Source organism: Quercus lobata, chromosome 11 (assembly GCF_001633185.2).
Source record: "Quercus lobata isolate SW786 chromosome 11, ValleyOak3.0 Primary Assembly, whole genome shotgun sequence".
Classification (NCBI taxonomy): domain Eukaryota; kingdom Viridiplantae; phylum Streptophyta; class Magnoliopsida; order Fagales; family Fagaceae; genus Quercus; species Quercus lobata.
The window spans coordinates 10,885,521-10,951,742 of NC_044914.1; the positions used below are offsets into that span (position 1 = coordinate 10,885,521).

Below are 66,222 nucleotides of genomic sequence, written 5' to 3' on the forward strand. Positions count from 1 at the left end.
AGATGCCTTCCAGGGCTACCACCAAATTGCCTTGGCGCCCGAAGATCGAGAAAAGACAACATTCATCTCCCCGAATGCAAATTATCACTACGAGGTCATGCCGTTCGGATTAAAGAACGCCGGGGCTACGTATCAGCGAATGATGACGAGAATGTTCCGAGAGAAAATTGGATGCACGGTTGAAGTTTATATCGATGATATGGTGGTGAAAAGCAGAATTGAGTCGCAGCATACTGAAGATCTCCGGGGAGTGTTTGAGATACTACGTCGGCACAAATTGCGCCTGAATGCCGAGAAGTGCACTTTCGGAGTGGGGGCTGGTAAGTTCCTGGGATACCTGATCTCTACTCGGGGAATAGAAGCTAACCCCGACCAGATTGAAGCCGTAAACCGCCTCAAACCACCAAGCAATCCCAAAGAGGTGCAAGTGCTCACTGGAATGTTAGCGGCCCTGAACAGATTCATCTCCAAGTCTGCCGACCGTTGCCGGCCTTTTTATCAGCTTCTGAAAAAGTGGAAGGGGTTTCGATGGGATGAGAGCTGCGATGAAACCTTTCGAGAGCTAAAGGAGTATTTGGCAAAGGCGCCGAAGTTGACGGCCCCGGAGCCCGGAGAAGATCTGTTTATGTATTTCGCTGTCACCGACCATGCAGTAAGTGCTGTGCTGCTAAGAGACCGGGGAGTGTAGATGCCGGTGTATTACGTGAGCAAAACCCTGGTCGATGCCGAGACAAGGTACCTGCCTCTCGAGAAGTTAGTTTTGGCCCTGGTGCACGCCACGAGAAAGTTGCCACATTACTTCCAGGCACACACAGTGTTTGTCCTCACCGAGTATCCGTTGCAGTCACTATTGAAGAGATCAGACTTCACAGGGCGGATTGCCAAATGGGGGACTCGGTTGGGATCGTTTGACATAAGATACCGACCTAGAAGCTCAGTGAAGGGACAGGTTCTGGCTGACTTCATCGCAGAGTTTACACCCAAGAATGAAGGCAAGATAATCTGTAGTACGGAGGTTCGCCCGTGGAGATTATTTGTGGACGGCGCATCAAATGCTATGGGGGTCGGGGCTGGTGTAGTCATAGTCACCCCTGAGGGCATACGACTGGAACACTCCCTCAGATTGGGGTTCAAAGCCTCGAACAATGAAGCCGAATACGAAGCCATGCTGGCCGGGTTAAGGGCAGTATTACATCTGGGCGCAAAGGACGTAGAGATCTACTCTGACTCTCGACTGGTTGTTTATCAGATCACTGGGGACTTCGAAGCTCGGGACCCCAGAATGAAAGCTTATCTGAGTACGGCAAAGCAAATTATCGGTCAGTTTGGAACGGTAAAGATATCCCAGGTAGCCCGGTCACAAAACAAGCACGCTGACTCTCTTGCCACGTTAGCCTCATCGGCTACCGAGGATACGCCGAGGCTCATCACGGTAGAACTTGTAAGGGAGCCGAGCATCCATGTGAAGAATGTTCCCGACCAAGCCGGAGTAGAGATTGCGCAAGTGGCGGTGGCTGGTCTAAGTTGGATGAGCCCAATCATTGACTTCCTTGCCGAAGACAAAGTTCCGGAGAATGAGGCCGAGGCCAACAAAATTCGACGTATGGCTCCCAGATACTGGCTGTCTTCAGACCGAAAGCTGTACCGAAGATCCTTTGCAGGCCCTTACCTCTTGTGCCTACATCCAGAAAGAGTCAAAGAACTTCTGACCGAGCTGCATGAGGGAGTATGCGGCGGACATGCCGGGGGACGATCTTTAGCGCACAGGGCAATGACACAGGGATTTTGGTGGCCACAGATGCAGAAGGATGCCGCCGAATACGTTCGGAGTTGCGAAAAGTGTCAAAAGCACGCCCCAATGATCCATCAGCCCGCAGGACAGCTAAATCCTGTCAGCAGCCCGTGGCCATTTGCACAATGGGGGCTTGACATTCTTGGGCCTTTCCCCCGGGCAACGGGGAACCGCCGTTTTGTATTGGTGGCTGTAGATTACTTCACAAAGCGGGCTGAAGCTGAAGTCTTGGCTAATATCCGGGATTCTGACGTGAAAAAGTTTGTATGGAAAAACATAGTTACACGGTTTGGGGTGCCGAATTCGCTAGTATCGGACAATGGGCTGCAGTTCGACAGCAATGCTTTCCGGAGTTTTTGTACTAAGCTTGGCATCAAGAACAAGTATTCAACCCCGGCGTACCCACAAAGCAACGGCCAAGCTGAAGCGGTAAACAAGACTATTTTGAACGGGCTCAAGAAAAGGTTGGACGGGGCGAAGGGAAGATGGGCGGAAGAGCTACCCAGTGTATTGTGGGCCTACCGTACGACCCCCAGGAGATCCATGGGTGAAACCCCATTTTCCCTGACATACGGCTCAGAAGCAGTAATACCAACCGAGGTAAGCTTATGCAGTGCACGGGTTGCCGGGTTTGATCCCGTACAGAACGCCGACCTGATGATGGAACACTTGGATTGGCTAGAAGAATGCAGGGATGCCGCGACCGTACGTCTTGCCGAGCATCAGCAGAAGCTGGCCCAAAGGTACAACCGAAACGTGAAAAGCAGGGAATTCAGTGCCGGGGAACTAGTCTTAAGACGGGTAGTAGGGAACATGCGGGACATGGCTGCAGGGAAGCTCGCTCAGAGTTGGGAAGGACCATACAGAGTCACAGCCATTGCGGGTGCAGGGGCCTATTACTTGGAAGACCTTGACGAGAGGCCGCTCCCCCGACCATGGAACGCCAACAACTTGAAGAAATTCTACGCATAATCGTCGGTGTAAGCCAGAACTTGTATTCCATTGAAATTAAAAGCATGATGAATCCTTTTGTTAATGCTGTTTTTTATTCCTTGACCGTACGCCGAGAGAATCACCATCAAGTCAATAAGGACAGAAACCTGACCCTCGGTTCAATCAATATTGCCGAGCAGGTGGAAACCTTACAAATAAATCTCTAAGGACAGAAACCTGGCCCTCGGTTCAATCAATATTGCCGAGCAGGTGGAAACCTTACAAATAAAGGACAGAAACCTGACCCTCGGTTCAATCAATGTTGCCGAGCAGGTGGAAGCCTTACAAATAAATCTCTAAGTACAGAAACCTGACCCTCGGTTCAATCAATATTGCCGAGCAGGTGGAAGCTTTACAAATAAATCTCTAAGGACAGAAACCTGACCCTCGGCTCGATCAATATCGCCGAGCAGGTGGAAACCTAACAAGTAAATCTCTAAGGACAGAAACCTGACCCTCGGCTCGATCAATATCGCCGAGCAGGTAAAAACCTAACAAGTAAATCTCTAAGGACAGAAACCTGACCCTCGGTTCAATCAATATTGCCGAGCAGGTGGAAACCTTACAAACAAATCCCTCAGGACAGAAACCTGGTTCTCGGTTAAACTCAAATTTCCGAACAGGCGTAAACCTAACGAGCGAATACTCTTAAGACAGAAGCATGATTCCCGGTTCACCAAAGCCTGATAAAAACCTAACCCTTTTTACAAATACTAAGTCAAATAGCACTCTCAAAATTAAACAAAGCGCCGCACAACAGGTTCTCGGGGGTACATTCTATTAAACAGCCATATCCCTGGCATGATTCAAGCAAAACACATAAATAGATATAAACTCACTCGACAAATTGAAACGGGAAAAGAAAACGGACTACTAATTGAATAAAGCAATTGTTCGGTCACCACATCCCGGTGACATGGGCAAATAAAACCAATAAAATAAAGCAATTGTTCGGTCACCACGTCCCGGCGACATAAGCAAATAAAACTAGTAAAATAAAAGTAAGCAAGCAAATAAAAGTAAAATTAGTTGGGAGGTTGGTTCGGCGGTGTCGCTCCCTGCTGGACGGTCAAAGGAAAAGGCGGATCCTCACCGAGAAGCTCCTGCACGGTCGGGATACTGGTGGCTTCCATTTCCTCGGGCTCGGCATGGGCATCGATCTGCTCAACCAGCTCCCTCATACTGGCCGTCTCCTCCTCGTCAATGGCCACCGGGGTATCCTGAGCAGCAGGAGCGGGGCTCGGGAATGGAATTTGGCCAAGGTCCCTTAGATGCGAATCCTCAGGAACTCCCATGGCTTGGAGAGCGGCAAACCACCCGGCCTCAAAACCCATATTCCGAGCCCGAGTAACCACCGGCTCCACGGAGTTTTCGGCATCAGCGAAGCCGACATCGTACCATTTCTGCTCCGCGGCAGCCAAGCCTGCCCTGAGGTCGGTAATCTCCTCAGCGTTGGAGGTGTTAAGGCTGATAGCTTGGGCTAACTTAACCTCCGTCTCATTCTACTGAGTTAGGAGCTCCGCGCACCTTTTCTCGGCCAGGGACCGATTCTTCTCTGCAGTTGCAGCCTTTTTCTCAGTAGCCTCAGCGGCCTTCTGCTTTTCCTTAGCCGTTTTCACCGCCGCCTCCCGTGCATCCTTCTCGCGCTCGTTCTCCTCGGCAAGCTCTCGTGCTCGAGCAGCCACAATGTGGGCCATTTGGGCAGCCTAGCAAGCACAAAGGTTAGAAAAGAAGCCAAAGGAAATTTGTATGAAGGACTAGATAGACAAAAGAATTACCACAATGGCGTGCCACTCTAACCGGCGCCCTACGGACTCCTCGGATCCTTCCTCAAAAGCGTGCACGTCCTCGAGAAGCTGGAGAGCTTCAGCCAAAGATTGGGCAATACGGCCGCCCTCACCTTTATCCCACATCCGAATGCAGGCGGTTGAGGGCAATGGCTTGCCGTCCAGAAGAATCTTGGGCTCCCACGCTGGAGCCACTTGGGAGGAGGACGCGCCCCCCGTGCCAGCTTCGGTTGGCGGCTCGCGGATAACAATGCCACCTGCTGGACGGGGAGGAGTCTGGGCAACAGCATCTCCCGGGCCCGCGGAAGGTTGATCGGTAACTTTTTGCTTCTTTCGGGCACGTCCGGCCTGCGTGGTGGGTGAGGGCTGAGGCGCTTGACCCCGGCTCTGGGAAGGCGGTGGCTGATCGGGTTGCCGAGCACCGGGCACGAACCGGTCTATTGACATCACCTTTCTCGATACCATCTCTCCGCTAGACCGGATAGCTTCAGTTAGCAGGGCAGCCGCTTCTATCGCTTGCTGTTGAGGCGCGGCAGCTGGGTTCTCGGGAACGGGCTGCTCCTGCGCTTGTTCTTCCTGCTGTATGGGTACGTGGGCTAACTCCCTGAGGCACCGGGATGCTTGCTCTGCGGATTCGTCTCGCAAGGGGGCTTGCTCGTCCGCGCAAGTATACCGCGGACCAAATTCTCTCGCTTCCCCGGTCGTGAGCTTCGGCGGCAAAAAGTTCACGTACCGTACGTCTATGTACGATAACAGGGGGCTGTCAACTAACAGTGCCTGCTTGAAAGGCTGCCAGGTGGAATAAACCGGCTCCACTCCAAGGATTAAGTGAGAGGCCCGTAGTTGCCCGTCCCAGTGCACGTAGATCTCGGAACGGAGGATGAAGTTTAAATCCTTTTCATGGACGGGTCTGAGGTCCTGCACAAACACTTTGCCGTCTGCAAAAGAACACTGAGCAAGCAAGCGCACAGAAATGTGGTCGGCAGAGAGTAAGCACTAAAAGATCAGAGGCAAGGGAAAAATGGAATAGTATTCAGTGGGGAACTATTTATAGAGCCAGAGAGAGATGAGGGAAGGAGAAACGCCTAATCAAGCAATAAATGGGCGCAGTGTACGAGCAACCCAGCGAATGCCAAGCGTAATGGATTCGCACGTCGCTTCGGTTCACGAACCGTCAAGCAATGATGACGACTGCGCCTGGCGCCGCGAAACGGCGCGTCTTTTGAGATGGATATTAATGAGAAGTGACAGTTGGAAGCCCCAGGCTAGAAGATTCCCAAGGTCAAAGGGGCCAGACAGCTCCTTGATTCTTCTCGGCTACCGAGTATGAATCAAGGGGGGGCTATTGTACGGCACCTGGATCCCGGGCCCTTACAGGACCGGAGCCCGGCCTCATGCCGTCCTTGGGCACAGGCCCATGCATGCCCCAGGCCCAGTCCTATGCTGGCTTTAGACACAGGCCCATTAGAAAGGTCCAATTCACCTGCGCCCTTCCTGAAGCTTCCTTGATAAACAAACAAGTGTAAGGTATCAAGGTCCAAGTGGTGGTCGGTCAAAAGTTCCCGGTCATGTATATAAACCTTTACCGGGAAGGTGCGACTTGCACAGGAAACTGGATTGCCGAGCATGATCAGGCACGATGGAACCAAGTTCCAAGATCATAAATGCCGCACCGTCCTCCCACCTGAACATCCACTTTAATCAGAAAGTATTGGACCTTCAGTAGCACTAACGGTGGCTGTAATCACGATCTCCCCACTAACCTTGGCTATAAATAGAGGAAAGTTGGGAGAAGAAAGGGGTTCAGAAAATTAGAGAAAAGAGAGAAGAGGAGTGAGTAACAACTGGGGCGTTGCTTTGAGTCTCTCTGCCGAGAACGACCCATAGTAGGAAATCTTCAAGCCCACTACAAATAGATTGTGAGTCCAAAGTAATCCTAGGCCCATAGGTCCCATACTTGGTTCTTACAATAATATTCTTATTTATTTGTGATGTGTTTATTTCATCCTTTTGTACTCTTCAACCCACATGAAAATTCATTTGTTCATCAAGTTAAAAATCATTGTAATAATAACTTAAAAAGTAGCAAACTACCACATTTACAATAATTAGTTGCAATAACTTAAAATTATCGGTTTTACATTAAGAAACTTTGTTGCAGTAACTTAAAATAAAGATATTGTTACAATAACTTGAAAAGACCAAACTACCCCCAACGGTGGATGATGTTGAAGCAATGGCATGCAGGAGAGCAATTGAATTTGCAATTGAAAAAGGAATACAACAGGCACTGTTTGAAGGGAACTCGACAACAGTCATAAATTACATCAAAGATGGCCCACCTTGTCTTGCTTCGTTTGGGCACATCATTGAGGACGTTTTTGACTTGACTTCAGACCTCTGTTACTGCTCCTTTTCACATGTGCAACGGAAAGGCAACTCTGTGGCTGAAAAGTTAGCTAAATTAGCTAAGTTTTGTGTTGTTCCCAAAATTTGGAAGGAGGACATCCCTAATGATGTCAAATCCCTTGTACTACTGGATAGCAATTCTGAGCTGGTATAAATAAAGTAGTTGATTGGTTTCTTAAAAAAAAAAAAAAAAAAAAATTATTTTTACAAGACATAAATGCATTTTTAGTTTTTATATTTTTACATTTTTCTATTTTAGTCCCTACATTTCATTTTTTCCACTTTTAGTTCCTAAACCAATTAACGCAGAACATTTAAGTCCTTGAAACACTGTTCCGTCACCAAACTACCGGAGAAATTGACGGATTAATAAAATAATAATAAAAATTCACTATAGCACTGACACGTCAACATATAAATTTAAAAAATTAATTTATTAATTTTAACTAAATAAAAAAATAAAAACAGAATTAAAAGTATTTCATTATTGTTAGCAACCTAAATCAGTCAGCTAAATCACAAATCGAAGAGAAAAAATCAACAAAAGCCAGCCAGCCAGCCACCACAGCCCACCCACTCAGCCACTATCCACAAACCCACCCAGCCACCCATCGCAACCCCCAAGCCATCCCAAAAACCCAGATCGTGAAGGAAAAAAAAAAACCCACTCACTCTCACCGATTCCAGGTCAGAGATCTTAGTGACGGCGTTTCTAGTGAAACCAGATCCAAGCAATGAGCGACAGAGCGGCGGTGACAAGGCTCACCTCGGCCCCCTCGCAGCGACTTCTCCGACGACAAAACGGGCCAAGATCTGATGGTGGTGCCACCAAAACGAAGGCGAAGGGTGCCAACGGAGTGGAGGCGAAGAGCGGTGAAGGGTGCTGGCGGAGTGGATCGAAGAGTGGCGTCACCGATGGGTGTTGTCACTGGTTTGGGCAAGTGTGAGAGAGGATGAGTAAAGTATGAGAAAGGGGGAGAAAGAGTTGGGTATGAAGACAGTCGGCTGTGATATTTTTGTAAAATACTTTATACTTGTTTTTCTAGTAAAATATTTTACAAGTTTTTACATACAAGGTTTTAGATTTTTTTTTCCAAATAACCTTACTTTGCTAACAATTTCATTAGTTTACTGGAGAATTTTGGGGGGTTTTGGTTTGTTTTTCCTGTGGGTATCTGACTCGATTTTTTTTTTTTTTTTTTTTTTTGTATTTGTTTCCCAAGTAGATTTATGGGTTTGAAGGTTAATGTTTACTTTGTTGGAGATCGGTTTGGTTGTTGGGTTTATGGGTTTGGTTGTTTTATTGGAGATTTGGGTTTGGTTCTTTGTTGGAGATTGATTTTGCAGGAGATCTGTATTTTTGTGATTGTTGGTTTTGTTCTCATTTGAAGATTGCTGTGTGTTTTGCATGTTTGGTTGCTAAGAAAATGCAAGAAGAGAAACAAAAATATTGATTTTTAAAATTTCTAGACAAGGTTTGCTGGGAAGAAAATGAAGAACATGATTAAGGGGAAGAACACATGTTTTTATTCTGGGCAAGGTTTGAACATGATTTTTTAATTCTGTTTTTATTTTTTTATTTAATTAAAATTAAAAAATTAATTTTTTAAATTTATATGCTGATGTGTCAGTGCTATAGTGAATTTTTATTACTATTTTATTAATCCGTCAATTTCTTCAGTAGTTTGGTGACGGAACAGTGTTTCAAGAACTTAAATGTTCCGTGTTAATTGGTTTAAGGACTAAAAGTGGAAAAAATAAAATGTAGGGTCTAAATTGGAAAAAAGTCAAAATGTAAGGACTAAAAGTGCATTTACGCCTTTTTACAATCTATTACAACAAAAATTTCAAAGTAATACTTTATTGCAATAAAGACATCATTGTAATAATTTTATATCAATTATTTTTCAATTTATTGCAATAATAAACATGAAATAAATACATCATTGCAATAACTTAATATTCATTATTTTATAATCTATTGCAGTGACAAATATAAAACATTATTTATTACAACAAATACATCGTTGCAATAAATTGTTTTTTGCAACAACATATATATCATTGCAACAAAGTAATTAAAAAGAGAAATATATCATTAATGTATGAATCAAAAAGAGAGAAATATATCATTCATTTAAAATAAAAAAGACTCAAGAGAAGAAAAGTAGTAATGAGAATTATTGAATTAGTCAACAAAATTAAATAAATTAAAATTTATATAATCCAATGCTAAAAAAACTAAAAGAAAAACATAGATAAAAGTGCAAAGTCTATATGATTATAGTTTAGGGCGAAGGTGCAACCTTTGGAAGAGAGTTGGTCATTCCTAAACTAGGCACAACCCACATAGGTGGTGTTATGCTAGAACGAGATTGGCCTGAATAGCATGGTTGGATACTTCCATCTAGCATGTTGTAGATGCTCATATTGCTCCCTCTTCCACCAGGTACCACACTATCTGTAAAGTAAATGCAAGTAGGACTGCAACCAGAGAAATCAAATGCCTCAACAGATATGGAAGGGTTATGTAGTTGCTATGGGACCTGTTCCTTCCCCTATAGAACATGATCCATGGAGTGCTACCTAACAGCCGCTACCATACATTGTCTATAGCCATTGCTTGATTTCCTACCAATTTCCCTACTCATCCCTGCGTGGGATATTTGACCTTCAAATGCAAGGTAGACGATACTGCCCTTATAGCGTGAAGCCAAGGCCTTGCTAGAATAGCAGTATAAGGATAATAGGCTTCCACCACGATGAAGTTGACTTGTACCTCTTCATCCCCAGCTTGCACAGGTAGTCAGATCATCCCACGGGGGATTACCATTCTTCCATTAAAGTTGACCAACGGTAGATCATATTTCTGCAAGTCCTTGGGCTTGAGCTTCAATCTCCTATACAAATTTGGGTATATAATCTTTGCTCCACTTCCTTAGTCCACAAGGACGCTCTTCACATCATATCCACCAATCCCTAGGGTTACCACCAAGGCATCATCGTGGGGTTGAAATGTTCCTTCCTTATCTTCCTCTGAGAAACCCAAAGTTGGCACGGCCACCATTTTAGCCCTCTTAGACACTTGGGCTTTGTCCTACATATCTGGGTTTGATGCCACGTACATGACTCTTGAGTAAGAACCAATGTCGCCTTTGGGTGTAGCAAAAATTATATTAATTGTGCCCAGGGCTAGCTGAGGAATTCCATCTCTCTAATACCTGGCCACAAACTGTCCTGATTGTCCTGTAAGTTGGTGCAAAAATTGCTTCAACTTCCCTGCCTTCACCAACTGGCCCAAATGATCACGCAAAGTTTTGCAATCCTCTGTTGTATGTCCTCTCTCTTGGTGATAGTGACAATAAAGGCTCTAGTTTCTTTTGGATGGGTCTCTTCCTATTTTATTGGGTCATTTAAAGTACGGCTCATTCTTTATCTTCTCTAAGATTTGATAAACTGGATTTTTAAACACTGAGTTGACCACCTGAGCCCCTGTTCCCAATGATTGATTGGGAAAATCCCTCCTAGGATGATTATTATTATATCCCATTGCTCAAGGATCCCTCTTTTTTGGGAAGGTTTTGGCTTTGCCCTTTCCTTGGGTTTGATCATCCTCTACCCGTTTATGCTCGTCAATGCGATCCATAATTTGGCATATATTACGAGCAGGCTTCATTGTCAATGACTTCCTCAACTCATGCTCTCTTGGAAGCCCCACCTTAAAAGTCCTTACTGTCATGTCTTCGAAATCCCCATTTATTTCATTGTTTCCCAATATCTGTTTGAGTAGGTCTTAAGAGTTTCACCCTCCTTTATCGCCATAGACAGCAAAGAATCTAAAGGTCTAGGAACTCTACTACACGTTACAAATCTAGCCCCAAATGCTCGAGTCAACTCCTTGAAAGATCCTATTGAACCTTCTTCCAAAGCGTCAAACCATCGCATAGCCACAAGCTCGAGGCTGGAAGGGAAAACTTTGCACATAAAAGCCTTATTTTTGGAATAGACAGCCATCATCTGGTTAAAATGACTCACATGTTTTACAGGATCAGTCCTTCCGTTATAAATGGTGAATATAAGCTGAGTAAAGCAGTGGGGAAGCTTGGCTCTGTCAATTCTTCGTACAAATGGTGACTTTGAAATCTGACAAAGTGCTTTGCTAATTGCATCATTCCCTCCACTCCGATAAGATGAGCCTTCTCCACGCTTGTTCCTGTGCCTCTCAAATTTATCCAAACAAGAAGAGACAGAAAAAGATTTAGTAGGAGGAGTCCTAGATCTAGAGCGATAGGATCGATCCCTGTGTTCTCCAGATTCCTCACTTGATGGTGGTGTGGAATTTCTCCTGTCACGTTCCCTCGATGAAAATTTTTACGCAGATGATCAATCTCGCATTTTAAATCCCGTGTTTCCTGCTCATGCGAAACACGGCTCCCAGTCCTTGAATGACTCCTTTTAGTATGTTTTGTATGCTGTGTTTCCACTATAATGCTGGGTGTGGGGTTATTTTCCCTATCCTTCCTTCGTTCCAAGTTAACAAAATGGTCCTCCTGCTGAGAACCAACAGATTCCTCCCCATTTTGCTCTAGAGTAGCCATGACTTAACAAAACCACAAGCTAAAGTTCCCACAGATGGTGCCAACTGTAAGTACTAGAGTTTTGATAGTCCAAGTCCACTGAGAATAGTGAAGCCCCTACCCTCAAATTAATCCCAAAACAATATAATTTGTATGGAGAGTGAGAAAATAACTTTAGTGTGAGTTGAATTAAGTTTTGGATTAAGGCCGAAGATCCGAAGATTAACAGAGTAGAATGATTCCAAAGAGTAATTTGAGATTAATGTAGCCTTCGGGCAAACCCAAGGATGTGTTCTTATGCAAAAATTTGTACAAGTTCTACCTTCAACTCCTTTGCACTGTGTTTGTTCCTATCCTCTTAATTATGCTTTCTTCTCCAAAAATTCAGCATCCCCCAATTTGAGAGGTTCTCTTCCCTTATATACTCTTTCTTCCTTCCATACTGGCCCTCCACTTGTATACTTCCAGACTTTCCTTTGGACATTTGTCTTATCCAAGTTCTAGGTGGCAGAAGGGGCTGCTTAACTGTGAATCTACTATTCATGTGTCATTTCCTCATTAATGTAGCTGATAAGGTTGTTGCCATGCATTCAGTGCGGAGGTGGTAAGTAACCTTTTTCAGGAAATATCTTTCCACTGCCTTGTCCTTTTCCTGGAAGACTACTTCTCCTACTCGGGCGCTCTTGTGGCATTATGCACCTTTCCTATCCTCTTTTCGGTTCAAAGGTGATTTATAGGTGAATTGGTGGAAATACCGTTTCTCACCCTCCTCGGTCCTTGGATTCCCCACAGTAGAGTTAATTAATCAATTAAAAAAATAAAAATAAAATATAATCTAATCAAGTATGGAAAGTTACTTTACGAAATAAAATTAAAATTATATCAAGTCAAATATGGAAAGTGATCAATGAGTCTTAATTAATATAATCCAAGGGATTAAATCTTAACACAAATGAAAAATCTTTAAATTGATCATACTAGGTAATTTAATTGAGAGAGGATTTTTGCCTTTTGGATTGAGATGCATATGCAAGCTACAACTTTACTAAAATAGAGATTTTTTTGGGGTCATGATAACAGTGAATCAGTGACTCTCTTTGTCTAAAGAGTCATTGTTCACTAGCAAATAATGATTTTTTTTTTTTTTTTGCATAAAAAAAATAAAGAAAGAATGAAATGTATTTGTACTAATGAGCAAAAGAATAAAGATACATATTTAAATGGGATTCTTCTATAATAATAAAAAAATGGGATAGAAAAAAAATGTTGAAAAATGTATTTGAAAAAGTAGATAGACAAAATAAAAAAGTAACTTTTAGTCTTCAATTTAAGTGAGAAAAAGGCCTACATTGTTAAAGATACGCATGCTTCAAGCATGATTGCGCATGCCTAGACATGTTTGTGCATCCTTTCCCAATTTTTTTTTCAAAATCTTCCAATCTTGTAAAAAACTGAATCATTTATTTGGTATTTCAAACATGTAAAAAGTTAATGGATGCCCTAAGTTTATTGGTTTAGGTTTCTAAAAAAAAAGTTCATTGGTTTAGGAAATATTTTTTTTTTAACTTTTTATGCAAAAAGAAAAAAGTAAATTTTTTTTTTTACATTTTTTTTTTTTATATTTCCAACAAAAGTGATATCAAAATTTTTCTAAAATTGTCTGTTAAAAAATGATCTAAAGGCACCCCGTTAATCGGACCCTTCAAACATACATGATTCTTTCTTGTGCAAATAAGAGCTTAGCTCTAATCATCAAGATTTAACAATATTAGTGGAACCCTAATCCTAAATATGGTGTTTTTTATAAGAACCTTAATCCTCAATATGTTAATTCAACTAATATACACAATTATTAATCTAGTCGCTTGGAAAAATGATCATTCCATACTAGAAAACAATCATTCATAACAAAAGAAGAACATCAAAAGAAAAGATATGTCAATATAATTTAAGTGAAGATAGAAAGAATCATAAAAGTGAAACTGACCTAGCTTGGAGATTCTTTGAGTTTCTTGCACTTACTCCTTGGAGCTAGGACGGACTTAGGATTTCATATTAAAGGGGGCCGAAGTATAAGTTTAAAAAAATCCTGAAACCACTGCTCATAATCTAAATAATTTCTAAAACATTCATTTGTATAGCTACCGTAATTGTGTAAATTTTCTCAATTAAACCTAAAATATACTCACATCAATCTATGTATCATTGTACAAAAATTCATTTGTGTTATAATAATTGTATAAATTTATAAAATACATTTGTGCTACAATAATTGTGTAAATTTACACAATTATTGTAGTAAAAATGTATTTTTGCACAATGATACATAAACTAAGGTGAGTGTATTTTGGGGTTGATTGGACAAATTTGGTATCTTATGTTATTTTACAATTGATGCAAATGCTATTACAATGAAATCAATGTAAAATTGTAGAGGAGGGGCTCAAAAGTTTTGAAAGAGGGGGCCTAAATATAAAATTTTAAAAATTATACCTCTCTCTCTCTCTCTCTCTCTCTCTATATATATATATATATTTTTTTTTTTTTTCTCTCTCTCTCTCTTAAGAATAGGGAGCCTAGGCCTCTTGGGCCCCACCTTGTTCCGCCCCTGCCTCAGAGTCTACAACACCAAAGTTACATCAAAATAAAAAAGGATTTTATACTTCTCTTTTGATCGTAATGCTCACAACTCAAAGGATGAAATATTTTTGAAAAAGTTGGGACTTGGGAGGCAAGGATGGAATCGAATTCTATAGAAAGTAGAGATTTTAAAAGAATTAAATTGTGCTTAGCGTTACTACAAAGAGAATTAAAGAAAAATGTAGTTTTCTAGTTTTTAAGAAAAATATTAACAACATAGTTACTTTGACATCAAATGGATATATCTCACTCATTGTAGATCTAAAGTATGGTGAAATTTGTATCCATTTTGAAGTTCTAGATGTCTATTTTCCAATGAAGAAGTCTCACTCAAAAATTCATTACGTATTAAAATATATAGGTAAATGATTGATCAAAGGTGATTTTCCAACAACACCTCTTTGAATAGTTTCAACTTTCAAGAACTTGTTAGTTGTGATTACTTTCAGACTATAAAAAAATACCTTTAATTATACCTGGTAGACATTCGTTATGTGCCTCATTGGGTCAAAGACCAAAGTCTTTGGTTGGTAGAAAATGAGGTGTCTACATCTTGCATGTCTTGGACAATTTATGGTGCAATGAGTGACTGAATGGTTTTATCTACCGGTACAAAGAATAAAAAAACACTTTCCATGTACATTTTACTCACTATGGGTACAAATTCTGTACATCTTTTCAATCTGTAGAACCTTTTTCTCTGTCTTGGCTATTGTTACCTTTCATTGTTAAGAAGTACAAACAATCATGCCTTTGGACTCCTTGCTTCTTGAAGTAGAGAAATCACAATGACTTCGTATGAAAGCCAAAAGAAAGTGGCTTTGGCAATGATTCATTAATCATTATTCTGCAGGAATATTCAACCATTTTGACTTTAGATATCCTGAATGGTTAATCATTATTCTGCAGGAATATTCAACCATTTTGACTTTAGATATCCTGAATGGTTCTTGCTTCATTTTTACTACTTTTCTTATTTGAGTTGATTACTTATCACAGAAGCATAACTTGCTTGGAGAGAGAGAGAGAGCATGAATGGATATAGTGCTATTTCCTAAGAAAAAACATAGAAATAACCGCAACACTGTTGAGTGTTGGATGTGAAGTGTATTTGCAATATTCGATAAAAGAAGAAAACAGATATTTCTCCACTGCAGAACAAGCATTCGTTTGTTAATCCAACCTTGTACGGAGAACAATGCAGTGGATATTTTGAAAAGAAACCCCAAAAAAAAAAAAAAAAAAAAAAAAAAAAAAAAAAACTAGAACTGTATATACAGAGATGGAATTTCAGAACATGTTAGTCGTCATTTCTCTTCAAAAAAAACACATATACAGAGTATATGTTGAAAAAGAGAAACTTTGTGTGATGTTGAATGAGTTTCTTGTACAATATTTACATGGCAAATAAATTAAATGCTTCAACTTCAACTCGCTTCTTCAAGTAAAGATCTATTAATAAAGGTGGTCCTGTGGAGCATGAATTCATTCACAAATAATCTATGAATCCACATAAGCTCGCACGACATCCACTATTGGAGCTCGACATATTGGACACTTTCCACTACCCCATTGCAATTCATGAGCACATTTGAGACAAGTGCACATGTGTCCACATCTGAAAGATATGAAAAATGACATATCAGAATATAAGTACTGAAAACATTGACAATATCAAAATGAAAAAATATATATTCTTCAAAGGGAACCTTTGCTTCAAAAGGAAGTACCTGTATAAAAGTGAGTCGATTTGCTTTTCATAGCAAATACAACAATTGCCTTTCTTTGGTACCCCATCATAGGACTTCTTCCCCTCCCCCTGAGCTGTAAGAATGATTTCATATGCTATTGTTTATGAGGACCTTAATGAATTAGGGACAGAAAATACGAGAGAGAGGCAGAGAGAGACGCAAAAAATTTATGCAGTTAATCATTGTTTAGCTTCTGGTTGCATGCATTACAAAAGTAATTTCACTTTTTTTCAAAAAGAAAACAGAACAAAGATGATAAAGAAAGAGCAAAATAGTAAAGTTGGGTCTGATTAGTGCTTTAAATAACACTCTCTTGGAATATAACATGACACTCATTTCCAAAGGCATGTGTTTAGCTTGAGATTAGTATGAGTTTAGAACATGTGATTGTTTTCCTAACCATGTGATTATGTCCAGCATATTTGGTAGTAGTTTAAAACCATGTCTTCATGCTTGTCTTTGGCATTGACATCCTTATGGTGTATCTCTTGTTATGACCCTGCTGTTACTAGGGTAACAAGGAAGGCACCAAAATCTCCTCCATGGTTGATTTAAACATGTGATATGGATTTCAATTTTACTTTAGAGGGAAGAACACAAACCTGAATGAGACTCCTGCTTAGAGGATTGTTGCAACATCATCTGCATGTCCATGCAGCTCTTGATTGATTTTCTTAGCTCAGACATCTCATGATAGAGTTGCTCCATTTGGCCTCTCATATCATATATGAGTTCCATTTCCTGCAAGACCAGCAGCATTATTTCATTGGCAGAAACGCAAGGAATTTATATTGAGATAACCAATAGGGTATAAAGTAAAACTCACAATGGAATTAGGATTTGTGGCGGAAGAGTTTTGCTGACTATCCTGATAGTAAGGTTGAGACAGTAAATGTTGGCGTGGAGATGTGGATGTAACTTGATCAGAATCATCACCAACTTGATTATCCTGATAACTCCATGACCCTAATGGATATGGTGAAGCTATTTGCGTTGATGATGAGGATTCATCAAAGTAATCGCCAGCTTCATGACACTGACCACTGATTAGGCTCTCCTCTCCTTCCTCTGCCACATCTCTGTCTTCCTCCTCCTCTTCTTCTACTACTTCTTCTTCTTGACTGCCTGATGGATCTGTAAAACTATGTAAGAAAGACATGAATTGGTCCATTCCCTCCTGGCTGCCATTCTCATCTTCTCTTTCTTCTAGATGCACCTGTCTATCTAAGTGAGATACCATCAATCTGTCAATTCTCTCTCTGAAATCACTAGTGAGAAAACTTGATACTGTTCTTCTGCATACATAAAATTGAAAAATCAAATGATTGAAATGTGGAATTATTTTTGTAAAATTTAACATACACAGCATAGTTCATGCTTCACTAGTCGTTGTCAATAGTACCTAACCTCACATTTGCATTGGGGACAAGCTCACTCATCCCCCAACCACCCTAAAAAATATAGCATCCACTGATGGAATTTTGATGTTGTTTTTGTATCCACCCTTGGTGAATGATAGACTAAGTTTTTTAGATGCAGTACTAATTAAAATCCCTAATATAGCAAAACAAGCATTGAACAAATGTTCTTTTATTTATTTTTGTTATGTTATTGTTCAATAGATCCAATGAAGCAGGCCTTATATATTAAATACAAAAGGGCAGCATCATTCCATTTGGTCTCTTCAAATTTTATATTAAATGGTTTCCCATGATATCAGAAATTGATTCTATTTCAGTTATTCATGATTTTGTAGTTTGTTCAAGCTTAAATGCCAGGAGTAGGAAAGAAAAGAAGATAACGGGAGGAAATGGATTGTGGGAACAAAACCACATATACCTTTCAAGGAGTTGACATATCTCCCCATTGCCTGAGTTATTAAGCACCTCCTCATACCGTTCTTGTCTGCAATGTTCCCAATAACTCCGTGGGCGAGCAATGTCATTAATCCAGTCGTAACTGGTGTCTGCATAATCATGGTCAATGACCTCCACTTCTTCTGCTATCTCATTCTCAGCCCAAAACCTAAAGGATGCAGTTCTATCTGCAAATTCTTCTGGGTCAAGATTTCTAAACTCAGAGCTTGTTCCTTGCAATGTCACATCTGAACTTCTGGCTTCTTCATGAACATCTTCCTTTATGTGTGACATTGAGTTCTCTAATTGGTGTGTACTATGCTGCTCAGTTATATTAACTTCCTGATTATGAAAGTGGTTACTTGGCTGATTGAAGGTGGAAGAACCGTTCAAACAAACTTCATTGTTTACTATCTTCTGACGAGGGCTTCTTGGATAAGCCGAATCATTCTGGGCAGTTGTGACCTGCTCAACACCTGTGCTAAGTCTCTCCCTACAAGAACTGTCCAAATGAACTTCATTGCGTACTGTCTCCCGAGGAGGACTTCTTGGCTGATTGAAGGCGGAAGAACTGTTCAAATAAACTTCATTGTTTACTATCTTCTGACGAGGGCTTCTTGGATAAGCCAAATCATTCAGGGCTGTTGTGACCTGCTCAACACCTGTGCTAAGTCTCTCCCTACAAGAACTGTCCAAATGAACTTCATTGCGTACTGTCTCCCGAGGAGGACTTCTTGGCTGATTGAAGGTGGAAGAACTGTTCAAATAAACTTCATTGTTTACTATCTTCTGACGAGGGCTTCTTGGATAAGCCAAATCATTCAGGGCTGTTGTGACCTGCTCAACACCTGTGCTAAGTCTCTCCCTACAAGAACTGTCCAAATGAACTTCATTGCGTACTGTCTCCCGATGAGGACTTCTTGGATAAGTTGAATCATTCTGGGCTGTTGTGACCTGCTCATCACTTGTGCTAGGTCTTTCCCTGCAAGAACTGTCCAAATGAGCTGCATTCTTTACCATCTCCAGACGTGGGCTTCTTGGATAAGTGGCATCATTCTGGGCTGTTGTGACCTGCTCTACACCTGTGCTAAATCTCTCTCTGCATTTAATTGAGATTCCATTTCCAAAACCAAACGAATTAAATGTTGTGGATTTAACATGGCAGAAAATTTCTGAGATTCAAATAACATACAAATTGCCAAATTATTTTCAGTATTTAAGGTTCAAGTTCACATTAAATGTTGCAGGGATAGCTTGGGACAAATAGAATGATAATGATGACAACTTATTCTTCAAATTCTTAAACAGAAAAATAGAAGTATTCCATTATCATAATTTGAAATCTAACCAATTTCATCAATTCTAGATTTCTTCTCCCTGATCATAAAAATATCAACTCTAAATTTACTACTATATTAAACAATTTCCATATCAAAATTATTTTTGTTTGAATTATATGCATAGGCACTATACATGGCCTAAACTGCAACAATTTATTTCCATTACTTCTATATTGTTTTGCCTTGCAAAGCTCACGGCATTACATGTGACATGAAGATATAAATATCATCATCAGCAGCCATTTACGCTTGTAAAATCTGACCTAGGGACTGGATAAAATCTATGACTCATTAACTAAAATGCAGAATGTTTATACACAAATGTTTCAAAGTGGTGGTATGAGCACTAGTTGTTTGGCTAATATGAGCACCAAATGATGAGTGTTACTTTACAAATCAACTAGTTAAGTATTATGTAATTACAACTAATTGGGGTTAGAGAAGATGTAACTAAGCTTCATTCTGGTTGTTAACCTTGCCCAACCATCCTTTTATCGGTCAGCAAGAGGCTATTTTACAAAAAAATTGGGTACTAAGTATGATGCAGGCAGAATTAATCTATAGCCAAACAAATTCTAAATGTGGCACATTTTTTGGTTTCCAAAATGTTAAATTCAGAAAAATTCTTGAAATTTTCCCCTTTCCTTCTTTGGGATTTTTTGATTTGGAAATCCCCTGTACAGAACAAGAAGATGAATGCCAAGTCGAAATATAATTAGCAACTTGAAGTTTTTGGGATATTGCTTGAGTCCAGATCACAACAGAAACCTAACAATCATATATGCTCTTTTAAAGTTCTTGTTCCCTTTCTACTCTTCTACTTTTTTTTTTCTTTCTTAAAGTGAAAACTTCATTAAACTTGCCTATCATTGGTTTCACCCAACTGATTGCTTTTAATGAGCATTTTATCTTAAGCATAGCTTTAAAACATTCAAACGGATTATACCAAACAAAATTAAAGAAGGGAGATACAGAACAAATGCATGTGGAACTAGATTAACATGTTCCAACTAATTGATTTAAATGACCCTCCCCCCTTTGTACGACATTGAAACCAAACAACATGACACATTCCTATTGTGTTCCACATACCAAAGAAAACCATGTTGTAAACCTTCCAACAAAACAAGTATTACTAATCTTCTTTTAGAATTGGGACTAATGACTAAACCTATAATCATAAATGTTCTCAAAACAATTCCATCACATGCACAGTTCTAAATTCTGAATGAATTTAATGCAACATGTCAATAAAGAAAATATCATACCTTAGATGCATGATGTTAGATCCTTGTGGTAATTTGTTCACTTCAGATACTGTTGGTTGCGGGTGTGGTTGATCTTGAATTGCAATGCCCCGTTGAAGTAATCTAAGTCGAATCAATGACTACAAACAAGCATAATACAAAGTAAATTTGTGTTTCCTAATGGTAAGAAATAAATTTATTACTATATTGTATAAACCAAGAAGGAGTTCCAGCAAATGAATTAAGTACTTAACCTGAATGCGGCCTCTTTGTGTGAATCTAGAAACTGCTCGTCGCTCAGCCAATGTGTCTATCTCCCTTTGCCTGTCACGTTCCAATTGCATAAGCAAATCCGTGAATGCTTGACGCCCTCTGATCCGGGGTGAAAAAACCTGAGGCAAAACTTTATAATCAAATGGATCCCAATAAGAACATTCCCGCTCTCTAAATGGCGATCCAAGCATGCTATACTGCTCGTGATCATTGTCATCGCCACAAGATGAGGACCTGGGGCTCTGCATTTGTGTTGCAGCTGTTAACCTCTTAATGATATCCACTATTCTAACCTTCTCACTCTCTCCTTCTGAACTACAGCCTTGTGACGAAGAAGGCGGATTATTTGGAGATGTTCTACCTGACTCCCAATCAGGAAAGGGGTCATCATTAGGCTGAGCATCATATTTTTCTTCAACAACAGATTCCCCTGCTTCAGCTGATGATTCTTGAACAGGGAAACCATTTTCAACACTGCTGTTTTCAGAATTAGACCTTGATTTCATACTGTTGGAATTGGTAAGCCTCTTCTCCCATATCTGAACAAGGGAAGAAGCCCCGAGGTTTGGAATTTCGACAGAACCAACCGGTGGATCCTGGGAGCCTTCCTCCCTCCTAAAACTTGATTCCCCTGATGACATGATTGGAAAATTTGATAATTCCGAGAGCTCTGCCTCCTGCCTCTGTTTGTCAAATGTTGATACAATCTCTTGTTCTGTTCGGGCAGTCCATCTTTCAATACTTTGCATCAGCTTCGGGCTCATTATTGAGGACTTTTTCCCATCATTGGGACTATGATTACTGCTCCTCTCTCCATTGCCAATCCAAGATTCAACAATATTATCATTTTGAGCCCCCGGGTTCTCATCTGATACAGAGCCCGAAGATATTCCAATGCACGAATGGAGGCGACCCGTCACCAAGTGCTTGAGGTTTTTTCGGAAAGTTAGCTCGATTACCGTTTTCTCTGTACCGATCATGCCTGCCATTGTCCCTTAGAACGCAACCAAAAGGCGCAGAGGAAGCGTATTCAACTTCAGAGGATGCCATTTTTTTTCCTTCTGAAATTGAATTCAGAGTCTGGATTCTTAATCAATCATTTTCAATTGACATGAATCCAAAACTAGACAAACCCATTTCATGAAAAATGGTTGGAAAACGCAAAAACCAACCTCACAATCTTTGTCACCTCACAGAAGAGAGGGAGGGACAGAGGGAGGGGTTCATCTTAGACGAAAACAGAGGAGCTGTTTAAAGCATATATATTGTTAACCACAAGCTTGATACTCGTATACAATTTGGCTATATTTAGAAACGCGTTAAAAAAAACTAAAAAAAAAAAAAAAAAAAAAAAAAAACCCACTAAGAGAAAGAGAAAGAGGTTGCAATTGGTTTGGTCCAAAAGAGGATTTTAGTCTTTTTTTTGGTGAAAGAACAAGAGGGTTATAGCTAAAATTAGAGTATGGATAAGTGCTACTTTCACAGGGAGAGAGAGAGAGAAGCCAAAAAAGTGGGAGACTGTGAGGAAGTTTCATACATATTATATGTATTGCAGAGGACGAAAACAGAGTTGAGTAGGTGTCTTTAATAAAACAGTGAAAGAGTTTGGTGAAAGAGAGAGACGTTGGTTTTGAGCCGTTGGGATTGTGGGGTCATTGATGCAATATCTCAAATATGGTTAGCGGAAAAGCAATATGCAATTCATTCTAAAAGGTTAAAACAGAGCAACAAAAATAGAAAAAAAAAAAAAAAGAAAGAGAAACAGAGCTCTCTCTCTCTTTCTCTCTCTCTCTCTACATGCTATATATGTTGTACTTGTACCCTTCTTTATTGTTTGACTTTATTAGGTTAAAGACTAGTGATTAATATATTGCCATTTTTCACATATCTGGCCTTGATTCTAGTTCATATTCTAAAATAAATACCAATTTTTTACTATTAATATAATATTATCTGTTTAGCACAACTTGTATGCCTAAGATGGCTCATGATAGTATATTAATAGGTCTAGTAAAAATCTCATCTTTCATACTGAGTGTTTCATTTATGCTCTATCAATGGAGATTATCCTTCCTTTTATTATAAAGTGACCAAATTTTAAAATGAAAAAAAAAAAAAAATTTAATGCATATTAGAGATTATTTACAAGTATAATAAAATCTAAAAGCATTTCCACAATAGTCAACACTCATATTTTGAGTTGTTCTTCTAGAACCATATCATTCGCTTTGCAACAACTTTTACCACAATTTGCTGAAGTCGTTAACTGTGAGTGCTCGACAATTATTTTCAAATGTTTTATCAATTGAGATTATCCTTCTTTTTCTTATAAAGTAACCAAATTTAAAGATGAAAAAAAATAAAATTAATCTTATGTCATATTAGAGATAATTTACAAGTATAACAAAATTTTACAGCATTTCCGCAATAGTCAACATCCATATTTTCAATTGTTCTTTTAGAACCATGTCATTTGCAACAACTTTTACCGCAATTTGCTGAAGTCGTCAACTGAAAGTACTGGAAAATCATTTTCAAGTGCTCTATCAATTGAGATTATCTTTCTTTTTCCTGTAAAGTAACCAAAATTTAAAATGAAAAATAAAAATTAATCATATAGTGTATAAGAGATAATTTACGAGTATAATAAAATCTTACAGCATTTCCACAACAGTTAACCTTTTGAGCAATTCTTTTAGAGCCATATCATTCGCCACAACTTTTATCAAAATTTACTAAACTCATCAATTATGAATGCTGGATAATCAATTTCTCATGCTCTATCAATCGGTAATATCCTTCATTTTCTAATAAAGTAACCAAAATTAAAAAAATAAATAAATCATTGGCATATTAGAGAAAGTGTATGGGTTTTTTAGAATATTTTCACAACACCCATGTTTTGAGCCATTCTTCTATGACCACACAATTTGCCACAACTTTCTGAATGTTTAAATTGTGAGTAGTAAATAATTACTTTCAAATGAATCTATTGCTTTTTTCTCTCCAACTCAAAAGTTGATCACATTAGAGTTGCAACACAAAAGTTATACCCCTAAACATTCTCTAGTTTGAGTTGTGGTGGGTCAAGGTATAATTTTATTTTATTTTATAATGGATTTATACCTCAACTTGCTATAAAAACATGTAAAATATTACGAGATTTTTTTATGGCTGTAATTATAATCTTTCTTTTTCTTTTCTTTTTAGATAAAATTCAACATATTACAATTTATGGAATATAAAATAAAATTTTGAAGAGTGAGATAGATGATTTTATTTGGTTTCAACTTTCTTTCATTCCTATCCATTGGTTTTAGTTTTTATTTTTGTTTGTTTCGATAGAAAAAACTTGTATAAAGATAATTTTTCGTATTTTCTAGTGTTTGGTAGCATTAAAAAAATGAGTTAAAGGAAAACTATATTTAGTTAACATAAAAAGTATTGTTGATTTTTAAAAATTGTTCTCCACTAAATTTTTTTGGAAAACAACTCTACTTCACTGTAAGCTAAATAAGGAAAGTTAGGAAATTGTTTTTCAACTCATTTAGGGTTATTACCAAACATAGGAAAATGAGATAGTTTTATAGAAAATGCTTTCTGGAAAATGACTTATTTTTAAAAAACATTATTGTCAAAACAAACAAAGCGCAATTTTTTTTTTTAACTCATTCTTTAGGTTAGGTTTATCATATGATGGTCTCAACTCAATTAGTACATAGAAGAGTCACTTCTGTTTGTTTTAGCGATAATGTTTTTTAGAAAAATGAGTCATTTTTCAAAAAGTATTTTCTATAAAAGTATCTAATTTTCCTATATTTGGTAGAAACCTTAAATGAGTTAAAAAATAACCTTCTAACTTTCCTTATTTAGCTTGCTATGAGATGGAGTTCTTTTCCAAAAAAGAAATTAGTGGAAAACAATCTCTAAAAATAAACCATAAAATAGTTTTCCTCTAACTCATCTTTTCTAAGGCTACCAAGCATTGGAAACCATGTAAAACTATCTTTACACATCGAAACAAACAGAGCATGGTCTATTTAGAAAGAAAAGGTTTAAAAAAATGCCATTTAGTTAAAACTATCGTTGTAAGCAAAAGAACCAATGTAATGAATACAAATTCTGTTAAGGACATATTTTGTGTAATTGGCTAATTCTTTGACAAAACACATTTTACTTGTATTTGGGTAGATCTAGGATGTGTTTAATACTTCAAGAAATATGTTGTTTAAATCTAGAATCAAAGCCATGAAGATTAGACCAAGAAACAAGTGAAGAAAAGTTGTTCACTAAAGCTGGACAGATAGCTCAACAACTGCTCGACAGATAGCTATCTATCGAGGTTTAATGAGGCTCGACAGATACTATCTATCGAGGTATCTATCGAGGTTACGGGAATTCAAATTTTCAAATATAATTTTCGGCCCATGCTTATGTATTTGTGTAGGGTTTCTTTTCTCACAACCCTAGACATATATAAAGCTTATTTTAGAGGCCGTCACATAAGAGAATACAAGGAGAACATATGCAAAAAGTGACCAATGCCTTATTCTCTCTGAAAGAAGCTACTGTATCTTTGCGCTTTAGGATTTTGTAACCAAGTGGTTCTTGATCTTCATTGTTGATGAAGTAAAGAACTTTGCAGCCAACAATCTTCTTTAAGTTGGTGTGTTAGTCACGTACTGGGAGCCATGCATCATTGGTTAGTCATGTACTGAGATCCGTGCAAAAAGTGTGGCGTTCATATATTGAAAAGTTCAGAGGTTCTGAAATGGTATAAGGTTTCTACTGTAAGTTCATCTACAAGGATTGTAGAGTCTAGAGACAAAGGTTTTGTACTAGATCTGAAATTTCTCTTTATTATAGTGGATTGCTTTTCGGGAAGGTTTCCCCCCTAGGTTTTTTTACTGTGAAATTAGTTTGTTTCATTGGTTTTCCTAGGTCATTATATCTTGTCTTATTTATCTTTCTGCTGCATGATTTTGACATGATATTGATGTTTGTTTTAACAAGTTTTATTCATAATAAATTTAAATAATAATTTGGGTTTAAAACTTGTTAATTCTATCAATCGGGGTCTAAATTTCCCAACAAATGGTATCAGAGCAGGTACACTCTGATTGAATTAATTTCCTGAGTTTGATCCTTGACCTTTGTTATCATGAATCGTGGACATTCTCTTTTGATTCCTCCTTTATTTGATGGCACTAATTATACGTACTGGAAAGTTCGTATGAAAGTCTTTTTGCAGGCTCTAGGTGAACAAGTATGGCAAGCTGTTGAAGTTGGCTGGATTAAGCCAAAGGAAGCGTCGGTGGATTGGGATGAAGAAACAATCAAAGCGGCAAATTTCAACAATAGGGCCTTGAATGCTATGTTTTGTGGGGTGACCAATAAGGAATTCAAGAAAATATCATCCACGGAAGTTGCCAAGGAAGCATGGACCATTCTTGAGACCACCTATGAAGGTACTAAGGCAGTAAAGACTGTGAAACTTCAAAGACTCACTAGTAGTTTTGAAGAAATAAGGATAGAGGAGGATGAGACATTTGATGAGTTCCATGCTAAACTCATGGATATTGTGAATTCTGCCTTCAACCTTGGAGAATCTATAGCAGAATCCAAAATTGCTAAGAAAATCCTTAGGTCTTTACCTGAAAGATTCCATGCCATGATCACTGCCATTGAAGAAGTAAAGGACATTGATCAAATTCCTTTGACTGGGGTTGTAGGGAACCTTCAAACCTATGAGATAGGATTAAGTTTAATGGGAAAATGTGGAAAGAGTAGAAACTTGGCTCTTAAGGGTATAAAGGAAGAGATTAAGGACTCTGAAGATGATGATGAGGATGAGGATCTAACCTTCATAACTAATGAGATTATCAAGCTTCTTCAATTTAAGAAAAATGATAAGGGCAAACCTCATAGGAAATCTAAATCTTCTAGGAAGGGCAAGAACGAGAAACCCCTTATCTAGTGCCATGAGTGCAAAGGTTTTGGTCATATGAGGATAGAGTGCCCAAACTATCTTATGAAAGAAAAGACCAAGAATTGAAAAGATAAAGGGTTGGTTGCTACTTGGAGTGATACCGAGAATGGCTTTTCTGATGAGTTTGTGGATGAATGAGGTCATTTTATGGCTTTTGCTGCCACAACCGATAAGGTGATTGTGGAGAGTACTAGTGACAGTGAGGATTCTTTTGATGATGAAGTATCCCAGAAGTTGACCCTTCAGAAAGCCTATGATAAGCTATGCACTGAATTTATAAAATCTGAAAAGACTTCTCATCTTTGTAGAAAAGAGCTTAATGAGGTAAAAACTGAAAAAGTTGATCTGTTAGTCAAACTAGATGAGACTATAAGGTTAGTTGAGACTCTTGTTGTGGAGAACACCTCGTTAGAAGAGAAGGTCAAGAATCTTGATGTTGAGCTTAGTTAAGCTAAATCTCAAATAGAGAGGATGTCTAGTGCAAAACTTGATGAGGTATTGAGTGCTCAATAGTTTAGTTCTGATAAGACTGGCTTAGGATATGCTATTACCTCTAGCCCCTCCTCTTTCACTACTTCTGGATCAAGGACTGTCTTTGTGCCCCAATCTGAGAAAGGTGATAAAGGTATGAAATCTAAAACTGATTTGGCTAATTCGAAATCCTTCGTTAGACCTCATGTTTGTCACCATTGTGATGTTTCTGGACACATTCGTCCTAATTGTTTTCAGTTGTATCCTCAAAAGCAAGTGTCCAAACGGTCAAAGATTTCCTCTCAACGACCTACACCTTCGTTTGGAGAGTTATTAAAAGCCTTAAGCTTTTTAACTCAATTTCAGGAGAATTTTAATTCTTCTATGTCCTTTAGTAGGCATACTAGGACATGTGTCTTTTCATCTTCACGGCCAAAGACTCGTGTTGTATGGGTGAGAAAGGAGCCTAAAACTTAATTGTCTTTTTATCTGTCCTATACTTTAATTCTTTCTATCTAAAATAGGACTCTCTTTGCTTGATTTCTTATCTGCTTTTGGAATCATGCTTTCATGCATTTGCACCTTTTTATCATGCCTCCATGCATATGCATCTTTCTTTTATGCTTTCATGTTGTTTGTCTGTTTTTGTTTGATTGGTTTTTTTTTTTTTTTAAATAAAAAGGAAAAATTAGAAAAATAGATAAACAGTGTGTTTGTGTACATTGGTACTTGTGTACCTTGGATGGCCATTGAAACACAATTTTCTAAATTTTGTATCTCTTATAACTAAGATGAGCATCTCTATGCACAACTAAGCAAGTGAGTTTTGTGGCTCGTGTTTGTGATGAGTAAGATTAAGTCATCTCTTGTACTTAACACTTGTATTACTCTTTTTGACATAAAAGACTAGAAAATCCTAAGAGAAAGGCATAAATAACCATCTCACCACTGTTACTCGCCAATCATGAATGACATTTGTGTACTTCAGCATAGCAAAATTGGAATGTCAAATGCTTAACATAATTGAGTATTTCTTTTCTATCTCTTATATGCCTATGTATGATTTGCTTAAAAAGAAAAATATGCAAAGAAAATAAAAAGCAAAAAGATCAAAATGCTTTATATATGATTGCAAGCGTGTATACTAGGAGATGTGGAAGTTATAAGATGTACCTCGAAGGTGATAGTCTCCATCAAACAGATATGATTGTGTGTGAGTTAAAGTGATTTTCTCATATCTCAAATCGTCATAACATGTATACACTTATGCAATCTTGCGATGTTTTTCACACACAACATGCAATATTCTTTACTACTCTTGATACATGTGCATGTACAATGTGATTTGGCCATCACAAGGTTTACATGTGTTAACGTATGCTCACTAAACTGTCTTGACTTATTTTTTAAATATAAAATTGGTTAGACTTGTTTATTTTGTGTGTGTTTTTGGGATCCATGTGCTTAGAATTGTTGTTGAGAGATGATTTTGAGAGTCTAAAATGATGTTTGGATCATTGGTTGTGTTGCAAGCTTGATTGCATTCATATCTGTGTTTTTTCCTTCTTGAAAAACTGTTTTTAAGCAATCTCGACATCCCCTTGACACCTCTCGAAACCTGGCTTATCTGTCGAGCTCTTCAGTTGCTTTTTATCGCAATTTCGACACTTCTCGATAGCTAGGTGGATCAATCGAGAAAGTTCCTGTCCCTTCGATAGCTTCTCGATAGCTGTTCGATCCATCGAAGTCTGCTCGATAGCTTCTCGACACCTCTAGATTAATCGAGATCCTCTTGCATGCATTTTTTTTCACATGTTTTGCATCTTTCTTTTATCTTGTCATCCATAGCATCTTTGTTCATTACATTCATGCATTTATATGGATTCTTTGTACCCCTTGATCCTCATTGATCATCTTTATGTCTCTCGGGTGAAGCTTTCTAGCTTCTTGTACCCTTTGTTAATCATGACAAAAAATGGGAGAAATTATGGAGACTTTGTGGTTTCTTTTTTAAAGATTATACATGTTAGGGGGAGAAATACATGCCTCTATAAGAGGGAGATGTGTTTCATCTTGTTAGGGGGAGTGCTTACCTCCTTCTTCACGTACACCAGTTTTGTGACCATGTTTACATACATTGTGCTTATCTTTGATATATTTATGATGATGTATGTCTTCTTCACCTACCTTTACATGTGTTGTTTATTTTCTATCTTTATACACATGGTTCTTATTACTTGTATGCAATCTTATATTTCTGTTTTACACAAAGATGTCCTGATAAATTTTGTTTAAAGTGTTTCAAAAATACAGGTTGTCAAAATCTACTTGCCATAAACTCTCTTCTTGCAAAAAATTTCAAGAATTTGTGTTAAGATAAATTTTATTATATTCAACAAGTGATTTATGACTTCTTTCATATTTCATTTGTTTGTTGTGGTTTTGTCACAGATTGCCAAAGGAAGAGATTGTTAAGGACATATTTTGTGTAATTGGCTAATCTTTTGACAAAACGCACTTTATTTGTATTTGGGTAGATTTAGGATGTGTTTAATACTTTAAGAAACATGTTGTTCAAGTCTAATATTAAAGCCATGAAGATTGGACCAAGAAACAAGTGAATTCAGATTTTCAGATCTGATTTTCGACCCATACTTATGTATCTGTGTAGGGTTTCTTTTCTCACAATCCTAAACATATATAAGACTTATTTTAGAGGCCGTCATATAAGAGAATACAAGAAGAACATATGCGAAAGGTGACCGATGCCTTATTCTCTCTGAAAGAAGTTACTGTGTCTTTGCGCCTTAGGGTTTTGTAACCAAGTGCTCCTTGATTTTCATTGTTGATGAAGTGAAGAACTTTGTAGCCAACAATCTTCTTCAAGTTGGTGTGTTAGTCACGTACTGGGAGCCATGCATCATTGATTAGTCACGTATTGGGATATGTGCAAAAAGGGTGGCGTTCATATATTAAAGAGTTTAAAGGTTCTAAAGCGGTAGAAGGTTTCTGCTGTAAGTTCATTTACGGGGATTATAGAGTCTAGGGACAAAAGTTTTATACTAGATCTGAAATTTCTCTTTATTATAGTGGATTGCTTTTTGGGAAGGTTTCTCCCTAGGTTTTTTTTACTGTAAAACTAGTTTGTTTCATTGGTTTTCCTGAGTTATTATATCTTGTCTTATTTATTTTTGCATGATTTTGACGTGATATTGATGTTTGTTTTATAAAGTTTTATTCATAATAAATCTGAATAACAACTTGGGTTTAAAACTTGTTAATTCTATCAACCGGCGGGGTCTAAATTTCCCAACAAATTCCATGTCCTACTTTTTGCATTCCACTTATATGTTTTACCAATTACAATTTATTATGTATTATTTATTGATTTTTTTTATTTATAAAATAACAAAAATTTAAAATGAAAAAAAAAATTAAGAACAAGACATATGATAATCAGTAGAACATAAAGTAGAATACAAAAAGTGAACAGATGATTTAAAAAAAAAAAAAAAAGTAGTTATAAAATCCTCAAATGATTTTAGGTATTGCGATTCCCTGGTTCCTGAAGAATATTTAGGCTTTAAATTTTTTTTTTTTTTAAATGTAGAGGAGGGAGAAATGATTTTTTTTTTTTTTTTTAATGAAGTCAAGCTCAAAACTTTCCATTCATGACTTGTTCAAATCAAAATCCTAAATTTTCATTTTTGAGATAAATACGGCTTAACTGTCCATAAAATTAAAAATAAAAATAAAAGAAGAAGAAGAAGAAAAAATATTGCTAAAGACTCTAAACTATAATAAACCTCTTGACATATTTAAGCAAATTGGATTGGCTTAGCCAACTCTTGACTACCATTATTTATTCTCTTACCAAATTAGGACAGATAATTTTAGATTCAGCACATATAATGACTTTGTTGAATATAATAAATAACAATTCAGCCTAAAAAAAAGAAAAAACAATACCAAGGCTGCGTTTGGAACAGAGGAAAGCCTGGGAAAAAGGTTTTGAATTTTCTTTTATATATATATACATACACATATTATGTAATAAAAATTTATTTATTTTAGTTAAAAGTCATTGTAAATTACCACTAGATCAAGAAATAATGTTATTCAAATTCTTTGATCTTTTAGTTGTAGTTGTTTCAAAGTCATTTGCGGTCAATTTCGGAAGACAAAAGCCCCTTATACTGCAAATTCTTTCACTAGCCACATTATTTCATTTTGACCAACTTTTTCTTTGTGGCAAATCATCTTTAGAGTTCATATATATATATATATATATATATATATATTGTGTGTGTATTTCCAGAAATATATTGATGACACACTATTTAATGAAACCCTCTAATATAAATGAAATTTAATAGTCACTTGTAATTATGAAAATGAATTTATTGGTCACGTGTTAAGTACTCTTCAATAAGTTTTTTTTTTTTTTTTTTGAATTAATAATTTCCACTCAAATTCATAAATCCAGTGGTGGCTCATAAATTTGTTTAGAAGATGCATTTTGTGATCTACGTGATTCTTTTGTCCATAATATGTGCTAACAAAAGAATAAAAGATGAGAAGTGTTATGTCTACAATATTTTCACGACACTTTCATAACAAATTTTAAGTGATAAGTTTTTTTTTTTTTTTTGATTAAGAATTTTAAGTGATAAGTTAATATTGGTTTTAATTCAAATCCATTATTGAAATTATTTTTTTGTCTATTAGTAATAGCTAATAACAATCCACAACTTAGAATTTGTTATAAAAATGTTGTGGATATAGCATTTCTCATAAAAGATAAATTATAAATTCGTTTGGCATATTGTGTTGTGCCTTAATACAATAAACATACTAATTATTGTTGCTAAGATTAAATCTTAGAAACCATCTTTTGTTTCTAAATACAATAAACATATTAATTATTGTTGTTAAGTGAATAACAAGCAAAATCTAAATACAATAAAATTTTACCTATTGTTTATTTCAAATTTGTTAAGATCTAACTAAGTTTATGAGGATTAAGATGAACAAATTTCTATTTCTATTCATAGTTTTTATTTTTATTTTTTTAAAGACCAAGATATTGTTAAGAGATCATATTCAAATTTATTTTAGCTGTATTTCAAAAAAATTAGGTCCAAGGTGTTCAAATTTTTATTTTAAGAAAAGATAAATAATTTTTTTAAATTATATATAATTTTATTTTTGATTAGCTCTAGAGATTCGTTTGAATCCCTAGACTGTACCTAGAGATCCCCTGCATAAATCTCATATGTCTCAAATTGTTTTCCAAAATTCCATAGGGCGGTCGAGTAATATCTTTACTTATTATTATTATTATTTTTTTAAATATCACCAGTCTTATAAAAGTTGATGTCTTGATGATGTTGAAAAAAAAAAGGGGGCAATGTACGATCTACTCACCACTCACCAGTCAATATTATATATGTCGAAATATTTATATATTAAAAAAAAAAAAAAAAAAAAACCAAACTAATTCTATTTCTACCAATAATTTACTAATTTATCCGCCTGATGAGCCTTTAATTGGTATTTTGATAAAAACTAAGCTGATATCATAGTTCACATCATCAATGAAACTCCTAAGAATAGTTAAATATTCTAACTAATCTCTCTCCCTCTCTCTCCCCTCGTGTGATACGTGTATGCACGTTAGAGATAATAGGTTGGAAAAACAAAAGAGATAATAGGTTGGAACTTTGAACTTTAAAGTTTGCTTGTATGACTTTTATTTCATCATTTTTTTTTTTTTTTTTGAGATAGTTTCAACTTATGGCATTCGCTCCTGATGATAACTCTTTATCATCAGATCAAGACACCAATCAGTTTTTGGTATAAGCGAGGATTGAACCTCAGATTTCATATTCAACCATCAGAGACTTTACCAGTTAAGCTAACTAGAACCCACTTTATTTCATTATTTTTATTGCTTACCATCGTAAAGGAATTCGGCCAAAAAATATCATTATCAAGTAGTGTCAACTCCGGTATTTCTTTTCAGGAGCTCTTTAAAAAATTTTAAATTTAAAAAAATTTAATAAAAAAAACTTAAATATATTTAATAAAAAAAGAACTTAAATATATCAAGTTATTGACAAAAAAAAAAAACAAATACATGATATTTTACGATTTCCGTTTACAAGTTTTCATATTTTAACATCATTATGTGTTTTCATTCTCTATTGTCAAAAACAAAAACAACTGGATGAAGAAAACACCAGGAAATCATAACATCATTATGAGTTTTCATATTTGTTTTTTTCTCTTCTTTGTCTAGTTTTCATTATCGATTGTCAAAAACAAAAACAAAAAATCACACAAAAAAAAAGAAAGAAGAAGAGCAACTGGACGAAGCTGCCCAGGAAATCAAAAGAAGAAAATAATAATAATAATAATAGGCAACGTCCAAACCAGAAGAAAAAAAGAAAAGAAAAAATAAATAAAGAAGAAGGAATAGGTATAGTACAGTGTCTACCGACCAAACCAAAAAAAAAGAAGCAACGGATTGGACAAGCCCATGTGCAAGTGCACATGAATATTTTTGTCATTTATCTATCAAATTCACCTCACTCAGTTTTCTCACCATTTTGTAGAGAAAATATTTTGGTCGGTCCAAGGAGAAAACACCTGGACCCTACCAATTTTTTTCCCTCCCCTCCCCACAACCAAACACCCACCAAAAAAATTTTCATTCTTATTTTCTTTCCAAAGTTTTCCTACCTATTTTCTTTCCAAAGTTTTCGGTTGGTAAAATTTTAATAGTTGAATAAGAGATTTGAGATTCAATTTCCACCTATACCAAAACTGATTGATGTTGTCATTTAATTTCTGACAATAAGAGAACACAATTTTAAAAAACGAACGTCATAAGTTGAAACTCTATTAAAAAAATCATTACTTAGGGGTCTTAATTAATTACATGTTTGCATGACCAATTTAAAAAATTTATAACCAAAATAAATATAAATTCAAACACATGATTGCATTAACCAATAAAACACAAATGATATTATCATTTCTAAGAATAATTAAATTAAATCCAGTTATATATTTAAATTTAATTGAGAAATCTAATGTACTCACCTAAAGTTGTATTATACCTAAGTTTTACCCTAATATAAAAATTAAAATCTACAGCAGTAACCAATAAGGCCTGCATATATTTACTCTGAAAAGTAAAATATACAACTAGTTCTTTGTCTACCCGTGGAACCATTATCGAGCAGTGGGGCATCTTTTGAGTTTTTTCAAGCGAAACCGCATTGAAATCGTTATTATATTGGCAATTTGTCACTAAAATCTCTCACTAAACAGTCATATGTTCACATGCATATAGTCATTTGTAAAACTCGATTATGGTTTTTTAATCTTCACGCGGAACCAATATCGATTATCGAGCTGGGGACTGTTTATTAAATTTGTAAAATTTAACCAAAATCTCTCACAAACAGCCATTCAACTCAATACACCTTTGATTGTGGAACTAACACTCACATGTGTTGCGTGGATTCGTGAGCATTGCACGTGCATATATTCATTTGTGAAACTCAAATATTGTTGTCTATTCTTCACGTGAAACCATTATCGAGAGGTGAAGCCTTTACAAAACTCTTTCATAGCGACTTTGATCTTCTTTCTACCACATTTCATCCTTCCTTTCAGCTTTATTGTCTATCTTCTGAGTTTCTTTCTTTCATCCAACAAGAACAAATGGCCGATGCAATCCTCTATGGCGTTGTGCAGACGATCATTGAAAGCTTGGGCTCTTCCACTCTCAATCAGATCGGATCGATCTGGGGTGTCAACGATGAGCTTGAAAAAATGAAAAACACTATTTCCACCATTCAAGCTGTACTTGAGGATGCAGAGAAGCAGCAGGTCAAGAACCACCAAGTCAAGGACTGGCTCATGAAGCTCAGAGATGCAGCTTTTGATGCGGATGATTTGTTGAGCGAGTTCTCCACTTATGTGTTGCAGCAAGAGGTGATGGATGGTCATGAAATTGTAAAGAAGGAACGCACTTTCTTTTCTAGTTCAAACCAACTTGTTTTTGGTAATGAGATGGCTGGCAAACTAAGTGCTATGAGGGAGAGGTTTAATGATATAGCGAGTGATAGGAACAATTTCCAATTGATAGAGCGTCCTTTAGAGACACGGGCTGTGAGTAGGGAGAGGGAAACTCACTCGTTTGTTCGTGACAAAGAAGTTATCGGGAGAGAGGAGGATAAGAAGGCCATCATAGGTCAATTGCAAGACTCTGATGTGAAAGAAAATGTTTCGTTCATATCCATAGTAGGAATTGGTGGGCTAGGGAAGACCACACTTGCTCAATATGTATACAATGATAAGATAGTCAAGGCTCATTTTGAATTGAAAATCTGGGTGTGTGTTTCTGATGTATTTGACGTGAAAACAATTGTTGAAAATATAATTATATCCGCAACTAGGAAAAAACCTGAAAGCCTTATAATGGAACATTTGCAAATTGAACTTCGCGAAATTCTTAATCAAAAGATGTATTTACTTGTGTTGGATGATGTGTGGAATGAGAATGAAGAAACATGGGGTAAATTGAGAACTCTTTTGTTGGATGGTAAAAGGGGAAGTAAGGTGGTGATAACTACACGGACTAAATTGGTTGCACATATTACCAGCCCAATGTCACAATATTCTCTAAAGGGCCTGTCAGAGGATCAGTCTTGGTCATTATTGAAGCAAATGGCATTTGAAGAAGGGCAAGAGACCATCAATACTAACTTTAAAGCAATTGGTATGGATATAGTAAAAAAATGTAAGGGAGTGCCTCTTGCTATAAAGATAATAGGACGGGTCTTAAATCACAAAAAAACAGAAGCTGAATGGTCATACATCAAGAATATTGAACTCACTAAGGTACCTAAGTTGAAAGATGGTATTATGCCAATTTTAAAATTGAGTTACGATTATCTCCCACCACACTTGAAATGTTGTTTCACATATTATTCATTGTTTCCCAAAGATTATTTGATTGATAAGTTGAAATTGATACAATTATGGATAGCACAAGGATTTATCCAGTCTCCAGATGAAGACTTACTACTAGTGGATGTTGCCGATGATTACTTCAAGGAGCTACTTTGGAGATCCTTCTTCCAAGAAGCAGAAGAAGATGAAGGCAAGAATAGAAGGTTTAAAATGCATGATTTAATTCATGATCTTGCATAATATGTATCAGAGACTGATTGTACACTGGTTGATTCCAATGCAAAAAATGTGAAAGAAAAAGGACACCATCTATCGTTTCCATTTTACAATGTTTCATTCTTTGAGGAGAATTTAAGCAAGTTGGTTAAAGCAAACAAGATACGAACATTTATATTGGTGTACAATAATTGGGCCTATGATCAGGGAAGAATTGAAGAATCATCTCTCGAAAAACTTATTTCTAGTTTTAGATTCTTGCGTGCATTAGACCTACATGGTTTAAATATGAAGATGTTGCCAGATACCATAGGTACTTTGATGCATCTAAAGTACCTTGACCTTTCCTCTAATCATATTGAGATTCTCCCTAGTTCAATTACAAAATTGGTGAATTTGCAAACATTAAAACTCTTTCAGTGTACAAAGCTTAGGGAGTTGCCGGTAAGGATTCAAAAAATGGTCAGCCTCAAGCACCTTGACCTAGAAGATTGTGAGAATTTGACTCATATGCCACCTGGATTAGGGCAATTGACTTCTCTTCAAACATTAAACTTATTTGTTGTGAGTAATGGTTCTTCCAGGGGACTAGTAGAATTAAACAAGCTAAACGACCTGAGAGGAAATATAAAGATTATAAATTTGGCATGGGTAAAAGATGCCACCTCAGAATTCAAGGTTGCAAATTTGAAGGAGAAGGAACATCTCAATGGATTGAGATTATTTTGGAATCCGGAGGGTGATGATGGTGTAGATGCTAGTGATGATGAAAATTCCGTGGAGGGTGATGATGGTGTAGATGCCAGTGATGATGAATTTCATTCCGTGGAGGGTGTAGATGCCAGTGATGATGAAAATTCCATGGAGGGTGATGATGGTGTAGATGCCAGTGATGATGAAAATTCCATGGATAGCCTCCAACCACACGAGCATTTAAAATATTTGAAAGTGGACGGGTACATGGGTGTGAGAGTTTCAAGTTGGCTTTCATTCTTAACAAATCTCGTTGAATTAAGAATATACAATTGTAAGAAGTGCCAATATTTGCCACCGTTGTATCAACTCCCATCTCTCCGAGAACTAGATATTTGGAGTATGGATGGTCTGGAGTACATGACAGACGGGGATATGAATGATGAGATATCTGCTTCACTGGCATCACCATCAACATTTTTCCCATCCCTTGAGATACTGAACCTCACTGCTTGCCGAAATCTAAAGGGATGGTGGAGGAGTGTGGATAAGGGGAATGTGGCAACAACGACATCAACAATATCATCATCATCATCATCAACTAATCACTATCACCAACACATGCCGTACTTTCCGCGTCTTTCTTCTTTTTATTTTATGGGATTGCCCTACGATGACTTGCATGCCGCTATTTCCAAATCTTGAAAAAGGGCTTGAATTGAAGAATAGCAGTTTGAAGGCATTGGAAGAGACAATAGAGATGAATAATAGGGGAGGAAGGGCTTCTTCATTTCCGTCCTCTTCCTCTTCCTCTTCCTCCTTCTTCTCCCCTCCTCTCCCCAAATTAAAGTATTTGGTTTTGAGTCTGGAGTTGGAGTCTTTGCCAGAGGAGTGGTTTAAAAACCTAACTTCTCTTGAGAGTTTAGTGCTTTCGGACTGTCCCAATCTGACGTCACTTCCCGAAGGGATGAGTCACCTCACCTCTTTACAGACCTTGAAAATTATGGGCTGTCCCTAATTAAAGCAAAGATGCGAGAAGGAAAATGGAGAGGATTGGGATAAGATTTCTCATTTCCAAACGTATATAAGGAAAAGTGTTTTCTTATACTTTTCTCCTCCCTTCTTTTCCTTTCACTTATTTCTTTTCCTTTCTCTTCTCTCAATTGCAACCAAACAAAGTGTTAAAACAGTTTGGTTTTTTTGTAAATAAATATAGATGTTGGGGCATTTGTCAAAGATGAAGCTTCAAAGAATTTTCCTACCCCACTGATTGGCTAGCTTTTCAAAGTCTTTCTTTCATGAAGATTTTTCAATCTCCTACTTTTATCACATCATTTCATCTTTTCTTCCCTGAAATTACATTTATCTGTAATTTCATGGAAGTGAGTTAAAGCACTAAAGTCTCAAAAATTGAATAGACATAGTCAAATCATGTTTTATGTAATTGCTTGTGTTATGATACTGGATTTGAAACTTAGAAGTTGGCATATACAATTTACCTTTGGCTACTGGTTGCTGTTGTGGTTTAGAATGAGTGAAAATATATACTAAGTTTACTTATTCATAAAAGTCACAGGTAATATGACATTAAACTATTATGTTTTATTTACAAGATATTTGAAAGTAAAAACATTAAAATACAAAATGAACTTATTAGCACTTTCGAGTCTGTATTGCTTGGTTATGGCCAAAGCTAATCGGATTTATGGCCAAAGCTAATCGGATTTATGCCCAGGCTAAGAGATTGACATTGGGAAATAAGGGGAAAATTATGGTTTTTGTGATTGTAACATTTTTTGATAATGTGATTAACACTTTGGGAGAATTAGAAATATGAGAAATAGTAGGGCACCATTGGAGGACTCTGAAATACTAGAGAAGGAAACGTAGGCAAGGGATTTTTTAGTTGCTATCTATTTGTCTCCCCCAGCCCATGCTAAAAAGCCCCACAATTAGCCCCTTTTATGTTTAAGCCCCACAATTAGCCCCTTTTATGTTTACAATTCTCTGTTCCTTTCACTTTTTAAATTTTATTTCACGTGGCATAATTGATTAAGCCCTATAATTAAAATTTAGGGGTCTAAAGTCTAAACTATTGCCTAGTTTAATTAGGTAATTTAATTTCTCATGTTGAATATAATATGGTATTTGAATTTAATTGGATAACCTGATATATTTCACCTGAGGTGCTATAAGTAAGTTTTATCCTAAAATTTAATGTTTTGCCATCCTTAGGGTTTTTTTTTTTTTTTTTTATTTTTATATAACTTTTATGTTATAATTCAAAAATGTTAAGGTGTGAAAGAGTTGACTAGGGGGAAAGAAAAGCTTTTAATTGAAATCAATACAACAATACCCCAATTAAAAATTTTAAGAACTCCTAGTCGTTCTCTAGGGATCATTTCCAAAAATTCCTCGAAATTATTTGGGTTCAAAGAGCCATGGATTGGCTTAAATAAATTATATATATATATATATATATATAAAAAGGACAATTCCCCAATTAAGTACCTTGGTATTCGATTTTTATAGAAAATAAAAGAATGGGATTCCTCATCATTAAAGGGGAAAAAAAGTAGTAGCCTTTTTTGTGTTAAATTAAAATTACTCTAGCCATTTGTAAATTGGTGATGGAAATAAGGTAAAGTAAATCAAAATTGTAAAACTGTGTATTTTTATGTTAAGGGGGGTTAAAAACTTAAAATGAAGTGAGTATTTTGTAAAAAATTAAAAATTAAAAATACGTTAGTTTTTTTGTGAAATAAAAAATAAAAAATCTGTAATAGAACTATGGAAATAAATTAGGATGTTCCTTCCAACATGCATTATTGTTGTATGGGCCCTATCTTTTGGAAAACTTAAATTATTCTTTGTACTGCATTTCGCGTGGTCAGAGAATTACTGTTTCTAGTCTTTACTTTCTAGAGAAAAAACAACGAAGAGAAAAAGCGTGGCACTGCTGGTGCTAGATCGAATAATTTGCTGTTGCGCCAAGGAAATTTCGTGGAAGAAGGATATACAGCTAGCGAACCTGCCTCAGCCTTTTGCTAAAATTTATTTAGTTTAAAAGCTTGCTAAAATATATTTTTACACGAAAAAAAAAAAAAAAGTAGGAACAAGTGAAGGGCTAAAAAGTAAAATAATTAGTTAATAAACTTGTTCCAAACACACGTATATAAAGATGTTAATAGCTGTAGATAAGGTAAATTTCATTCACATATTCTGGGGTTTTGAATTAATGTCAACCGAATTGAAAACTTTTCAAAACTAATCAATTTAGTGTTCGTTTGGTAAAAATTATTTTTGCCAACTTATTTTACTATTTAATTTATTTGTGTTATTAATCATGAGTCCTAATCCACTTTTTGGTATTATTTATAGTTTTCACTATATTTTTTTATCTAACTTTTACTCTTATTTATAGTATTTTCAACAAAAAATTTTTAGTTTCAATAAAATAAATGGATTCAAATAGATTATTAGTCCTTAAATCCAATTTAGTCCATAAATACTATAAGGCAAGTTAGTCATTTTTCACAACTGTATTTAAGAACTAATTTTATATTAAAGACCAAATTAATTAGTTTTAGAAAGTTTTGAACATAGTTGATAGTAACTCAAACATCAAGTTACGTTCATGGAATTTATCCGATAAATAATATTGGCAGTCTGCGTTTATCTATCATCGAAGAAATTGACGGTACCCTATGCATTGTCAGAAAAGTAAATAAAGCTCAGAGTAATTTGTTATGTCATTTTCTCACTTTTTCTTTTCTTGAAAAACTGAAGACGTGTGAGCTTTCTACTGAAGTTGGTGGAAATTTTGTGGAAACAGCATAATTATTGAGTATTGACGCAGGTCTTTGCTGTCAGGAAAGTAAGAAAAATTGAGCAGAAAATTAAAGACCAAATTAATTAGTTTTAGAAAGTTTTTTTTTTTTTTTGCTGAATTAGTTTTAGAAAGTTTTGAACATGGTTGATAGTAACTCAAACATCAAGTTACGTTCATGGAATTTATCCGATAAATAATATTGGCATTCTGCTTTTATCTATCATCGAAGAAATTGACGGTACCCTATGCATTGTCAAAAAAGTAAACAAAGCACTGAGTAATTTGTTATGTCATTTTCTCACTTTTTCTTTTCTTGAAAAACTGAAGACGCGTGAGCTTTCTACTGAAGTTGGTGGAAATTTTGTGGAAACAGCATAATTATTGAGTATTGACGCAGGTCTTTGCTGTTTACAGCCAATTCTCTGCACCTATTTTGAGGCCAAAATGGCCAAATATCACCGATTTTTAAAATTTTTTTTTGTAAAAAAATACTGTTTCGAAACTATATAGAGAAACGTCAGTTTTTATGGTACTCGAGTTTTTTAAACTCGAGTTCTTAGGAGTTTTGCCACCGTGGCACTGCTGAGGTTGAAATTGGGTAATTAAAAAAAATTATGTGGTACTCGAGCATGGTAAACTCGAGTACCATGCAACACAAGCTCGAGTACAATTTTATAACAAAATGCTGTTTTTTTTTTTCTAAGGTACTCGAGCTTAAACATAAACATAAAAATAAGTAGCTTTTTTTACATTTTTATTTATTTAAATAGAAGCATTGTAAAATATAGAGATTTTAATTTCAAAATATGAATTTAATTTCTACATTAAGTAAAATTGGTCACTGTTTTCTCACAAAAATTGTTCACTGTTTTCTGCATAAATTATTTCTAGCATTTTGCATAAAATTATTTTCTGTTCAACATTATTTAAAAAATTGTTCACTCTCTTTTCTGTGTAAATTATTTTCTGTTCACTATTTAAAAAATCGTTCACTGTTTTCACAAATCCAAAGCCTCTTCTGAGGAATTTGTTGCCCACAACCCTTATTTCCCATATGACCAGCAACTGTTTGGACATGATGAAAATAACACTCAAGATCTTCAAGAAGATTGATCTTATTTGTCTTATTTGTCTGGCCTGCACAAAGGCCAAAAATGCTACAATTTCACTGTTGTTTTCCACTACTGATGATGATGTTCTAAAAAAGGATTCTCCATGTTTTCCGCGACTTTTAGTCACATCTATTACTGTTAACTTTTACTTTTCACTGTTAACTTCTACTGTTCACAAGTACTGTTCACTTATAATTTTGCCTATTTAAGGGGGGTTGTCCCTTAGAGTTTTCACTCAAGTTTTATTTCAGATTTCTCTTCCCTTAGGAAGCCTTCTTAGAAAGAGAATTCACCCTACTTCTACTACTACTACCTTGTTCACTACAAACCTTGTAACTAGGACTAGTTCAAGCTTTGTAACTGTTAACTTGTATTGTTGAGATCTTGTATTCACTACTACTGTAAGTGTTTATCCTACTTTCAATAACAAGTATTTTCAGTTTTATGTTCATTGTTCTATTTGTTACTACCGCCACCTTGGACGGATTACCGACATAACGGATGGTTCTAAATTGCTTTCATTTTCTTTGAATTATTTTGATATATACTGCTTGGCTGGTTCTACCGCCTTATTATTGTTCATACTTTCAAGTTATTTATTTTCAAGTTACGTACATTATTTTCATTACAATATTACTGTGCTTCCGTCTCTTCCCATCAGCTGTGCGTCTTTCCCCCTTTATGGTATCAGAGCCACTCTTTTCTGGCCGATGATAGTGTTGTTGTGTCTTTGTTTCTTGTCCGTGTCTACCCGAAGGATTGATATTCCGTTGTTGTGTTCCCTTCTTACCATCGTTAGCACCACCCTAGTCGTAAAGTGAATTCCTAGAACCGAACTGTAAGGCCCGTTTGAGCCAAGAGAGGGCGTGTAGGGCATGAGAGGTATAAGGTTGGTTACGGTATGTGTTACGAAATGCAACGGTTGTGAGAAAAACATGATAACTGAGTGTTGAATCTAGGATAGTATGGATAGGTTGTGGAGATCCAACTCCTCTATCAGCTCCAGGACTAGTTGTCCTCCTGATATTGTAAATGAAGAAGATCACACTATTGATGATAATGAGTTGATCCCTGATTTTTGTAATTGGAATGTTCCTAAAGTTGATACTAAAATTGTTTATAAAACTAGTTTTGTTGAAAGTGCTTTTCATTCTGCTTACAAAGCCAGAACTGTTGAACAAATTTTCTCTATTTCAAAAGTTCAAGAAAAATGCTATTTGTTCACTAAAAGAAATATTAATGACTTCCTAGCTACTAAAAAATTCAGTTATTTGCATATTGGTATGGTTCAAGTTGCTATTAAACCACTTATCCGAAAGGGTATTAATGCTTCTGTTCTCATGTGTTTAAGAGATGCTAGATTTAAGATTTTTAAAGATAGAATTCTTGGTATGATTACTGCTTCTATGTATGATGGTCCTGTTTATTTTAATTGTTATCCTGATCTTACTCTTACTTTGGATGATCCTAATATTGTTAAAGCTTTGACATTGAATATTGCTTCATCTGGTTATCACATGGAAGAAGGTAGTAAGCCTTTTGCTTTGATTTATCGCATTTATTACAGATTATTAAGTACTCAAATGAACCCATGTGCTAAGATTCCTAGAGAACCTTCTGGTAAAACCATGTTAATTCAATGTTCAACCCCTAATGCTAAAATTCAAGTTCCAAAAATGATTCAATGGCAAGATGTTAAGCTTCCTAATGATTGGTTGTTAGAGCAAGAATCCCCTCCTGCCAAACTTGTTTTTGATGAACTTGAACTCACCCATATTCAACAATATCTTGATGGTACTGTTAAAATAAGTTTTCAAAACAATCTACCTTTGAGGATCAACGAAGGAAGACATTCCTTTGCTGGATCTGAAAGTATTTCAAAAAGAGATCAAGAGATCAATGATTTTTTGAAAAAGAATTTAGAAAGACCCAATGATTTTTTGAAAAAGAATTTAGAAAAACCCTCTGATTTAAAGTTAAAAGGAGTTTCCAGTAGTAATTCACAAGTTAGCACTCCTTTCTATTCCACTAAAGCTGAATCTTCCTCTCCTTATGGCAATGTTGCTATTGATGATGAAGAAGACTCTGTTTCTGTTACTCCTTCCGATTTTGACTCTCCTTTTATTGAAAATACTTCTGTTTACCAAAATCAATTGAGAGTTTTAACTGTTTTAAACGATGATTTTGAAATTGATTGGGATTCTCTATACAATGAGTTTATGCTTTCAAAAAACAGACTTAAAAGAAAATATTTCCAAAATAATTTTGCTCAGTCTGAAAAAGACCGTGTTAAGAGAAAATGGTTGGAAAAGATGAATCAATGGAAAAAACATATTTTGTTTTTTGATTTTCTTGAAAACCATTATATTTCAAAAGATGAGGTTTCAAAACAACATTTAAATGTGATAAAGAAATCAAATTTTGTTAAAATAGATAAAACCATTATTAGGTCTAGTCATCCTCCTCTTGAGCCAATTTTGATAACTACTAAGAAGGATGAAGTGACAAAAGAGGAAGTGAAGGCATCTCCTTTCAAAGTTGCTGATGATCAAACTCCCATTGTTAGTCTTATTGAACAAAACAATTTTACTAATCAATCTTTGCATATTATTGGTCAACAGCTTGACCGTATTGAAGAAAAAATTGTTGAAAAACCTGTTTCTGAAAAACCTGTTTCTGTTAAAACTAAGAAACCTTTGATTGATTTACCCAGTCAAAGAGAAAAAGTTATGTTTAGAACTTCTCAGTCCAAGACTCTTGAAATTGTTGCAAAATGCTTTAATAAAAAGAAATCCAAAGAATTAACTGTTAATGATCTCCAACATGAAATTAATATTGTTAAACAAGAGATAAATGAATTAAAACATGAATTTAAAAGCATGAAAAGTGATAACAATAATCTCAAACAAGAATTAATAAACAAGATGAGCACAACGATGGAGCTGAATCTAGTCAACAGGCTCTTCTTTCTGACAAAGGTATTGTTGATGATCCTCAACTTGCTCTCACTTTCAACAAAACTAGTTTTATAAACAGTTTTAGTATCAACTTTAGGAACATTCCAATTACGAAAATCAGGGATCAACTCATTATCATCAATAGTGTGAGCTTCTTCATTTACAATATCAGGAGGACAACTAGTCCTGGAGCTGATAGAGGAGTTGGATCTCCACAACCTATCCATACTATCCTAGGTTCAACACTCAGTTATCATGTTTTTCTCACAACCGTTGCATTTTGTAACACATACCCTAACCAACCTTATACCTCTCATGCCCTACACGCCCTCTCTTGGCTCAAACGAGCCTTACAGTTTGATGCTTTCGAATGTTTCAAGAAATGCTATCGGTGTGATGCTTATGGAGCTAAATTCCCTGCTTTGCTTCACTTTGTTAAAAAGCATAAAATACCTTGGATATTAAAATGGCAATATGAAAAAGATGGTGGGGCAAATTCCCTCACACTCAGCGAATTATTGCTACTATTTCCAGAGAATTTTCATCTACTGCTGCTCTACCCATTGCCAAGGATCATTCCCCAGTTCAAACCCCGGCCCTTACTGATGCTCCCTCTTCTTCCTCCATCAAGAATGCTAAGCCTCCAGCAAAGAATAAGAACTCCCCTATTGACAGTTTGAGAAAAAATCCTGATGCTCTTTTGGCTCTACTCAAGTGGACAGAAGAAGCTGTTGCCAATCGTCCTATTGATAGAGCCATTCAATTTGCTAATAAATTTCTTGATGTTATCACTGATAAAACACAACTCCAAAAATTTCTTGGGTCATTAAATTATGTTGCTAATTTCTACAAGGATATGAGGAAACAATGCAAACCTTTGTTTGACTGGCTAAAAACTAATCCCCCTCTTTGGTCTGATGTTCATACTTCCCTTGTTAAACAAATCAAATCTCATGTTAAGACATTGCCTTGTCTTGGTATTCCTAATGTTGGTGCTTTCAAAATTGTTGAAACCGATGCCTCTGACATTGGTTATGGTGGTATTCTGAAACAAAGAGTTTCTCTTGGGTCACCTGAACAAACTGTTCGTTTCTATTCAAGGGTTTGGAATAATGCACAGTTAAATTATAGTACTATTAAAAAAGAAATTTTATCTATAGTACTATGTATTTCAAAATTTCAAAGTGATTTGTTAAACCAAAAGTTTTTGTTACGTGTTGATTGCAAAAGTGCTAAATATGTTATTGAAAAAGATGTTGAAAATATTGCTTCAAATCATATTTTTGCTAGATGGCAAGCTATTTTAAGCATTTTTTATTTTGATATTGAATATATTAAAGGATCTCAAAATACTATCCCTGATTTCCTTACCCGTGAATTTCTGCAGTGTCACAATGGCAAGTAGAAGACCCAAAGATAATCATCCTGCTGAAACCTCCAAACAAATTGTTAAAAAAGAACCTGCTTCTCCCCTTGAAACTGCTTTTCCCAGAAATTCCTATAGCCCTCAATACATCAAAAAACAATATTTACAACACCTGTTTTATATTGAACCTAACAGGGTCTCCATTTCTGATCGTCTTAAACTTGCTAAAATTTATTTCCCTTCGATGTTTCACTGGATTCCTGAGCACAGAGAAAAAAATTTAAATTATTATTCTGATCTTCTGCGCCATGAGAAATCTATTATTATTAACACCATATCTGACAAAGATGATACCTCCAAAATTATTTACCACAGTGTTTACTTGGTCAATTTTATTTCTGAAGAAAAATGGGGCTCTTCCCTTACTTCTACTAGAACAATGCGAAGTTCCCCCATTCCCTATTCATAATATGATTATATTACTGCTTGGTCGAGATTCATGCTGCACCAGAATGAAAACATGTCTCATTCCTGGTTTGTTAACTTTGACAAAAGTTTCAATGGTTATTTGCCTCTTTGGTTCAATTGTTGGTGGACCCAATTTGGCCCTATTGCTGTTTTATGAGAAAACAGTGAACAGTTTTACTTAATGTAAGAAACTGATTTTATGAATGCAGTAAGCAGATTTAAATATATAGTAAACATGATGTGCATAGTGCAAATTTTATTAATGTAGAAACATTTTTTATCAATGCAAAAAAACAAATTCATTCATAGTGAAATTTAAACATGAAAAAGCATTCAGATTTGGCGTTCAAATTTTGAAAACACGATTTCACTAGGTGTTTTATGAGAAAACAGGGAACAATTTTTTAAACAATGAACAAAAAATAATTTACGCAAAAAAGAGAGTGAACAATTTTTTAAATAATGCTGAATAGAAAATAATTTTATGTAGAATGCTATAAATAGTTTATGCAGAAAACAGTGAACAATTTTTATGAGAAAACAGTGAACAGTTTTATTTAATGCAAAAAACAAATTTTATGAATATAGTAAGCAGATTCAAATATACAGTAAACATGATGTGCATAGTGCAAATTTTATTAATGTAGAAACATATTTTATCAACGCAAAAAAACAAATTCGTTCATTTTGAAATTTAAACATGAAAAAACATTTAGATTTGGCTTTTAAAATTAGAAAACAAGATTTCACTAGGTGTTTTATGAGAAAACAGGGAATAATTTTTTAAATAGTGAACAGAAAATAATTTACGCAGAAAAGAGAATGAACAATTTTTTAAATAATGCTGAACAGAAAATAATTTTATGCAGAATGCTAGAAATAGTTTATGCAGAAAACAGTGAACAATTTTTATGAGAAAATAGTGAACAGTTTTACTTAATGCAAAAAACAGATTTTATGAATGCAGTAAGCAGATTCGAATATACAGTGAATATGATATCCAGAGAGCAAATTTTATTAATGTAGAAATAAATTTTATCAATGCAGAAAAAAAAATTCGTTCATTTTGAAATTTAAACATGAAAAAGCATTCAGATTTGGCTTTTAAAATTAGAAAACAAGATTTCACTAGGTGTTTTATGAGAAAACAGGGAACAATTTTTTTAAATAGTGAGCATAAAATAATTTACGCAGAAAAAAGAGTGAACAATTTTTTAAATAATGTTGAACAGAAAATAATTTTATGCAGAATGCTAGAAATAGTTTATGCAGAAAACAGTGAACAATTTTTATGAGAAAACAGTGAACAGTTTTACTTAATGCGAAAAACAAATTTTATGAATGCAGTAAGCAGATTCGAATATACAGTAAACATGATGGGCAGAGTGCAAATTTTTTAATGTAGAAACAGATTTTATCAATGCAGAAAAATAGATTCGATTATTGTAAAATTCAAACATGAAAAAGCATTCAGATTTGGCGTTTAGATTTAGAAAAAACGATTTCACTAGGTGTTTTATAAGAAAACAGTAAACGATTTTTTAAATAGTGAACAGAAAATAATTTACACAGAAAAGAGAGTGAACAATTTTTTAAATAATGTTGAACAGAAAATAATTTTATGTAAAATGCTAGAAATAGTTTATGCAGAAAACAGTGAACAATTTTTTTGAGAAAATAGTGAATAGTTTTACTTAATGTAGAAATTAAATTCATATTTTGAAATTAAAATCTCTATATTTTACAATGCTTCTATTAAATAAATAAAAACTTAAAAAAAACCTACTTATTTTTATATTTATGTTTATTTGTCGATAATCCCAAAAAAAAAAAAAAATTACTAGGTACTCAAGCTTGGTGAGCTCGAGTACTCTATAAATAAAATAATCACAATTTTATGTTTATGTTTATTTGTCGATAATCCAAAAAAAAAAAAATTTACAAGGTACTCGAGCTTGTTGAGCTCGACTACCTTAGAAATAAAATTTAAAAAAAAAAGCATTTTATTATAAAATGGTACTCGAGCTTGGTATACTCGAGTATTGTGTTGCATGGTACTCGAGTTTATCATGCTCGAGTACCACATAATTTTTTTTAATTGCCCAATTTCCATTTCAGTAGTGTCACGGTGACAAAACTCCTAGGAACTCAAGTTTAAGAAACTCAAGTACTATAAAAAGTGGTATTTCTCTATGTAGTTCCGAAACAGTATTTTTTTACAAAAAAATTTTAAAAATTGGTGGTATTTGACCATTTTGGCCCTATTTTCACTATGTACACAACTTTTATTCTTGCTTTTTTTTTTTTCTTTTTTTTTTTGTTAATACATGTCATTTTACTTTCCAGTCAATTATTGAGCAGTACTGGGGCCTTCTTGTCTTTCACACGAAACCATTATCGAGGAGTGAGCTGTTGTTAAAGTAGTAATTATTGAGCAGTAGAGCTGTTGTTCACATTTATCTGTGTTTTTCTAAGTGGACTCTTGCCTTCACATAACCAGCCAAGTCTTCCAGCCACTTTAATCTTCCTCCTCCAATATTTCAAACTACTCTCTATCAGCTAAGCCTGCTACGTTTTCTTTCTTCCAACAAGAAGAGATGGCTGATGCAATCCTATATGGCGTTGTGCAGACGATCATTGAAAGCTTGGGCTCCTCCACTCTCCAACCGATCGGATCGATTTGGGGTGTCAAAGATGATCTCGAAAAAATGAAGAACACTGTTCTCGCTATTCAAGCTGTACTTAAGGATGCGGAGGAGCAACAGGTCGAGAATCACCAAGTCAAGCACTGGCTCATGAATCTCAGAGATGCAGTTTATGATGCGGATGACTTGTTGAGCGAGTTCACCACTCATGTGTTGCAGCTAGAGGCGATGGATGGTCATAAAATCGTAAAGAAGGTACGCATTTTCTTTTCTAGTTCAAACCAACTTGTTTTTGGTGTTGAGATGGCTCGCAAACTAAGGGCTATGAGGGAGAGGTTTAATGATATATCAAATGATAGGGACCAATTTCAGTTGAAGTTGGTAGGTTGTCCTTTAGAGACACGAGTTGTGAGTAGGGGGAGGGATCAAACTCACTCTTTTGTACCTGATGAAGAAGTTATCGGGAGAGAAAATGATAAGCAAGCCATCATAGATCTGTTGTTGGACTTCGATGTGGAAGACAATGTCTCATTCATATGCATAGTGGGGATTGGAGGGTTAGGGAAAACCACACTGGCTCAATATGTATACAATGATAAAAATGTGGAGGATTATTTTGAGTTGAAGATGTGGGTGTGTGTATCTGATGACTTCGATGTTAAAAAAATTGTTGAAAAGATAATTGAATCTGCAACTAAAAGAAAACCTGAGAATCTTGAGATGGATCTATTGCAAAATGAACTCCGGGAACACCTCAACAAAAAGAAGTATTTACTTGTGTTGGATGATATTTGGAATGAGGATGTAGAGAAATGGTGTAATTTGAAAAGACTTTTGATGGGTGGTGCAAAGGGAAGTAAGGTAGTGATAACTACACGAACCAACATGGTTGCGGAGATTACTAGTACCTCATCGTATTTTCTAGAAGGCTTGTCAAGGGATCAATCCTGGTCATTATTGAAGAAAATGGCATTTAAAAAAGACCAGGAGACCATCAGTTCTAACCTCGAAGCAATTGGGATGGACATAGTAGAAAAATGTCAAGGAGTGCCTCTTGCTATAAGGACGATAGGAAAAGTCTTATTCTTCAAAAAAACTGAAGTTGAGTGGTCATACATCAAGAATAATAAACTCATAGATGTAACTCAATTAAGAAATGGTATTATGCCGATTTTGAAATTGAGTTATGATTATCTCCCATCACATTTAAAATGTTGTTTTGCATATTGTTCATTGTTTCCCAAAGATTATTTGATTGATAAGTTGACATTGATACAATTATGGATATCACAAGGTTTTATCCAATCATCAGAGGAGAGTCATCAACTAGAGCATGTTGCCAATGAGTACTTCATGGAGCTACTTTGGAGATCCTTCTTCCAAGAAGCAAAAGAAGTTTTTCCCATGAATAGGTGGTTTAAAATGCATGATTTAATCCATGATCTTGCGCAATATGTATCAGAGACTGATTGTACACTGGTTGATACCAGTGCAAAGAATGTGAAAGAAAAAGGACGCCATCTTTCTTTTCCATTTTACAACGTTTCATTCTTCGAGGAGAATTTAAGCACATTGGTTAAAGCAAACAAGATACGAACATTTATATTGACATATAGTGATTGGAACTATGATCAGAGAACAATTGAAGAATCAACTCTCAAAAAACTTATTTCTAGTTTTAGATACTTGCGTGCATTAGACCTACATGGTTTAAAGATGAAGATGTTGCCAAATACCATAGGTACTTTGATGCATCTAAAGTACCTTGACCTCTCCTTTAATGATATTGAGGTTCTCCCTAGTTGTATTACTAAATTGGTGAATTTGCAAACATTAAAGCTCTATGAGTGTAGAGAGCTTAGGGAGTTACCGGTAGATATTCAAAAATTGGTCAGCCTCAGGCATCTTGACCTAGATGATTGTTGGAATTTGACTTATATGCCATGTGGATTAGGGCAATTGACTTCTCTTCAAACATTAAACTTATTTGTCGTGAGTGAGGGTCCTGTAGGTTCTTCCAAGCATTGCGGTGGGCTAGTGGAATTAAACAAGCTAAATGACCTGAGAGGAAAATTAAAGATTAAAATTTTGGCACGGGTGAAAGATGCAACACTAGTATTCAAGGCTGCAAATTTGAAGGACAAGCAACATCTCAGTACGTTGGTATTAGAGTGGAATTCAGAGGGTGATGATGGTGTAGATGCCAGTGATGATGAAAATTTTGTGGAGGGTGATGATGGTGTAGATGCCAGTGATGATGAAAATTCCATGGAGGGTGATGATCGTGTAGATGCCAGTGATGATGAATTTCATTCCGTGGAGGGTGATGATGGTGTAGATGCCAATGATGATGAAAATTCCATGGATAGCCTCCAACCACACGATAGTTTAAAATCTTTGGAAGTGGAGGGGTACATGGGTGTGAGAGTTTCAAGTTGGCTTTCATTCTTAACAAATCTCGTTGATTTAATGATATTCAATTGTAAGAAGTGCCAATATTTGCCACCGTTGTATCAACTCTCATCTCTACGAGAACTACATATTGAGCTTATGGATAGTCTGGAGTACATAACAGACGGGGATATGAATGATGAGATATCTGCTTCACTAGCATCACCATCAACATTTTTCCCATCCCTTGAGGAACTAAACCTCACTAATTGCCCAAATCTAAAGGGATGGTGGAGGAGTGTGGATAAGGGGAATGAGGCAATATCATCATCATCAACTAATCACTATCACCAATACATACCGTCATTTCCGCGTCTTTCTTGTTTTAGATTCCAGAGTTGCCCTAAGATGACTTGCATGCCGCTATTTCCAAATCTTGAAAAAGGGCTTTTTTTGATTAAGAGCAGTTTGAAGGCATTGGAAGAGACAATAGAGATGAATAATAGGGGAGGAAGGGCTTCTTCATTTCCGTCCTCTTCCTCTTCCTCCTCCTTCTCCCCTCCTCTCTCCAAATTAAAGGTTTTGCAATTGGGTTTGGAGTTGGAGTCTCTGCCAGAGGAGTGGTTTAAAAACCTAATTTCTCTTGAGAGTTTAGGGATTGGGGGGTGTCCCAATCTGACGTCACTTCCCGAAGGGATGAGTCACCTCACCTCTTTGCAGGATCTGGATATTCGCTATTGTACCAATCTGACGTCACTTCCCGAAGGGATGAGTCACCTCACCTCTTTAAAGAGGTTGCTAATCAATAATTGTCCCCAATTAATGCAAAGATGCGAGAAGGAAAATGGAGAGGATTGGGATAAGATTTCTCACATCCCAAATCTTATCATATATTGAACTACTGCATACGCTTCCCTGGTATGTTCTTCACTCTTCTCTGATTTATTTATTTATTTTTTTAAAATTTTAAAAACTTCTTTTATAATTTCTGTAATTCCAGACGCAACATTTTAAAACCAAAATTGAAAAACTCTATAATTTCTTTTTATACACACAAAATGAAAAAAAAAAAAAACAGAACTTTACGTTTTCTTTTTCCCCAGTTTCTTTTTCTTTGCCTAGATATAGCCTGGGCCTCATTATCTGGGTTTCTGAATGTGTGATTGATACTGAAATTGCAGAAAGAACATGACATGGATTTCAAAGAGACAGAAAGGAGGAAAGAAGAAAGCGTAAGTGTTATATACGCGACTCTAAATTTTGTTTATTTTCTTTGAAATTGGGATTTGATTAATTTGTTTTGGTTTTAGTTGTCTTTATGTAAAAATTTGAAATTTTATATAAAAATTTTCTGGGTTTCTTTTAAAATATACATTTTTTATACTTGTTGGGTTCCATTTTAAGTGTCTATTAAAACAAGTATGGCTTTTTGACTCTTCCATTTTGCTAGAACCACTGTTGATTCAACCTTCTCTTCGTAAACAAGAGTTGGCATGTGAAGAAAAATATTGAGCTATTGTGTCTATTGGCAATACTAAAATTTTATAGTTTACAATATTAGCTTGGTTCATACAGGTATAAGAAAATATTTTGAGTTATTGAACTAATGAATTAAGGAGGGGCATACTATCTAAGGCAAGATTAATGTTACAGTGTCTTTTAGGTAGCATCCAAAGGTATTTCCTTTTCTAATGTCCCTATTGTTCTAAACTTGTTTATTTCTTCTTGCTTATGTGTTGCACTATAAATCCACAGACCATTTCCAATGATTTTGGGGTGTCATGAGCTTGATTGTACTGTTTGAAGAAGAGATTGCGAATTGGTCATTACTGATATACTGCACTGATAATTATGTTTAAGGATTTCTAGGTTGAGATTAGGTTTAAAGAATAGCTGGATATGGTTATAAACTCTAACGAACAAATGCACAAAGGATAGTAAGGAAGAAAAGGAAGAAGAAAAAAACAGAGAGGGTGAGAGAGAGATGAGACAATATTGCCTCAGAATCAGAAGGAGGCCTTTTATGGAGTTTCAGCTAGAAAATAATTACTAGAATCTTCATTGTCAGTTGGGTGCAACCACTTAAAATTCTAATTATCGATGTTTTTAGTTGTTTGTCCATAACTTTCTTAAATGGAGATGACATCTGCATAGTGTATTATTCTATTATATATATTTTTTTTGCTACTGATCTTTTGGAAAATTTATTTACTCTTTCTTTATGCAGAGATATTTTGAAGTGCAAAGCAAATTTTTGAAAGGGTGCTTGCAGGAAACAAGGGACGATTGGTAAAAACATCTCACATCCTAGGTATGTGCTTAACTGTTTATTCTTTGCTTTTTCTAATGATGAGAAACATCTCAGTTGATCTCATATGCAGAACCAATTGAGGGCTCTATAATTTTGCAACAAGTCAGCTAATGAAGCATAGAGAAATCAAGGTTTTATAGCTTACATAATTGTAGCTTGGTTCATAAGGTGTATAAGAAAAGGAGTTGAAATTATAGAAGTAATGAACAATGAAGTTTATACAGGATAAAATCAGGGTTATAGTGTCTTTTAGGCTCCATCTAAAGGTAGACCTTTTCTGTCATCCTTAGAGTTCTAAACTTTGGGGATTTTTTCTTGGTCTTGTGTCACGTTAAAGATCCATAAGCGGCCTTTTCTTATGAATTTGGGTCTCATAATAGTGATTATACTTTCAGAAGAAAGGTATGTCAGTTGGTCTAGAATGGCAGCAGGCATTGTACTGCAGTAATAATCAGAAGAGTTAGGAATTTTAAAATTGAAATTAGACTTAAGGAATAGCTGGTTGTGGTTAAAATTCTGCAGAGTGAAGCAAAATATATATGTATGTGAGAGAGAGAGAGAGAGAGAGAGCACTGCATATATGGAGAAAGAGATTGCATATATGGAACTTATGACTTAGGTTTGTGGTCCTTCACTTTTGTCTCAGTTTGTTCCAACATGTTCCTATGCTTTGGCCTGTTATGTCTATTTAGACATTATGTTGGAAAGATTTGTTCCATATGTTCTGATGCTATCGGCTGTCACGTATCTTTCGACTTGTGTCTCAGTATTTGTTCATTATCATATGTTTTTATTTTGTGGCCAGTTTTCCTCCTTATGCTCTAAAGTCCTCCAGTTTGAGATAATCTTGAGCATTAGTCTACGGTTAGTAATCTTAACTCTGATACAGGTATCTCCAAATATTGTAGGTAAATTTAGCTTTACAGAAGAGATTACAGTGAAATCTGCTGGAGTTGCTGCCATGAATATTGTGTCCAAGAAATTGAAGAAGAAACATAACATCACTAGCGTGAAGCTGCATAAACATGGGCCGATGCTATAAATGGCTGGGAGTTCCTTGCCATGCATTTGAGTGCAAGATATGCACATTATGTTACAAACATGTAAGCATGAATTACAATTTATTACTCAATTTATGATCAAGCAATGCATTCATTTATTTCTTCTTGGTTGGCTTTATAATTAACAAAAATGAATGGTGTGTATAAGAGATCTCTCCATCCTGTTCTTTAGTGAGGAGAAGGTACTACTTCAATTGAGCTACAAAATCGACTTGTGTTGTATAGATACAGATACATGCATAAGTGGAAAAATTTTATTTTTCCATTTGAATTTGTAGTGAGGTAATGACTTTGTCTCAATTAATAAGTAGGACCTATTCCTGTAAATCTCTTATTTTTTCTTAAGATTCAAAAAATGATCTGATCTCACCTAAGGAAATTAATTTAAGAAAAAAATCATGGTAAGATGTACAAACTAAACCAATGCACAAAATAATGTCTAAGGGGTTAAGTGTTCAAATTGAAATTACAGGGACTATTTTGAATCACATCATAATCTCCAAGGAGTCAATTATTCAAATTGAAAATACATGGACTAAATTGTGCTTATATATGAATCAAGAATGTGAGATAAAAAATCCCTTTATTCTTCCAAGTTACATGCACTGCAACCAGGGCTGAGGAGGGGGTCTTTTAGCCAATATATATTTTTAAAATAAAAATAAAAATTCCTAAAATTTTCATCCTTTCCTAACAATGTGGCATTCTTTGGTAGTTTTGAAATCATAAGTTCAATTCTTGATTTCTAAACTTAAAACTGGGCTTGATCTTATATCTCAATAAAAACTGGGCTTGATCTCATGATTTTTTAATTAACTTTTTTACTCGTCATAAAAGAAATATATATATATATATATATATATATTTACATCTAAAGCAGGGAGTTTGGATCCTTTATCAATCAAAAATAAAGAGTCATTCAGCAAAATGACTTCTCAATTTGCCCAAAAAAAGGTTGAAAAGGAGAATTAAATAAATCCTCTAACAAGTTATTTCTACTGTAATGGTAATGATCATACTTTTTTCCTTCTTTCTCACTTTTCCACTCTCTGTCTCCTACGACCTAGTAAACCCAACAACCCATTTTCAAACATCACAACGTTGATTTGATTTAAAGGCCGTGGCTTAACGTGGTTTATCAATTTATTTTCATGGGGTTTTTTTGAAAGAAAGTTGCATTGTTGTGTTATGTAGCAAGTGAAAATGACCGTGCTTCCAGCATTTGATTTTGTGTTGGGTGTAGGTCTGCTCGAGGTTAATGGGGGTGACAATCACATGCATTACATTATTTGGCTTGATTCATTCTACTCTAATATTGTCAAATATGTTTAACTTGTTTGCTTTCTAGTTTAAAACTGTCAGGCTTGGTTAGATTATTGGTTGTGCTTTTCATTATGTGGGTTATGGACATCTTACTGCCATGGCATTTACATTACATGAATTGTGCTTTGTTGTGTTTTCTTTAAGTAAATGTATAAATGCATTGTTGGTTTCCTATTGTTTCTGATGGTGTGGGAATTTGATTTTGTTTTTTTTTTTTTCTCTTTCTGAATCTCTCTACTGCATTTGGGGCCATTTGATTGATTTTTTTTTTTTTTTTTAGTAATAGTATGATTCTTTTTTTAAATATCAATTTTTGTCTGTTAAAACATATAAGAAACAAAAAAAGAGAAGGAATGAATTAATGAATGGGAAAAGAGCAATTGGATATGGGGCTTTCCATTTTAATTTATGAATGGTTAAAGTATCTTGGTTGGTTGCTATGAAAATGTATGAGAAGGTTGTAATTTTAGTTTGAATCTCATGGTTTTGTTGATATGCTTAGTGTATATTTGGTTCCTATGAGAAACTGTATGGTTGTGTTTCTTGTTATTGTGACTAAGTTCTGTTTCACATTTGTTGGAATTTTCAGCAATCACCCTAACGATTCATTGTCATGTAGCCGTATGGGAGATCCCATGGCATCAGTGTTTTACAGCCTAGTTAATTGATGCAAGTTTACCAATGCACTGCGAAGACCCTCATGCCTGCCTGCAACATGTATAGATGTGGGGCTTTGCTCTGCTGCCATTGGATAAAGACTTTGATGTGCCTCTTCGTAACACCTTAAGGTTGTGGGAGCACTGGTTAGCATTCACGGTCCTAACCATATTGGCTTGAATTTGGGTGATAGTTTTATGAATATATTAATGAATAAACTATTGAATATTTATTTATCTATTAGTATATCTTATATATGTTTATCAGAGTGGAGCTCTTTCGGCGTGTGAGTGTGTGCGTGTGTTTCTTTGTAATTTTCTATGAGTAAATTTTTCTTTCTAATTTTCTCTTTGCTCTTTTTTGTAAATTCAGGAATAGCATTTGTGAATATTCTACTTGTTACAAATTTCTAGAGAGATACTATGTGAAGGTTTGAGAAGAGTGTGATTTCCATGTGCAGTGGTTCCAAGCAGAAACCTTCTGAAATAGGTTTCATCATGGGCATTGAATTTGAGAAACAAGACAGTAACATCATTTCAATTTTTCTTGAATTATCTAGCTTTGATGATTTAATTGGATTCAAAAGTTCTGTGGAAGAAGAATGTCATGATATTGATGAGGCAAGCTTGTCGTATGGGAGGAGAATTGGGTCAAACATGATGGATTTGAAGAGAAGACAGCCCTCATGACTGCTACCATGTTTGGAAGCAAGGGTGTGTTGAATTATATACTGGAAACCAGTTGTGTTGATGTTAACCAATAATTAGGCTTGTGGTTTGGATGGGCTTCTGCACCTCATTTTGTTTCTGCTGCGGACTTTGCTATTTCAACTGAGGTTATTAAGCTCCTGCTTGATGCTTCTGCACTTCATTTTGTCTTGTTGCGTACTGTTGACTATGTACAGTAAAGCTTGTTCATTTTATTCTTTCTTTTAGTAAAACTTGTTCATTTTATGCTTGCTATTTCTTTGCTATATAATCGTAATTGTATTTAAGTAATACTGTGTAATAGAAGATGTATTTGGGGTGGATGTTGATTTCTATAATCATGCATTTTGGATAGGCATAATTCGAGTGTTATAAGAGAAGCTGGGGTGGATGCATTTCTATAATCATGAATTCTGGATATGTATTTGGGGTGGATGTTAATGAATTCCTTCTTGTGTTTTATTAAAAAAGAATCTCTTTTTGTCTTCCTCGTAAGATAAGAGAAGCTGCAACAAAAATAGGTGGTGGAAGAGGAGAATGAAGTTTGCTACTACAACAATTGTGGCCAACAAGGGAGGTCATACATTAGTTCCACCATGTGATGGTAACTTGGGGTTAGAGAGAGATTTATTTTTGACATTCATTAGTTTAATAACTGTTGTATTGATAAAAGAACACATGACATCTTATGTATCATGTACTTATCTATAGTATTTCTTTTTTTCAATTTTTTGCTGCTGATATACAGAAACAGTTTGAAGCACAAAGCAAAAATTTGAAAGGGTGCCAGTAGGAAGCAGGGGACGATTGCCAAAAGTTGCTCACATCCTGGAGTTTGAAGGGGATGAAACTGCCCACTAGGTGTGTACTTATTTATTTATCTTATTCTTCTTAGAAGCTCCTATGATTTTTTATTCTGATGAGTAACATTTCATTTGATCTCATATGCAAGTCTAGTGTTCTATTTGTTTGACGTCTCATTTGCAGTAGTTGTAGTGCATCTTCTATTTGTTATCACTTATCACATTCAAAAATAAATTGTAGAGTAATGTTATTGAAAGAGAGGTTGTGTGTGATGTGGAAGAGGAGTGCTCATTTGGAACCTAACATATGGTCCTTCACATTTGTTCAAACATGTACCTATGCGTTGGCCTGTTAGGCTCTCTAGACTCCTCTCTGATGGTGTGTAATGTGCGGTATGTTTGGTTCATCTAATTTGTACTCTTTTAGGTTAATTCACAACCTTTGATCTCTCTCTCTGCATGGAGGAGACCATCAATTATATTTTATCAAGTGACAATATCGTTTGTTCGTAATTTTAAGATCGATTTTTCTTATCCTGCACTTATGCCCTCCAGTTTGTGATCAACTTGAGGATTAGTGTTTGGCTAATAATCTTAACTCTCATATCTCCTATTATTGTAAGTAATTTTAGCTTTACAGAAAATCTTACACTGAAATATGCTGAAGCTTCTGCTATGGATTTTGAGTTCCAAAATATATCCAAAGAAATATAACATGACTAGTCAACATTTTGTTCTTTATTTATTTTTATTTTTTTTATAACAAACATTTTGTTCTTTATGAAGCTGCATAAACATGGGTGGGTGCTATAAATGGTTGGGAGTTCTTTGCAGTGCATTCAAGTTCAAGATATACACGTTATGTTGCAAACATGTAAGCATGAATTACATATTAATCAATTGATTCTTATGCATAGCATTCATTTCTTTTTCTCTTAGTTGGCTTGATAAGTAAGACACGAGTGATGTGTATTAGAGATCTCTCCATCTTGTTCCCTAGTGGAGAAAAAGTACCACATCAATTTAGCTATAGAATGCATTCATTGTGTGATATAGATACAAACACATGTATAAAAAGTTTTCATGTTTTCATTTGAATTTATAGTAAGGTATTGACTTTTCTTTTAGTGTTTTCTTCTTTTGCTTCTTTTTTTTTTTCCTTCTCATTTGTCATTTTCTCTGTTTGTAAATTCTTGAATAGTATTTATAAATATTTTATTTTTTGCAAATTTTGTTGAGAGAGATTGTGTGGAAGTCTGAGATGAGAGTGATTTCCATGTGCAGTGGTACCAAAAGCCTCCTTATATAGGTTTCATCATGGGTGGTGAATTTGAGAAACAAGAGGGTTTGTAGCATCATATCAGTTTTGCTTGAAGACCTTTGATGATGTAATCAGTTTAAAAAATGTTGTTGATGATGCAAGCTTGTGGCATAGGAGAATTGGGTCAAAAATGGGATTTGAAGAGAGGACAGCCCTCATGACTGGAACCATGTTTGGAAGAAAGGCTTGAAGTTGAAACCAGTCATGTCCATGTTAACAAGCTTGCAGTTTGAATGGGCCATGACTCTTAGTTGTCTTTACTGCTTGGGGATTTGCTATTTCTGCTGAGATTATTAAAGTCTTTACTTATGCTTCTGCACATAATTTTGTCATGTTGCAAAAGGTTGACTATGTACACTATTTTCATTTTATTCTGGCTGTTTATTTGCTTTATAGTAATTGTATTTAAGTAATATTGTGTAATAGAACGTGTATATAGTTGGAGTGGATGTTGTATTTTATAGTCATGCATTTTGGGTATAAATCGTAACATGAGTGGGAAAAATGGGAATCTCTATTTTATTCCCTTCTCTATTTCATTTCAGTTACAAGTTAATATTGAAAACAGGGTAAATTATTACTTTGGTCCTTAAGCTTTAAAAAGTTTGTTTTAAAGAAATAATTTTAAACTATTGAAGTTTGTTTTTTGCCCCTAAACTATCAAAAATATTTTACTTTGTCCAACTTAATCAAAAAGTTCGTTTTTATCCCTAAACTATTGAAAGAAATGTTTTTTAGCTCTATTTTTGTCTCTAAACTTTTACAAAAACTTTTTACAAAGTTCAAGAGTGAAGAAATAACTTTTTAAAGTTTAGGAACAAAAAATAGATTTTTGGTAAAATTTAGAAACTAAAACAGTCTTTTACCCTTGAAAATAAATAAATAAATAAAATTTTTACTCTTTCAATATTATGCAATGAAAAGAGAATAAGCTTGAGAGAATTTTTCTAAACATCCTAGCATGTGGTACCCTCTCCCAATATTTACCTAATGCAACTTTTCGGAGAATTTTTCAAAACTAATTTTTATGTAGAAGTTAAACAAAACGAATAGACAATCCAAATTTTAGAGCTAGAGAGGTTAGGATCTGGGGACCCACTCCCAATCCAGCAATCCCTATCTGTTATCTTCCCTAATGTGTTGTACATAAAATGCTATTTTATTCTGGTCTCAGTACAATAGCAGTAGAGCTAGCAGCTAGCATGTCATTTTCTTTTTGTATAATGAAATCCTTTTGTTCTATTAAAAAAGTACCCTCTTGTAGCAGCAAAAAAAGATGGGGTAGGAGAATAAAGTGGATTCTAGACTTTGCTAGCATTCTTGTGTATAACCTTGCAGCTGTGGACGTGACAAATGATGATGAGAGCCTCCTTTTAGTGACATAAGCAGGATTTCATCTTCAAGGGCCAAAGGATAAATCCTTTTTTTTATTCAAGAATATAAAAAATATAGTAAATTTAAAACAAAATCAATACTTGAAAATTCATATTAGGATACATTTAATATTAAGTACAACATTTTATTATTATTTATTTGCATGTACTTGCAGGTCGAAATCAAAATAAAGGTAGCTTCATAATTTGTAATTAGTGAGACTCAAAATCAACCAAGAAGCTACCCATACAATGATCAATAGTTAATGTGAATAGAAATGGAGCCAAGACTTCTAGTTAGGGCGCGAAAGTATAAAAAAAAATAATAATAATAATATTATGAAATTTAAATAAGCATCTATCTAGTATTAACAATCCATCAACAAACACACACATAATTATTGTCTCTTACTACATTACAATGCAATATATTATTTATTAAAAGAGAACTTGGCGTTTGTCTACTGTTGGGTAAGGACAAAATTACTTTGTTAAAATTTTTTTAAAGGGCTGGTTGTTTGTTTTGCTTTAGATTGGTTGACTAGACTTAATTTTTTTAGCTTTACTTTTGGTAATTTTTGTAGTTGGGTTAACTTTTTTGGATTAGTTAATTTTGTTTTAGATTTTAGATCTATAGTTTTTCTTATGGCCTTTAAAAGAATGAATGATATTGTTAAAATGGGCCAAACATAATTTTATTGAACTAGATTGCTAAAATTAATAAATGTATATATATATATATATTAGTATTTTTTTAAATTTAAAAAATTAGGGACATTGGCCCCAAAAGTCAAACAATAGCTTCGTCCCAGAATGTGAATCAATATGTGATAAATTTACTATATTCACATAGGATCAATAGCCATAATTGAGCCAATACAAATGTGTTTACCCACGAAAAAAATTGACGGGTGAAGGTTCTAAAAATGAGGTTTGGCTTACCTCCGGCGAGAGTGGTTGTAACCATTTTATTTTTTAAATTTTGTATACCATTTCGTATTTTTATGCAATTGTCATTATTTATATAAAAATATTTTAAACTAAATAACAAAACTCAACCCACATGCATTATATTAACTAGTGTTTAACCCGCGCAATGCACGAGATCATTTGAAATTTCATAAGTAGAAGAGAAATTTGGCTATTATTTAAATCTTTTTAAACTTTATCCAGTTGATTGCTTTCACACGTTAAAAACATGATGAAAATAGCACTAAGTTGAAAATTTCATATGATCAATGAACAGTTTATAAAAATGTTCTTTAACCATAATTAGCTAACACTGATAATTATGTAGATAGAGTGGAATATTAACTAAAATCTAAGTGATAATCAACTTTGTATAAAAAAACATTACACTTTCAAATTTCAAAGTTCTACAATTTCAATCACTCTTCAAAAACAGCAAATCAGGTAGGATGGAGAATAGAAACTGAAAACTAAATTGAATTTTGTAGTTGCTATTTTCCCTTCTGATCTTAGTGTGCTAGCTGCTGCATCATTTCGAATAGTTATAACACTTTCTCTTTTTTAGCTCTCCGTCTCCCTTTGAATAGTAAGCCGTAAGTCATTGGTAAGTCCTTTGTTGTACTGGGGATCCCTAAGCAAAGAATACCCACTGCACCACAACCATACACATCCCACAAAGTCTAGTTCAGAATCAAATCAATAGGATGCAAAAGAAAATAAAAAGAAGTGTAATAATCATTTGATCACAAAAACGAATCCCTCATTTTAAGTAATCAGCAAATTTCAGATTCTAAAGGGCCATTCAGATTCTAAAGGGCCAAAAAACTACACTACAAATCATATTATAAACAAAACAAAAACTCTCCTCTTTTACAATCAAATTTAAGAAATTTATAGGCGAAAAACACATTTTGGTCCCTACATTTTCGCACGATTTCTACTTTGGTTCCTAAATTTTATTTTTACCGTTTTTAGTCCCTGTTTAGAAAAACGCCTTCTGTTTTAGTCCTTTCCGTCAGTGCCCTAACGGCACTGACCTACGTGGCAAACGGAATTATTAAAATAATAATAAAAAATTTTATTTTGTCATTAAAAAATGCCAAGTCAGCATTTAAATTTAAAAAAATAATTTATTAAATTTAACTAAATAAAAAAATAAAAAACAGAAATAAAAATAAAAAATCACATTAATTAAGATTGAAGTGTGTCTTGAGCAAGAACAACAAGAACACAAACTCATATCTAAGAACACAAAATTAAAATCCAAAAATCACAAAACCAAAAAATAAGAACATCAAATTAAACCTGAACAAGGAATTAAACATGAAAACAAACACAAAACACATACCCAAAAAATTAAAATAAAACCAGCACAACACTCCCACTCTCCTTTTATACTTCTTTTTCTTCGTTCTTTCCAGATCCATTACTTGTCTTTGTTTTTCTTCTTTCTTTTCAGATCCATGACTCTTTCTTTCTCTCTCAAATACAACACCTTAGTGTTCAGCATATGGCCGCCGATGCAGCGCACGCGCGACACCGTGGTGGCGCGCCTCGTCGAGACGCTATCCGTAGCACGGTGGCGCGCCTTGTCGAGACGCTCTCCAAGTGCTATGGCACCTTGCCGAGCGATCTATTTCTCACTCTAAATCTCACACTCTTGGAACCAGCGTCCGATCGGACCTCAATGGTCTCCATCCACCTGAAAACCATCAGCCCATCGTGAACCCATCAGTCCGACCAGATCAGGTCCAAGGCGGCGGCATGACGACGGTAGTTCTCTTTCTCTCCCTCTTTCGCATTTGGCTTTTGTCGCTGGTCTTGGATTTTTTTGGGGGGGGGGGGGGGGGTTTGTTGATTGTGTTTGTTGGGAGTGGGCCACGGTGTATGTTCTAAATTCGTGGGTTTCATGGGTTAATTTTTGTTGGGTTGTGGTTCCAATTTGGGTTAGGGTGGTGGTGGTTGGTGGTTCCGATCTGGGTTTGGTTTGTGGCTTGCTTCGTGGTTTGGTTCTTCATTTGTGGTTTGGTTTGTGATTTATTGGTGGGTTTGGTCACTGTGATTGTCCCTGGGTTCATGGCTTGCTTCAGACGTGGTGGTTGATGGGTTTTTCTGAGTTTGAGATTTTTTTGTTTGGATTGGTTGTGAGGTATTTTTGGATTGATTTGGTAGTTTGGAGTTTTAGGATTTGATGATTTTGCTGGGTTGAGAAAATGATGATTTTGAAAATTTTAATTTTTGAATTTTAATTTCTGGGTTTGTGTACTTAAATCTGGGTTTGTGTTCTTGTTGTTCTTGCTCAAGACACACTTCAATCTTAATTAATGTGATTTTTTATTTTTATTTCTGTTTTTTATTTAGTTAAATTTAATAAATTATTTTTTTAATTTAAATGCTGACTTGGCATTTTTTAATGACAAAATAAAATTTTTATTATTATTTTAATAATTCCGTTTGCCACGTAGGTCAGTGCCCTAACGGCACTGACGGAAAGGACTAAAACAGAAGGCGTTTTTCTAAACAGGGACTAAAAGCGGTAAAAATAAAATTTAGGGACCAAAGTAGGAATCGTGCGAAAATGTAGGGACCAAAATGTGCTTTTCGCAATTTTTATAGACATTTAATCTGGCCTAAGAATTACAGGTATTGACTTACCCCCAAAATGTGTAAACAATTGTACCAAAACTACAATTGAACTACTTTCTTAAACCTCCAACATTCTGGTTGCTAATATTTGGTTTTTGAAGTTCCAAGTTGAGAAAATTCGAGCCTCTGACATTGCTAGAGCTCATAACCCAACCTGAACGTTGAGTATTGCAAATGTAGTTTTACCTCTTAAAAAATTGCAGAAAGTGCTTTCATTTCTCAATTTCAATTTATCTAGTCAAGATCCTAATCATCCTATATATACTTATTAGAGACTCTAGATTATTTTCCTTCACATATAAGATGAGTCTTTGAACTTTGACTATCTCTTATTTGACACATGAGACATATTTCCATACGTCAAAACCAAACAGATCAATGGAGAAAATTTAATTCAAATTATGAGGTAAATAGAGGGAAAATCAGGCTATCCAAACCACTTAGTTTGATGCAGCAACTCTTCTTGCAAAATACCCGTGTTGTACCTGGCAAAAAACTCAGTATTCAACAAAATCACAGGGTAAGAAGTTTTTAAAAACTACAGCAAAGAAAGATGAAAGAGAGACTACAAAAGAAGCGGAAGCAAACATTGTAATATGGTTTGAGTTGCAAAAAATAAGAACTTGGCTTCCATTAGCCAAGGATATATAAAATAAATACTTAAAGCAAAATTTTTTTTTTTGATAAATAACGTAAGAATATTATTAATAATAAAATTGCCAAACTGAGTACATTGGGGGTGTACTATGGGGGCACAAATCAATAAACAAGAGAACAACGATCAAGAAAAATAGAAAAGGAAGAACAAGAAAAATGAGAAAAGACCACACTCCATTCAAAGAGAGTGCGTAAGAAAAAGGATTTAATCTCCAGCAAAGAGCGTTCGCAACCCTCAAAGCTTCTAGCATTCCTTTCACGCCAAATGCACCAAATCAAGTAGTGAGGCACTAATTTCCAAACATCAATGTGACGATGTCGCGCAAACTTTCCTTGCCAAGCCTCAAACAACTCAAGAACAGTATGAGGCATAACCCATTGAATACCAAACAAGCAAAAAACCAAAGACCACAACTCCCAAGCTATGGAACAATGAAGTAGAAGATGATCCACCGACTCCCCACACCTCTTACACATATAGCACCAGTCAAGCACTATCACTCGCCTTTTACGAAGGTTATCTGTTGTTAAGATCTTACCTAAGGAAGCAAAGCAAGAAAAGAAAGCTACCCTTGGAGGAACCTTCAATTGCCATATCATT

The 66,222-nt window shown here is 35.4% G+C and overlaps 4 protein-coding genes and 1 pseudogene across 5 annotated transcripts; 3 read left to right on the plus strand and 2 right to left on the minus strand.

The window, feature by feature from the left end:
- The first annotated feature begins 6,808 nt into the window (after positions 1-6,808).
- On the plus strand, positions 6,809-7,135 carry LOC115966381. Its single transcript, XM_031085624.1, has one exon. The coding sequence runs from the start codon at positions 6,809-6,811 to the stop codon at positions 7,133-7,135; it is 327 nt and encodes a 108-aa protein (XP_030941484.1).
- A 2,652-nt stretch (positions 7,136-9,787) lies between these two features.
- LOC115966382 lies at positions 9,788-11,579 on the minus strand (annotated as a pseudogene).
- Positions 11,580-15,448: 3,869 nt separating this feature from the next.
- Positions 15,449-22,206, minus strand: LOC115968938. Of its 2 annotated transcripts, XM_031088481.1 has the most exons (8): positions 20,647-22,206; positions 20,414-20,532; positions 18,723-18,904; positions 17,789-18,536; positions 16,776-17,244; positions 16,552-16,690; positions 15,929-16,022; positions 15,449-15,816 (listed from the first exon to the last, which is right to left on the minus strand). In XM_031088481.1, the coding sequence occupies exons 1-8, from the start codon at positions 21,652-21,654 to the stop codon at positions 15,699-15,701; spliced, it is 2,877 nt and encodes a 958-aa protein (XP_030944341.1). In that variant the 5' UTR covers positions 21,655-22,206; the 3' UTR covers positions 15,449-15,698. The 2 variants fall into 2 exon arrangements, with proteins under 2 accessions (XP_030944341.1, XP_030944340.1); XM_031088480.1 differs by having other exon boundaries at positions 17,789-18,904; positions 20,647-22,205.
- Positions 22,207-34,723: 12,517 nt separating this feature from the next.
- On the plus strand, positions 34,724-36,356 carry LOC115968008 (putative disease resistance protein RGA4). The gene has a single exon (XM_031087196.1). It carries the CDS (start codon positions 34,860-34,862, stop codon positions 36,351-36,353), a length of 1,494 nt encoding a protein of 497 aa, XP_030943056.1. The 5' UTR covers positions 34,724-34,859; the 3' UTR covers positions 36,354-36,356.
- Positions 36,354-60,437, plus strand: LOC115968009 (putative disease resistance protein RGA4). The gene is made up of 11 exons (XM_031087197.1): positions 36,354-37,239; positions 51,585-52,711; positions 52,975-53,025; positions 54,021-54,104; positions 55,013-55,207; positions 57,108-57,291; positions 57,518-57,980; positions 58,324-58,456; positions 58,601-58,713; positions 59,442-59,529; positions 59,940-60,437. The coding sequence occupies exons 1-2, from the start codon at positions 36,618-36,620 to the stop codon at positions 52,688-52,690; spliced, it is 1,728 nt and encodes a 575-aa protein (XP_030943057.1). The 5' UTR covers positions 36,354-36,617; the 3' UTR covers positions 52,691-52,711; positions 52,975-53,025; positions 54,021-54,104; positions 55,013-55,207; positions 57,108-57,291; positions 57,518-57,980; positions 58,324-58,456; positions 58,601-58,713; positions 59,442-59,529; positions 59,940-60,437.
- Positions 60,438-66,222: the final 5,785 nt, after the last annotated feature.

Excerpts from the sequence above, each read along its gene's own strand:
- LOC115966381 (XM_031085624.1), top strand. The coding sequence starts at position 6,809 with ATGGCATGCAGGAGAGCAATTGAATTTGCAATTGAAAAAGGAATACAA.
- LOC115968938 (XM_031088480.1), bottom strand. The coding sequence starts at position 21,654 with ATGGCAGGCATGATCGGTACAGAGAAAACGGTAATCGAGCTAACTTTC. Across the intron at positions 16,691-16,775 it reads CCACAAATCCTAATTCCATT|GAAATGGAACTCATATATGA; the intron begins GTGAGTTTTACT and ends CTGGTCTTGCAG. Across the intron at positions 15,817-15,928 it reads ATCGACTCACTTTTATACAG|ATGTGGACACATGTGCACTT; the intron begins GTACTTCCTTTT and ends CATATCTTTCAG.
- LOC115968008 (XM_031087196.1), top strand. The coding sequence starts at position 34,860 with ATGGCCGATGCAATCCTCTATGGCGTTGTGCAGACGATCATTGAAAGC.
- LOC115968009 (XM_031087197.1), top strand. The coding sequence starts at position 36,618 with ATGAAGATGTTGCCAGATACCATAGGTACTTTGATGCATCTAAAGTAC. Across the intron at positions 37,240-51,584 it reads TGATGATGAAAATTCCATGG|AGGGTGATGATGGTGTAGAT; the intron begins ATAGCCTCCAAC and ends AGTGGAATTCAG.